Genomic DNA, 70459 nt, shown 5'->3' with positions numbered 1-70459 from the left:
AAGTCATCCATGACCTCAGGAAAAGGGAAGCAGGTAACTAGCCTTTTGGCCTTGACAAATTCAAAGCAATATTATACTACATAAATTTTGTGCATCTTAAATTTTTTTAAAATGTATTCATGAGAAGGCCAAAATGAGAGTAGCTTGAAGTGATTTGGTCATATCTTATGTCAACTTTCATATGCATTGGTTCGTAAGCCATGGGAAGCCAGAAATATTTCTAAGTGTGTTCAAATTTAAAAGAAATGAAAGAAATTCTCCGACAAAAGGTATTTAATATATGTAATATATCTCTAAAACTTAATATTTTACTTATATACACAATGTAATTTTTCAACAAAGAATGGTCAACTGGCCACCCTTAAGGTAATGTAACTTCGTCCATGCGCGTAAGGGTGAAATCATGATGAATGAAGGTATTAAAAAGATAAAGTAAATTAAAAATTATATGAAAGGAAGTTGTTTTGAAATACTTATAATCTCTTGAATCCATATAAATTTAGCCCAAATATATATAGTAAATGAAAGAAAAGTAAAAATTGCACGGGGTGCCCTATTTGATCGCTCTCATTTAACTCATATCTATTTTTTTAAAAGTTTTAATTTGTACCCACTTTTTAAACAACTTCAGCCCCTTTTCTCCTCCTCATTCTTCTTCTTCTTCTTCTTCTTCTTCTTCTTCTTCTTCTTCTTCTTCTTCTTTCTTCTGTTGTTGTTGATGATGCTATAAAACTTCAGTTCATGGGGATGATTGCCATAAGTATGTTTTTCAGATTATTTAAAAATAAATTATAAATAATTACGTAAGTTAGTAGACAATAATTTGTGAATATTTCCACGTACGGAAAGTTTAAGGTCACACTTAGTGATACTTTTTATGATAATTCTGTTTATTATTAGTATGGGATTAAATTTTCATTCGGTTATTGTATAGGTTAAATATATATAAATGCATTTTAACCTGTTGTGCTAAATCATTTATCTAGTTTTTTAAGTTACTAATTCTACTTATGATAAACTTATTATCTGTATAAAAAAATCAATTACATCATAGCATAAAACATGCTGAAGTTCAGCAAATATAGAACAAAATTTCAGCTAAAACATGTTGAAGTTCAGCAAATAGAGAACAAAACTTCAGCTACTAGAATGCTTAAGTTCAGCAATTACAAACAAAAACTTCAGCAAATAGAGAACAAAACTTCAGCTACTATGCTTAAGTTCAGCAATTACAAACAAAAACTCCAGCAAATAGAGAATAAAACTTCAGCTACTATGCTTAAGTTCAGCAATTATAAACAAAAACTTCAGCATACTTGGTTCAGCAATTTTTGCTATTTCAGGCCCGTCTACTAGAATGCTGAAGTTTGCGTGATTACCTTTGCTACTTCAGGTCCGCCTACTAGAATGCTGAAGTTTGCGTGATTGCTTTTGCTACTTCAGGCCCGCATGCTGAAGCTACGTGAAAAAGTGAGTATGCTTGTAATTTTTTTTGCAAAGCGGACATAAGTTAAAACGTGACCCAAAAAACGGGTATAGATACAAATGTCCCGAAAGAAAAAGACGGTATCAATTAGTTGGGAATATGGTTTAATCATGTTAGTACATTTACTTTAGGTCATATGTTTTCTAAGAGTATCTTAACCCTATCAGATTCAGTAGCAAATATACAAAGAGTTTCGAGTATTTTGATTTTGTACAATATTAGTGTGAGATGATTTTAAAAGGAGAAACATGGTTTATAAGAATTCATATAGCGGTTTGAACTTGTTTGAGATTAAGGTGTACTTATTGTTGTTGTTGTATCTCCTTTTTTTAAAATGGTACTCCAATAAGTTAGTTCATAGTTTCTTTTTTGAGTTTTAGAAAATAAATAATATTAATAATTATTTAATATTCAGATTCAGAGACAATATCTTAATATTTCATCTTTAAAAAGACAAAGGTCTTGGTATTCTCAGTTGTCGATATCAAATTTAAATTTTGTGAATGCAATATCAGCGGGGATAGCTCAGTTGGGAGAGCGTCAGACTGAAGATCTGAAGGTCACGTGTTCGATCCACGTTCACCGCAGGAATTTTAATCTTTTTCTACTTAAATTTTGTCATTATTTCAATTAATTAGACTAGAGGAGATTAAATATAAAAGTTGTTATGAAGAGAAATATACAAATATAACTTTTTAATGATTTAAAAGTTCACAATAGCAACGTCATGGTGCTATTTTTATAAAAGACATTAAAGTTTATGTACGTACTTGTTAGGGGAAATTAAATATTGATTACTGAATCCTATCAGCACCTAATTATCAGCACCTAATTATTTTATCTAATGTTGGTTGATTGCAATCTACTAGTTAATTAAGAAATCGGGTTGCTCTGATGGTAAGCAACTTTCACTTCCAACCAAGAGGTTGTGAGTTCGAGTCTCCCCAAAAGCAAGATGAGAAGTTCTTGGAGGGAAGGATGTCCGGGGGTCTATTTGGAAACAGCGTCTCTACCTCAGGGTGGGATTATACTGGGCTGTTGTTGTTGTTGTTCAATTAAGCAATTCAATATCTTATTAATTCTTTTATTTTCATTTCATTTTCAGTCTAATTATTGATGCCAGCAACTTGAAGAAAGCTTTTGCTTCAAGCAAACAACAAATCTTTCTACAAACGAATTCATTAACTATTAATCACACTTTTTTTTTAGTTAATCATACTTATTACTTGATCCCAATTCCAAGATCCTCCATTTTTGAGAGACCATTTAATTTTTTCTAACAAATGGAAGAAGGATTAATCGGTCCACGGATATACAGTTGCTGTAAATGTCGAAATCATATTGCTCTTCATGATGATATCGTCTCCAAAAATTTTCAGGTTATGAATTTTCTTTCACTTAATCTCAAGCTTTTCTTCTTCTTTTTTTCCTTTTTTCTGTTTGAACTTGACGGTTCAACCTTTAAAGCTCTTATGCCCTAAAACCATTAAACTTTTGAAATTTATGAGTTTAGAAGTTAATATTTTTTAAAATTTTAGTGATCATTCACATTTGGCTATTGTTATTGTTTTGTTGTTTCGGCTTTCTTTTTTATCTTTTCTTGAGCCAATGGTCAATCGAAAATAGCCTTTCTACCTTCACAAGATAGTGATAAGGTCGGCTTACAAACTGCCCTCTTCAGACCCCACTTTGTGGTATTACACTGGGTTTGTTGTTGTTGTCGGCAGTGGCAAAGGCAAAGTTTTACCAAGAAGATTCAACGTTCAATATATATATACATAAAACAAACTTTTGATAAATATGGTGTGATTTTCTGGCGAAGGTAGTAAAGGTGAACCTCGTACTCCCCTGTCATTGGGTTCAGTTGAACACATTAAACCTATGTTACATCTGTCTTTGTTTATGATGAGGTTCACTCTTTTAGGTTCTTATGCTGGTTCAATTACAATTTTGAAATTACGAGTTCAACATTTGAAATTTGTTATAATTTTAGTAAGTAATTTTTTTCACGTATATATCACTATGTTTTGTGCAAAAAAATATTGAGTTCAGTCGAACTTATTGGACTCGTGATATGTCCGTCTTTATTTATGACACAATATTTTGTAAAAGACAGGCAAGAACAGGGAGAGCTTATTTGTTTACACATGCCATGAATGTAGTTATAGGGCAGAAGGAAGATCGACAACTAATGACTGGTTTGCATACTGTGGCAGATGTTAAGTGTTCTGATTGTGGAGAAGTTTTAGGATGGAAATATGAAAGAGCATATGATGAAAGCCAGAAATACAAAGAAGGAAAATTTGTTTTCGAAAGATTTAAGATTGTAAAGGATAATTGGTAGCTTAGGTGGGGAATTTTGATGTTGATTTCACATATTTTAAGTGTAATTATGTGCCTAATTGGAAAATTTGTACAAAGAATCTGAACATTATTTGTTTGATAAATAAACTTTTTTTGTTTCCTACTCGGTGTTCGGTACCTGCATTGGGGTCGACTAAATCCAGATTCGCGTCAGCATGTCCCACATTGGGGGTAAAACGCTCCCTAACAAAGGCGACTCCATACCCAGGGCCCGAACCCGAGACCTATCATTAACGATGAAAGAGTATTTACCACTCCACCACAACCTCGTTGGTTAAAAAGCATAGGTAGAACACTTTACACAAATTCTTTTAACACATCCCAATTTCATGAGCAACTCTTTACATGACATGCCTCTTCAATGTTTGATCACTTTTCTCGAACATAGTGTATCGAATTAACCTAAATAATCACTTACTCAATCACTTAAAATTAAAAATAATCGGCAGATGTATAATATATGGATAATCGTGTATGATCAGCACATAATTTATGCATGCCGACCAGAAAAAGTAAATGGCGAATTCAGCCGACTACTTGTGTAAAGTTTTCATTCTAAGCAAAATACTATAATTGTACATTTTTTCATAACTATACAGTAATTAGAATCAAAATATTACACTTGACCATAGTTTAGAGCATTGATTTAGACTAGACGCTACATATTCAACACAAAAAAAGCAGTCCGATGCATCAGGCATCTCGCATTTATGTAGGGTTCGGGAAAGGGCTGCGCATGCTACATATTCAACACATACACCAAAAAAACTGACATGCATATAAAGAGCGGAATTCACTGACTTTAAATCTTGAATTTATTAATATAGAAGAAAATTAGAAAGTTAATTAATTATAGAGCAAAGGAACGTGACCTTTTCTTATTATCATCAACCAAATGTCTTACCTTAACCTTCAATTTTTCAGCCCCACTAAGTTCTTGTACTTTCTTAGCTATTCCAAAAACTTTATCTTTCTCCATTTTCACATCTGATGAAACCAAAACCACTTGTGTCCCACAAATCTGATCATAAATTCTTTCAAATTCCATCAACACTTCATTTACTATCCCCACTTTATTCTTCTCCACTAAAAGCTTCAACAAGCCCACCAAGTGTTTGTGAAATTTCCCCTTAGACAATATCTCCTTAAGAACATACCCTTTTTCTTTATCTTCCAAGAAAACAAAAGGGACTTTTCTTAGCCATTTGGACAGCTTAATAACGTCCCTTTCAAGTGTTTCTAATGAGTTGTTGGACTTAGCTATATCGACTAGTGCTGCAGCATAACCACTTGAAGCTCTAGTATGAGTTGTTTGATGTCTTGAGGAGGATTGTTTGAGTGATAGATTTCTAGATGGAACAGTAGTTGGGATATTGAAAGTCTTGGTCTGGATAAAAGAGTTGGTTTTGTTTAAGATTTTTGAACTTGGTTTAGTGAAAGTAGGGAATAAGTGGTGATTTGGAAAGTTGAAATGAGATGAGTAGAGGTCAGCAGAGTTCCTACGCAGAGTTGGAACTTTGAGTGAAGAAACTGAGGTGGAGAGAGTATCCATTGGAATTAATTTGGTAAGGAATTTTTTGGAAAGGGAATGAAGAATAGGTGAAGAAGTGGAGCAGAGTTTCTTAAAATTGTGGTGGGAATTAATGCACGAGACACACAAAAGAAACAGGATAATTTCTCAGCCACCAGTTGACCAAATGTCAAAGCTAGCTTCTCTTGGGCTTTGTAATTCCAGGCTATGAATTGTACTTGTCTTGCCCAACAATAATTTTGCTCAGCCCATCTATAATCTGAAGATTGATAGTTATGGCCTGATATGAGACTTACCAAATGCCAAATCTTTGGGTGGGCGTGTTAGGACCGAAATAATAAGGTGTCATGCGGGAGCTAGTAAAGCAAATCTTGAACGATGATAAATCGGACAGTAAAAGATAACCAAAAGAGACATAAATATTTAACGTGGTTCGATCAATTGATCTATGTCCACGGCGGAGATGAGCAATCCACGATATACCAGAGAAAACAAAATATCGATAGAACAACCTCACGAAGAGGCAAACACAAGTGACACACTAACACTTGTCCGGTAAAGTTCTCCCCCTAAACACGACTCTCAAACCCCATATGGCTACATTGTGAATACTACTGAATGAGAAGGAAGAATCTTTAATTTATAGAAATTCAAACATTTTCCTAAAAAAAGGACTAGCCAAACATGGAAGAATTGTAATTTTTTTCTACAAAAAGGAAAACCCAATTATGGTAAATATATTGTCCTTTCATTAAAGAAATAGGAAAACTAAATATGATAAGAAAATTAGGACAACACCTAACAGTGTGAAGGTAGAGAAGGTGTTTCTTATAGACCTTAAGCGCATAACTTACTTATCTACAGGGGCGGATTTATAGGTGTAATTACGAGGCACGTGAATTCCCTTGGCATCTTCACGTATATATCCACAGAAGATATTGAACCCCTTGATGAAAATCCTGCCTCTGCTACCGCTGATACTTCCAGAGAGTTGGGAACAATGGGGGGACGCCAAGTTCCTGTAGAGATTGTGCATAGTGTGTAAGATATCATTGGATTACATAGAAAGAATTTTCTTATTGTGTATTTGGGATGCCCAACTCTGGTCGTATGAGTTTGCTCACAATATCGGTCTCAAGCTCGGATAAAGGTAGTCAATTCACTAACATAAGACTAGCCAATTCATGTAAGCTAGATTCATTGGCTTCTGAAAGGCACATAAGAACTTTTCTAAAAAAAATGAAACAATTATATATCATGATCCTCTCAAAGAACACAATAATTTGTTCAATGACACTATTTCCCTAACATTGAAAAGTCATTCTAGATTAAACCTGATTTTTCCCTTTCCTAATTCTTTCATATTCTGCTTCAGCATCTTTCAACTGTTCTTTCAGTTTAGCTATCCCACTCTCCAGTTCTTCCGCTGAAGCTCGGACACGAGAAGGTCTGTACGGTGTTAGAAAATGATACTTGAATGCTTTCAGCGCTTCAACACCACAAACCTATCAACAAAAGAACTTAGTAATGTGAGTTACAATTGGTTTGACAAGAAATGTACTATGTACGCAGACCTTATTCTCCCCTCCCCCTACCTTTAAGAATGCAGAGGAGCTGTTTCCGGTAGACCCTCGCCTCAAAAACAAAAGGGAGAATAGAATCACTTAAATATCATCAACTTTTATTTCAGGAATAAATCAGGAATATATGATCTAACATGGTCATTATCCTCTTCGAATGCATCAAAATAAAAATGAAAAGAAAAAGAGAGGTACGTTAACAGAGACGAATCCAAAATTTAAACTTGATGGCTTCAAAACTCGTACTTTTGAAGTTGTAATATCTACATGAGTATCTTCATACCTCTTGCGGAAGTAAAGGCAGCTTGGTAATATTGAAGTCGTCATATAACGTGTAGAATTGATCCAAGTATTTTTGTTGCATCCGCATTCTAGCTTTCAGCAACTGGGATTCAACAACTGAAAACAGTCATAAGTCCATGAATTATGTTTTTTCTTGAACAGGAACAAGTTATCATAAATAAAGTAAGATAGAAGAAGAAAAACAGATAGAGAGAAACAATGGAGGAATCACAAGATGAATGAGACTTGTGTACCTTCTACATCAAAGAGGACTTGGTTAATTATGATGTTGTGTGTATCAATCTCAAACCTAGTGAGTTCTTGAACAAGTCTTTCAGTCTCATATAGAGAGAGGAATTCCGGAATGCAAACACAAACAAACGTCGTCATTTCCTATAAGAAAAGTTGTGTTAAACTCATAAGCAGAACTCAAAAGTTAACAAAGAACATTCAGGAAAGTTAGTATTTAGCCATTAGTAAGAATCACTATAAGGAACTTTACCTAGCCCTGCACAGGACAACAAATGGTCTTACATAAACTGTTATTGAAACAATAAGGTTCAGATACTACATGACCCTCTGAACTCAAATTTTCCCTGATTTGTTAATTTCCGCAGGCCTATAAAAATGCATGATGCTATGAACTCTCGACTAGTTTTTGTCACTATCGTACCCACCCAGTATAATCCCACAAGTGGGGTCTGGAGAGGGTAGTGCGTACGCAGATCTTACTCCTACTTGAAAGGTAGAGAGGCGGTTTCCGATAGACCTTTGGCTTAAGGAAAGATGGAAATAAAGCAGTAGCACAACCCACCCAATAGTTAGTGAATATAAAAACAAGTTAATCGTAATAACAAATGACTATTACAAGGAAAACTCTTACCGGATCCTTAAATTGTCTGTTCACTTGTTCAATAATATCTCTCATGGCTTCAAGCTTGCCTAGAATTGCATCCTCACCAAATTCATCGTCAACACCAAAGAGACGAGTCATCTGCAATAGACAGTACTTTGTATTAATAATAGACATACAAAAGCATATCATCCACTTCCTACAATCCGGGTTGAACTTTTAGGCTTGCAGACAGAGGTGGACCTATGTGTTATGTTGAGGGGTCACCAGACCCTGTAAACTTCGGCAAAAATCTTGTATATATGTGTGTATACCTTAAAAATGGTTAATATGAATCACTTGGCACCCTGAACGCTGAAAGCGTTTAGGGGGCACTGATTGAACAGAATATTGTACCCCGTCGTATTAAAATTCTAGGTCCGCCTCTGCTTGCAGATGAAATGAACAATCATTTTGCACACATTTCCAGTAACCCCTTATAACCCAAAAAAATCATCTCTATAGATCTTTTCAGCTGCTTAAAAGGGGAAAAAGTGGAATAGGAACAGGTGGGGTGTTACCTGACTCAGCATACCACCAAATTTGCTCTTCAAACTCATTATTTTGGCGAGCCCTTTCTCTAGTGTCGATGGGAACTGTAATAACCGGAGAGTGTGTCCCGTTGGTGCTGTATCAAACACTATTACAGAGTAATCCATTGTTTGCACCAATCTACAAGGGAGCAAATCAAACGAAATTCAAGTCCAGATGATAAAGAAAACACCAGAACTGTAAATATAACCAGAAAACAGTATATCTATCATAGAATAATAGTTTAAAAGCACTATCAATGTACCATAACAAGATGTAAGTTAGCAATGAAAAATGTTAGAAAGATGATTAGCTGTATAGGATTCTGATGTCCAGGAAAAGAAAAGGCAATAATAATCTAGTTTCACTTATAAATAGTAACATGTATTATTCCGAAGTGGAACCTCCTTCTGCGACTCAAAATATCTTTACTTTGAACCACTGCCATTGCCCTGGTTTTAGTCATAGTTTTGCCTGATAAGCGACAGACAACTTGACCCCATTTAGTGAGAAAAATACAAGTAATCTCCGTCATCTCTACTTCTAAAGATTCAATATATGATTCTACTTAATGAAGTAGCTCAAATGAGCTGCCCGACAGAGGAAAGTTGGCTATTTTTGACTAATATACTCTAAAAAACTCGAATTCAAAGCTATATTGTGGACTTCCTTGTATCTTTCTGCAAAGTAACTGAAATTATGAAAAATAAGGAAAAAGGGTCACGCAGCTAAGAGACACTATAAATTGAGAAAGAAGCAAATGTTTAAACGAGTTAAGACTTGGGCACAAAATCAACCAGTTTACAAGCTGCACGAAAGATCAACCAAGACAAAATTCAAATCAATCTCAAAGTTTGAAATTGAGTGTTTCTTATGGAATGCATCACCAAAGAAAGAATTTTTCGCAGCTCATGTAGTAATGTAAGGTGTAGCATTAACTTGCTGATACAGCTTTCGACCTCATAATTGTGGAGGTGATATCTTAGTCCTGTCCTTAATCTAGATTAAGATATAATGCTGAAAGTTTAAACTCAAGCCAAATGCCTAAACTCCTCTTAACATCAGTTGAAATGAGTCTAAAAGAAACGAGAAACCTGAATCTTTAGAAAACGAAAAAATTAGTTGCAATGATCCTCTTCAAGTTGCTTGATATACTTTGTATTATCTCCAAACATCCTTTTTTCTTCCCATACGTTCAATCGACTATACCACATTGTATATTATCGTTTAGGAATCACATAAGACTTAACTTATTTTTTAACATCTTTTGGGGGGAGAGGAAGCTATAATCTGATTTATGTGCCCTGTCACTTACTTTAGCATCTCTGCGAAACTCATAGCTTCATCAATTCCTGGAACTGCATTGGCCAAATCCGAGAAAAAACCGTCCACTCCTTCTGAACCACCTTCTTCATTCTCTATAGTTGGATCAACTTCCTAAAGAACACAACTTCAATCATAAAAATCATTACCCCATAACAGCACATCAGAACAGAATTGACCATAAACTGAAAATGCCACAAAATTAGATTATCATACAAATAGTGAAGATCGCTCTTTGTAATCACTGAAATATAATTTAAACACATTATACTCAGTAACAACGAGTATTGATCAAAATTTAAAAAGGTCAAACTTCAAGTCCAGATGAATACTTCCTTTACTTCCCCTCTTTCCCACACACCACACACCTCCGCACTCAAAAAGAAGTAAAAAGAGAAATCAATCTTTGGATACCATTTTCTGTTGTTTGGTTGAGTATAAAAGCAGGTAACAAATGGTAATGGTACAAGGTGCATGATACTCTATACGCCGTTAGCGTAAGAGAATTTCGACATCATCATTGTTATCTAAAAGATAAGTACATGTAGCTACCCATACTAAGTGATATAGTTACCAGAACAAAAAAGGGGTACAAAAACAACTTAGGCAACCAGCTATAACATGTTTAATTACATGGATAATGTAAAAAAATCTTTACACTATCTGTCAGTGGTGGAGGTAGAAGCCGAGCTACGGGTTCGGCCGCACCCAATAACTTTTGCTCAAACACTATATCTGTGTTAAGAAAAACATTAAATGCGCATAAATATTAAATTTAGAACCTAGTCATTAGCACTTGAAGTCGTCATTCTAAAATACAGAACCCATAAGGTCGAAAACCTAGCCCAGCCTCTGCTATCTATATGTATAAGTTAAATTCTAAAGTCTAACGTCAATGTTTGGATAATAATTCCGAGTATTTAAAGTTGGAGTATTTTCAATCCATAAGTGAAAAAGTCATGTTTGATGGAACAAAAAAATTCTTCTACAATAGAGGTAGATCCAAAATTTTGAACTTTATGCGTTCGAGTTCGGGATTCTATCACAGCTCAACAACAACAACATACCCAATATTATACCACACCATGGGGTTTGGGGGTAGTGTGTACACAGACTTTACCCCTACAGGTCTGTGTACTTATTTATCCCACACCGTGGGGTCGGGATTCTATCACAGCTCAACAACAAAAACATAACCAATATTATCCCACATCGTAGGGTTTGGGATGGTAATGTGTATGCAGACTTTACCCCTACTGGTCTGCATATTTATTTATCCCACACCGTGGGTTCGGGTTTCTATCACAGCTCAATTACAACAAATCCAATATTATCCCACACCGTGAGGTATGGGAATGGTAGTGTGCATGCAGACTTTACCACTACAGGTCTACGTACTTATTTATCCCACACCATGGGGTCGGGATTCTATCACAACTCAACAACAATAACATACCCAATATTATCCCACACCGTGAGGTCTAGGGAGGGTAGTGTATACGCAGACCTTACCCCTGCAGGCTGCCTACTTATTTATCCCACACTGTGTGGTCGGGATTCTATCACAGCTCATTTGATTTAAATGTACTTATTTAGTGAATTTTTTAACACATAAGCCAAAGCTACTTGTGGTATGGGTACACTTTGCCCTCCCCATACCCCACTTGTGTGATTTTAGTAGGTTGTTGTTGTTGTTGTTGTAAGCCAAAGCTACTGGTTCGGCCTAATCCACGAGTCAGGTAACAAAACACCAAAAAATGTTATGATCAAGTGAAAACATTATACCAAACACACCTAATTCAACAAATAAACAAGATCCATAGGAACAGGGAGTGAGAGCAAATTACCATGGCGTATAAATTGGTGAAGCCATTAACGACGGTAGGAGTTTTTGCAAAACGCTGTTGAAAAGCATCGCTGAGATTGTGAGCTGGATCAGTAGAAATTATGAGAACAGAAGATCGGACCTGAGAAAGAAGGATTCCAAGAACAGAACTGCATGTTGTTTTCCCAACACCACCTTTTCCACCAACAAATACCCATTTTAATGTATCTTGTTCCATTAAATTCCGCACTGTTCCTTCTGGTATTTCTTGATTATTACTCGAAGCCATGAAATATAAACTAATCTCTTCTCTTTAGAAATTGTAGTACAACAATAATTTGGAAAGAGGGAGAGTCCAATTATAGGAAATGACACTGTTTATATAGTTGATCACTGGCTAGTGATAATTAAGAAGGGTGTAAGGGATCTGATTTTGATACATGGAGTTTGTTTTTGATGATTCATTTTTGAGGCATAAAATTATGGCAATGTTAAATCTCCAAAAGTAACAAAACTGATAACCTCAATTTATTGTTTTAATGAATTGCGTTTAACTCCACATTTTTCCTTTTTTATTTTATTTTCACCCTATTTGTGACACTTATCTTAATTCGCTTGCGTGAGCTTGCTCATATTATCTTTCGATTAAAAAAAAGGAAATTATAGTAGATTTGGTAGATTGATAGTTATTCCGTCCGTTCACTTTTACTTGTTCACGGTACTAAAAATATATTTTCCCTTTTACTTGTCCATTTTAACAAATTAAGAGAAAGACAATCTTTCTTTTTTTTTTTTTTTTTTCTGTTTTACCTTTGTCATTAACTACTTATTCCCAAAATTATTTCTCAATACTTTTTGAAATGCTATTATTATTTTGGGTAAAATTATAAAATATATACTTTATTTATGTTTTTTAAAGACAAAAGTGAATAACTCAAAATGAACGGCGAAAGTAGCACGTGTTAATTTATAAATTCTAGTGATATTGTGATACGTGTTTCCATAAAAGCCAACTGATTTGTATAATTCCATTATCTTTAGATTTTAGAGATGTTGTTATTTAAGTTAAAATTTCAAAGATCTTTTTTTTTTTTTTTTGAAAAAAAAATTCAAAGATCTGCACACTCGCTTGATACTACACGAATCATTGTTCAGAGTTAAGATAAATAAGCCATTAATGTTACAAAAATCATTCTCCATATAACTAGATGAATAGTAAAAATAAATGATTTTTTCCAAAACAGAGATTAAAAAATTAAAAATTGTAGATCCCATATATGAGTAAAGAAAGTTATCATTATATTTATCATATATAGAGAACCAAAAAAAATACGTAAAAAATAGAATCACTAATGTATTATTAAAACTCAGATTATTTCCTGCTTAAACTATCCTCAAAAAATTGTCACATAAAACCCAACAACAATATAACTAGCTTTTACACATAGAGAATTCAGTCACAAAAAAGAATATAGCTAGCTATCATCAATTATACTATATGAATATAAATGCCTAATTTTATCACCAAAAAAATCTTCAAATTAATCATCAGAATCAGAATCACTAGTTATTGGCTTTGGATTCTTTGCATGTAACACTCTACGTTGAAACCAATTCTTGTCCTTAGCTTTCTCAAAAAATGGTTGCCTTAATAGCCTTTCCACATTTGGCCTTTTTCTTGGTTTTTTAGCCAAACAATCCAAAACCACATTCTCAAATTCTTTGGAAAATAGCCTTTCTTCTTCTTTCTTTTTTCCAACTTTCTCCTTAAAATATCCCATAACTCTCTTCATTTTCCCTTTTTTATCATTAATTTCCTCAACCAAATTATCACCCTCTTTCTCTTTTCCTAATTTCAATTTATCCTTAAAAAATCCAACAACTTTTTTCATTTTCCCATCATTTTTCTCTTCTTCTCCTTCTTCTTCAATTGGATAAGTAATTTCCTCAAATAAATCTTCTAATTTATTTGGCAATTTTTTTGACTTTCTTATTTTGTTGATCATATCATCAAAATCTTCACGATCACTTACTCTTATATTTCCATATGCTAATTCCAATGCTGTAATTCCAACTAACCAAATATCAGATTTAACACTATAGTCATTCTCAATATCATCAGAATCTTCATATGTATAATAAATCTCTGGTGCAGCTGCCCATGCAGAAATATTAGTTAGACGTGGTACCTGTTGCAAAATTAAATTATATATTTAGAATATAAATATATATAAAAAAAAAGGTAAAGACTTTTAACTTAGTAGGAATTTGAACATTATTTGCAAATCAAAAAATTGAGAATAACAGAAACATAAATAATAATAATAATAATAATAAAAGGGAACAAATCAAACTTTAAAATATTAATATGCAATAGTACCGAAGAGGAAATAACATTCACATTTTCAATTCTAAATATTTTTTTCAATTTCAATAAAATATTGTCCAAATGAATATTATCAGAGAAAAAAAACTAAAGTGAACATGCTTAAATAAGAAAGACCCACTAACCACAGATTAATGACATATTTTTATTACTATATACTATCATTTTGACTAACAAATTGATAAAAACAGAAACTACTCAAACAAACAAAAAAATGGAATAAATCAAACTTTGAAATATTAATATTCAACAGTACCAAAAAAAGGAACCATGATATTAATATTCACATTGTCAACTTCAAATACTCATTTTTTTTTTCAATTTCACAAAATATCAACCAAATGAGTATTATCAAAGAAAACAATAAAGTAACACTGCCTAAAATCTAAATAAAAAATTCACCTCCTACCACAATTTAAGCACATACTTTATTATATCATTTTGACTAATTAACAGAAACTACTCAAATAAACAAAAACAAAAAATCAAACTTTGAAATATTGATATTCAAACTGACGTTCTTGATTAATATTCACATTTTCAACTTCAAATACTCTTTTCTTTTTTTCAATTTCACAAAATATCAACCAAATGAGTATTATCAAAGAAAAAAATAAACTAAACATGCCTAAGATCTAAATAAAAATTAAAATAAACTGAACATGCCTACGATCTAAATAAAAATTAACCCACTAGCTATACAATTTGAGCACATAATTTATTATATCATTTTGACTAATTAACAGAAACTACTCAAATAAAAAAAAATCAAATTTTGAAATATTAATTTTCAAATTGACGTTCTTGATTAATATTCACATTTTCAACTCCAAATACTCATTTTTTCCAATTTCAACAAAATATTATCCAAATGAGTATTATCAAAGAAAACAATAAACTAAACATGATAAAATCTAAACAAAAAAGCCAACCTACTAGCACAATTTAAGCACATAATTCATTATATCATTTTGACATAATAAATTCTGTGGAAAAAAAAAAGAAACTACTCAAACAAAGACCAAAAAAAAAACAGAAATAAATCAAAATTAGAAATTCTCAAACTGAATATTAATTACGTACCGAAGAGTCTCCAGCATCTACTTCTTTATTCACTTTGAATTGAGGATCAGAATCATAACCAGCAGCTTCAAAAGCCAATTTAATCTCAATTTCCCCACCAGCCTTAGAATTATTAACAAAAATATTCCCAGCATTGAAATATTTATGAATTCTACCAGAATTATGAATATCCAATAAACCAATTAATGCTTCTTTAAGTGCAATAGCAATACAATCTTCAGGCAAACCATAGTAAAAATTTGAAGAAAGAATATAACGTAATGATCCTTCAGACATATATGGTAATCCAACTAAATATCCATTATCTTCAAATCTACGTATAAACCAAGATTCAATATTAATAATATTCCGAGTTGAAATTTTCCCTGTTGCAGTAAAACTTGTTCCAATATCTGGATTACCTTTTCTCAGATATTTTACTGTAATATAACCAGTAGAAAATATGTTGGTATGTTTATCACGTGAGAAATATACAGCTTTGTATACAAAATCTAAACCTGAAGTACCGATAATTTTTTCGAATAAGTAAGTAATATCAGTGTTTGGATCTGTGATTATTCTTCCAACTTTTGGACGATAAGCTCTTGTGGTTCTTCTACCCATAATTTGGAGAAAAAATTTCTGGGATTTAGGGTTTGGTTTCAGGTGAAGAGAAATGAAGAAGAAGAAGAAGAAGATGAAGGGTTTATAGTGTATTTATATGAGTAACAGAATCAAGAAGTTGAGTCTGAAAAGCCGTTAGAATGGCGCGGTTGAGTTCCGTTTTTCAGTTTTTTTTAGCTTCTCTTAAATTGGGGGGTGGGGGTGGGGGTTGGGGTGTGGGGGGTGGGGTAAGAATTTGTTATAAAGTCTGTTTAAAGGGAAGCACTGACTTAGTTTTATGTGAGTTTTAATTCTAATTAGTATAAAATATGTCCAAATTTGACGCTGGAAATTTAATAGGTTGACACTAATCCTGTTAATCGGGCCGGGCTGATCGACCCGTTTTCAGCCCGATTCGGCCCAGCACTGTAGCATATTGGGCGGGCTGGAACGGGTTGGGCGGGGAGCGGGTTTTAGACGAACATATTTTAAATATCGGTGTACCAGAACCCGCTAAGCCCGCTAACACCGTTAACGGGTTGTTAACGGGCTGTAGCCCGTTAACGGGTTAAAAAAAAAATTTAATTTGTGTACCGTTGCTAACAAAATTTAATTAAAAAAATAATAACTAGCATAGCCTGCCCCAGTCTGTTAAGCTCGAATCCGAACGAGCCCACAAAACCCCGCAAATTCCTAACCCGCTATCAACCCGCTAACCAACCCGGTCCGTTAACGAATGGGTTGTTTTTTTTTTGTTCGGGCCCGTCCCAGCCCGCCCGTTAAACACCTCTAGTTGACACTCTTAATAATCTAAACGTCATCATTCATTGTGAAATATAAGGAGTAATCAATGTTAAATATTTCATTAGGGGTATTTCAATTATTTAACATATAAATTTTTAAACAAAAAAGGTTGTTCAGTGCATAAAGCATGTCGCGTTAACGCAGTATACGGAGAAGGGTGGTAGCACGGGCCACACCTAAAGATTGTATAATGTAGGCAGCCTACCTTGATGGAAGCATCAGTGGCTGATTTCACGGCTCGAACCCGTGATCTATAGGTCACGGAAACAACTTTAATTTACCGTTGTTCCAAGATTTTCCTTATAAAATTTTCAAACAATAGTATCAATTATTATTCTAAGGCTTTTTTTGTTTTTCAATATGTGTTCGCTATTCGATTTCGGGTCCCGACTAGTTTAGATTCGCAGCGCTCACTAAAGGAAAAAACACTTATTATTACAATTTCTTTTTTCATTTTCTGAGTTGGAAGGATAATTTTATAGAAGCCAACTAATGGTTAATGCAAATGTAGTTGAATTTCACAATGTTGACTTATTGACATATATAATAAGAGAAATCAAATTCACAATGTTGCTTCTCAACATTATATTTCTTGACTTTATTACCTAGCCATGATTGTACTGGATCCTTTTTTTTAATTTTAATATCTTTTTATAGAATCAACCCAGTAAAATTTTAAGTGTCTAGATATATGTTCAAGTTTAAAACTTGTCAGACTGTAGTTAACGAATTCTTTTCTTCTAATAGTCTAATTAAAATTTTAGATAAGATAATCACACGTCGATGGAATTAGAAACACAAAAATATTCAAAAATATTACTATTTTGGAAAATTACGTGTTAGAATATACTAATCTAGAGAATTTACACGCAATGGAATAAACTCCTCAAAACCTTTCATCAATTCTTTGGTGTCATTAAAACTTGAACCATGAACAATTCTAATTTCTTTTCCATTCATTTTAAAGGGAACTCTTGCTTCTAATTAAGCCTACAGCTATATATTTATATTGGCAAAGTTTCTTTTAGATTTATGTACAGGAGAAAATCTGAAGCTCGAGACTCCAAATAGGAACTAGTACTGGAACAAAAAGGGAAAAACAGAAAGAAACCAGAAAAACAAACTATACACACTGATTCCACTCCTAGAGCAAAAACATTCTGGCCCCCCAAAGATCATATGCCCCTTCTTTTTATAACCGAGAAATCCGGAGTGTCAGTGGTCGACAGTTCAAAACTTGATGGATGGTGAACCCGTCCTTTTACGTTTCTTCACTTTAATATCAATATCAAGCTTTTGTCTATGACAGATTTTGAACCCGTGACATGCGCTCAGCCCACTCATCAAGATCATATGTCCGTTTTTCTGTAATCGAGAAATCTAGAGCGTCAGTGGTGGACGGTTCAAAACTCGATAGATGGTGATCCGTTCTTTTACCTTTCTTCACTTAAATACCAATATCAAGCTTTCGTCTATGACAGGTTTTGATCTCATAAGATATGCCTAGCCCACTTATCAAGGTCATATATCCCTTAGCTCTTTTGTAATCAAGAAACCCAGAGCGCCAGTGACGGACAGTTCAAAACTCAATAGATGGTGAACCCGTGCTTTTACCTTTCTTCACTTAAATACCAATACCAAACTTTTTTCTACGATAGGTTTTGAACCTTTGACATGCACCTAACTCACTCATCATGCGATGTGCTCTTACCATTAGACCAAAGCCCTGGGACAACAGATCATATGTCCATTATGAAACTATCAAGAAGATCTCAACTCTTTTGCTAAAGTAATCGGACATATTAACACAGAATCTACACACAACCCCCCTTTAGTATGTGTACAATCAATCTGCATCAAAGAAAATTTTAAATTTGTCATGGCCGCGGAGTCCTTAACAACAAAATCTCCCACATGGTGGTGCACCCAAGTTCCTACATTGTCTAGATAACATTTAGACATGGCACATTGATCATCAGACGCCGTTAACTGGAATTGCACGGGCTTTAAATCCCAGCCGTGAACTTGTTCAGTGTTAGTGATGACTCGACGTCCCAACCTCTTGGTAATTTTGCCAAGCTGAAGTCTAAAGAATACACTATATGTTCCTGCAGGGAATTGGAATTCTAATTCGCCATCAACTTCAACCCACCAAATTTGTTGAAGATAAGCGACAGTCCCGAATCTACATTAAGAATAAGAAAAATAAGTACCCAAAATTAGTTACAATCAACTTTACAAAAGAATTAAAAAGGGAGAAGGATCAAGTTTGTTCCTATACTCATCGAAATTGAACAACTTTGTTATTTAAACTTTTAGTCTAATATTACCATGTTGTTAGGAAAAAAAATCTTATTTTTTTGTCCTTGACCCCTAATGGAGGCCGAACTTGAGGGTAAATTTAGATCATATTAAAAAGAAGTGAGGCAAATTTGAAACTTATTTAAGAATTTGGAGAAGTGGGGTCCACTCAATTTGTCTTGGAGCTTCGTTAAAGGCAAGGGAAAATACAAGATACTCTCTTCGTCCCAATTTTTGTGGTGGTTTGATGATTTTGAGAGTCAAAAGTTATTTTAATTGTCAATTCAAATATAGAATCTTTATGTTTTTTGAAGAAAAAAAATTACATATTTGAAAACTAAATAAAAAGTACTATAAGTCATAATAATTAATAATTCAAAATATTTAAAAGACGTGAAAAAATTACGGTCAAATAAAAATTCGTTTGACTTTCAAAATCTGAACATTGCTATATAAATTGGGACGAGGGGAGTATTTACTAACCCAGGCATATGAATTCAATAAAGTGTAATGGATAAATTTTAGACCTTTTCCCTTTAAATGGCCTTCTTTTTGTAATTTCATTAATGTTTATTATATGATTATAAGGTGTAATTCCATATATATTATATAAATAAAATTAAGAGGTCTGTATCACATGATAAAATTGGATATGTATAGCAAAACAGATCATTATCACAACCAAATAATTGTTTAGCTTTCATTAATCTCAATAAAGGAAGAAAAAAAAAAACTCAAAAACAACATTTCTAAGTACATAAAATAACAGGTAAATTAACATACCTTGATTCGTCGGTCGGAATATGATTCCAATATCTCCGATCATCAATTCCGGTAATCGTCATTCCTTTAGCTGAAACTGCCAAACAAACCCCTCCATTATTCTGGTCAATCCATACCTCCTGAATTACCAAAAAAAAAAATCAATTTAAATATTGATCATATTTTAATAAAAACTCACAAGCAAATGGAAAAAGGGCAGCCCGGTACTTAAAGCATCCTCTTCACGCAAGGTCCGGAGAAGGACCGCGCATCAAATTAAAGAGTATGATGTAGGACCAGGGGCGTATTTAGGCCTAAAATACGGGGCACGTGAACTCATGGTCTCTCTGCCAAACTAGGTATTTTATGTACATATTTTGGTTCAAAACTAAGTTATTTACTTTGAGGAACGGGGATCAATTCCCGCTTAATACATTTTTTCTTCTTTCTTTGGTGATGCACCCATGTTCTAGAAATCTAGATTCGCCTCTGGATGTAGCAACCTACCCTAATACAAACATTAGTAGCTACTTTCACTGCTCGAACCTGTGACATATAGGCTATGTTACTCGGACTCTCCGAAAATGTCTCTGTGTGTGTGTCAGATCTTCCAAAAGTAGTGTACTTTTGGAGGATCCGACACGGATGAAGTATAGGTTATGTTGCTCGGACTCTGGAAAATGTCTGTGCGTGTGTGTTAGATCCTCCAAAAGTAGTGTATTTTGGAGGATTCGACACGGATACAGTAATACTTTAAAAGTCCCCGCAACATAGCCTATAGGTCATAGGGGCACAATTTTACCAACAATGTCAAAAAAAAACACCTTTGTGCCAGAATCAAAAGAACTAGGCCGGGAAAGCTTTGCAAAAATGTCCTTTTTGGCCATGCCTGCAACACTCATGGCCAGCAATTCCTCGAGAATATACTTGGAGGGCAATTTGGAATCCCAAATAAAATCCGCAGAAGAAGCGGCCGAAAAGGTCCGATTAAGACGAGCCAATTTGCAAATTTCTGGTGGATCCAAATAAGAGAGAATAAGAGCAACACAAGCTTCTGGTATATCTTCAAGCTTAGTTTTTAATGGCGGATGGTTTGAGCCATTAGCAGAGTTTGAGTCAATGGAAGAAGCGTTAGCACCCATGAGAAGGAAAAGAGAAGGAGAGAAAATGTATAAACGAAGAGAAATAATGATTCTTTTTTATAGGTGTTAAATTTTAGGACCTTGTTTCAGATGGCACGCTTGCTTCGAACCGAAGGTCTATCGAAAATATTTTTTTTATTCGTACAAAGTAGAAGTAACGTTGCATACATATTATCTTCTTCGGACCTTACTTGTGTATAATATTTTTATAATTTTAATAAATTTTTTAACATAAATTTATACTATACGAGAACAATATTGGACGAACCTTATAGGGTACCACTCTACATCAGTCTCTAGTTTTTGGACCTTGCGTTTATAAATACACAGTATACAACTTGTTTTACACCATAAATTTTCAAAAAAAAAAAAAAAAGTCTGATCAAACATTGCCAAATAAATTCGAACGAAATGGATAGAATATTTTGTAGGCAGTATGAGAAAAAAATACTATTCCGTCCGTTCCAGTTTATGTGAACTTATTTCCTTTTTGGTCCGTTTCAAAAAAAATGATCCCTTACTAAATTTGGAAGCAATTTAGCTTAAACTTTTAATTCTACCCTTAATGAGAAGCTTTTATAACCACACAAATCTCTGGGGGCCATTTTAACTTGTTTAGGACCACAAATTCCAAAAGTCTTCATATTTTCTTAAACTCCGTGTCCAGTCAAACATGTTCACATAAATTGAAACAGATGGAGTATATAATTAATGTCGTGTTTGATTGACGATATTAAAATAATAAGATGTGCATCAATAATGAGGAAATTAACTATCGGCTTAATACATAAACAAGACCTTCCAACTTGGCCTCAATTGACAAGTATGCCCTTCAACTTTGAGTGTGCACAAGTAGGCACCTCAACTTGTCTTCACTTTGTCCGCTGAGCTTCAATTTACAAAATGACCATCCAGACACCTCCAAAACTTATATGCCACATCAGTGCTATGTCAATATTTGTGTTTACGTGTTCAACTTTATACATATGTTGAGGTGCCTATTTTTGTACAACTAAAGTTGGAGGGCATACTTGCTATTGAGGTTAAGTTTGAGGGCATGTTTATGTATTATGCATTAACTATTTAAAGACAAAAACGTCTTTTTCAAAAATAAGAAATCCATGTATATATACTAATCTTTTCTTTGTTAATCATCACATAAATTAACCAAAATTAGTATGTGCACCGAATAAATGTTTTTGTGAAAAGACAAGAAAAGGGTGGATGACTAGGATGTGGAAAAGAGGGGGAATTCTTATCCAATTCGCCATTGATTGTAGGACAGGTCGTTACGCGCTGTTAAAGTCGTTAATGACACGTAATGATGATAAGCAGTCAGCTCGATACGTTGTTGCACTTATCAGGTATTTTGGTTGTTTTTTCGTTTCCAGGTATTTTGGTTTGGATAATTGTGCTTTTATTACACCGTATAATTACCACCAATTCTCACCAGTGTAATTACACTCTTACAATTACACTCAATTTCATGTTGACCAAATAATTACTTGGCCAAATAAACATGTCAAACTGTGTAATTACACTCAATTACATCTAAATCCATTGTGGCTTTCCAAACAGGCTCTTAATCAGAAAGTGTCACCGTGTCAACCTCCATCCCCTTATGAATGTAGGTTAACTGACTAAACATAACTCTCATGACGGAGGGTGGGCGGACGGGGTGGCTCAAGCAAGACTGACATGCTTCTAGGTTAACAAACTTATGAAGAATGAGTGCATATGTCACCTTAGGCGAATTCCACATTAGAATGGAGAGAAACGTGGAGAGATCTAAATGACATAAAATAAATTCATATGGTCGGGATCGACGATGCCGTAGCTTAAAGGACAAATATGCAAGGTATATATTTTGTCCAAAGCGAACAATACGTGTCATGAGTTTGTGCTGTGACACCAAATCAATTATACTATTTTGTTCATGTATATTTCTATTTTGTCATCTGACTTTTATCGATTAACGTTTAATTTATTAGCTTTCACATTACACTTGATTATTTCGATCTTGTTATCTATTCTATACTCTCTTTTTTTTGGGTCCAATCTGTTCTATACTATATCTGCCCCTTGCTCCTACTTAAAAGGTGATTGTAATTGCTCATTTTAATTTATTCCTTGGATGCCGAAAACCAAATATATTTTGCCATTGTTTTATCCAGATGTTCCAATAGCTGGAAGCCAAAATAATTGGCAAGAAATAAAAGGAATCTTTATACAAATTGTAAGTCGGAATACTGTTTACTTTATATAAATTATAGGTTAATTATATATGATTATATGCGTAAATTATACATATACTATTATATATTCATAGTTTATTTCAGTTTAAGTGATTGAGTCGACGACTATTTTAGTTAATTTTTCATAAATATATGATGAATTAAATGAGCATAAAATAGACAAAATGTATGTAGGTCTAGCTAAATTCTAAACTTTATATAGTGGATACAACAACAACAACCCAGTATAATTTCACTTAATAGGGTTTGAGGAGGATAATGTGTACACAGACCTTATCCCTATCCTGGGGTAGAGACGTTGTTTCCAAATTTATATAACTTTATATAGTGGATATTGATCCTTTATTCAGATGAATAGGAGGAAAATTTCTTATGGTGTCTGGTCATCAATAAACTAAACATAAATATTCAAGATGGTCCATCCTTTCCTTTTCACATTTACACTTTATATTCCATTAGAGAAAAAGGTACTAATTTTTTATTAGCATTAAAAAAGTTATTTATGCCTTAATCACTCACCACAAGTTAGTAGTTTTGTAGCTTAAATTAATTGAAAAGCAACAAAGTAACATTTTAATAATCCCAGTTGAATTTGGTAATGAGTCAGCAATATTGCTTATTGGCCACAAATTTCTTCTGATCTCATCCACTAATACGTAACGAGTTGCTGGAACAAATTCCAATTCACAAATATGCTTGTGGCCAGAGGCGAATTTTGAATTTAGCTCAATAATTTCTACCATTAAGGTTCTTAGCATTAAATTATTGTTAGGTAAATTAAAAATTCAAATAAAATTAATTTGGTTTTTTAAAGTGCAGTTCAATTATTCACGATGTTATTACGGAGTTCCACCTTTTTAAGTTTAAAATTTATAATATAATTACGAATTCCAAAAATAATTTTTCGATGACTTTTGAACGTGTGACTATGTTTTAAAGCACAAACCGAAAGGGAAAAAAAAAAAGAATACTCCAAAGGCTCTTTTCTTTTTCATTATTTTTTGTTTCTCCCAATTGCTTCTATGGAAGCTTTGTTCTGATTTCTGACTCCACACTCAATTCTGTCTAGAATTTGTTTTTGAAAAAAATCCAAAAGGAAAAAGAAACCTTTAGCTTCATAATTGTTAATTTGACTTAAACGCATATCGAATTGAGCTAAATGTTTCCTTGATATCAGCAAATAGAGAAATGGTTGTCTAGTGCTTTGCGTTAAGTGTCCCGCAAAGGGGTGGCAAAATTGTTAAAAGAAAACAGTTAATCACCCATATTATTCACTAAAAATGGGTTGGATAATGAATTATTTAAAAACAAGTCAAATATGGATAAGAACCATATTATGTTTAACCAATGGATAACCGATGGGTTTAACTTTTATATTTGTAAAGCCTCAAATTGGGAGTTCCTCAACTTTGGAGACTAAGAATTCTCCAAAAAGTGATCATATTCAAGAAGTCATAGATAATATGGCTACCTATATTATCTGCTGATTAACTCGTATTAAATATGGGTTTTTCATTACTCGTTTCGACCCGAACCATATCCGATCCGACTCGCCGTTTGTCACTCCTACCCGCGATTAATTGGGGGGAATGAGCTATTTTCTCCTTATATGGTATTGGACAATACTCATCTCATGAGTTACCTTTAGGGTTGAGTTAGACACAATTTTTTTTCGTGCGTGATACGAGAGCAAGATTTCATCCCTATTCTTGGTTCTCAATGTTGGGCGACACACACATTAGATATGCAGTCCTAGGCATACTTGTATGTTTAAATATCCTATACTGGTTGATATAATGAGTTGTTGTCCCCTTATAAAGTTCGAAAAAATACTCACCTCGTGAGCTAGCATTTGAGGTATCCATATGAAATGCCAAACTAGTCGTAAAATAGTTTTGTATGCTTTGTTCACGTGTGGCCCAAACTGCATTTCATTTCAGCCCATTGTTTGTGACTTGGAAGAAAGTGGTGAATGGTGGGGAGCCTCATTTACATGGATGCGTTGGCACGTTGCATAATTAATGGTTTAAAGGATTATGCTCTAACAGGGTAAATTACCATAAAAGTGTGTTATGTGTGAAAGAACTCCCCCTCCCCCCTTTTTCTCTTTTAGCAACTTGTATCATGTTTCTTAGCTCAAGAATACGACAGTTTGAGCTTCCTTCCATGATTTTAGAATGGTACAAATATATTTGATTTCTGTATAATTAGGATAGCCTCGTGCACAAAGCATCTCGTGCTTGTGTAGGATCCGGGGAAGGGTCGCACCTAGGTGTTCAAATTTTGAACACCCTTTGTCAATGGACTGTGTAAGGGTGTTCAAAGCCTATTTTTTAATCAATAACAAGTAATGTTTTACCTTATACGTAGTATAATTTTTCGGCGAAGGATGTTCAGTTGAGCACCCTTGGGCCAACATAGCTTCGTCCCTGGCCGCACCCCAAGGGATGTGATGTAGGTCGCCTACCCTGATGTACGTATAAATGACTAATTCTATGGTTTTAGCCCGTGACCTATAAATTACGCGTTGACAATTTTACCGTTACTCCAGAACTCCCTTTCAATTTTTCTACAGAGTTAACCTTCCGTTTTATTTCCTTGTGTTGATACCATCTATATAAATGAATTTCTACTTCTATCAAAAGAATTGATAACCGTAAATTATATAAATGATTACCATTAGAGGATAACCTTGTTTTTTTTATATAGATCATTCTCTATTTTGAGAATTATATATAAAAAGTTAATATTATAAAAGAAAATTTAAGTGTAATTAATTAGAAAGTCTAAAATGGGATTTGAGGATGGAGAAAGGTAAGTAGCTATCAGCAATGTATTGGTGGAAAAAAGACATTACACATGAAATATTAGTAAGCTGACGAAGAATTACGCGTGGAACAACGGTATAGTGACAAGTGACACTCTCAATTAATGAAATTAAGAATACAAAGAAGGTGTGCGAGAAACACTCACGGAACAGTACGAAGAAGAGAACCAAGCCCGACAGTTGTCAAAGAAGAGGCGTGAATGAAATGAATAAAGGTTAAAAAGAAGGGAAGGTACACGAACCAGAAGTAAATAAGGAAGGAGAATTAGAGCAGTTATAAGGAATCTATAGCCATAAATATGTCAGGTACGATTATCTATGGTAATAGATAATCAATACAATTAATGCCTATAATGAATTCAAATTAAGTGTGAAAACCATTATGATTGTACGCTCCTATATAAGGATAAAGAATTTCATGTGTAAGGGCAAGTTCCAACTACTATTGAAATACATTCTATAATTCTCTGTTTTATCAAAGTTTCCAGCCTTGATTTTAAGGATTGATTGTCGATTCATTCCTTCTTTCTCTTTGTTAATTTTCTCTATTACTTCAATTATTTTTCTAAAAGATTAGTGTGGAAGTGAAGTAAAACTTGGTTATCAGTAACCCGTTTTCTTCTAAATATTGACTTTGACTGAAAAATCTATTTTTTGGTTATACAAATTAGTTCTGTTACCCAAAATTTGATAATCTTTTCACTTTCTAAATTCTTCTTTCTGACAACCAACTATGTCAACTGTTAACGACAATAACCAGCTGAACCCACAGGAGGGAACAACTCCACCATTCCTCTCTCCAACAGATCCCCTCGATAGTCCCATGACGAATCATCTGAAAGATCTACATCACGCGCTAATGATCAACAAGGGGACGAACAAACTGTCGAACAAGACGCTCTAAAGCAATTGATTGCAGAACATGTGAATAGTGCTCTTCAAGCCTTTGTTAGGGGATTATCTAATGCGCTACAAACTCCTCCACTAGTCAATACAGCAACGTTAGAAAACCCACGCTCGGGGCTCGACAATTCTGGAAGTGGAGGAACTTTCAATGAATCTCGTGATGGAAGGTCAGGTATACCGAATAATTTTGATTTACAAAGTTTGGTACTAACTTTGTAGAAATAGTTGAAGGAGCAAAATGATCGTATAGAGAAAATACCTGGCCTGCCGCCCGTGATCAAAGGGGTAGATATTGATAAGTATACACAACAACCCTGGAAGCCAAGTACAGCACCTTTGCCGATTCCTAAAAAATTTAAAATGTTTGATATTCCAAAATATGATGGAACAACTGACCATCGAGATCATGTAACTGCGTTTACAACTGACGTGAAGGGCAATGATTTAAGCAAGCAGGAAATCGATCAGTTTTGGTTAAAAAGTTTGGTGAAACAATCATGAAAGGAGTATTAACGTGGTATTCTCTTTTACCTGAAAACTCTATTGATTCTTTTGTTGAGCTTGTAGATTCCTTTATAAAAGCACATTCGAGAGCTTAGAAAGTTGAAAAAGGGACGGAAGACATTTTTAAGGTAAAACAAGGGAATACAGAATTACTCAGGGAATTTGTAGGTAGATTTCAACGGGAGAGGATGATGTTACCTCGAGTACCTGACAACTGGGTAACTATGGCATTCGCAAGCAATTTAAACGAGAAAAGTTCAGAATACACGAGGTGGCTGAAGGAAAGTTTGCGAGAATTTCCAGCAAAAACTTGAAACGATATGTACAACAGGTACAACACAAAGCTGTGGATAGAAGAAGATATAGTTGCACAGTCAAGGGTTGATGAAAGAGCATGATCGAGACATTCAGAATCAGAAAAAGGACGGGAAAAAATAGGTACGAGCATTACATGGAACCTGTAGGGCGACTCTCGATCTAAACAAGAAAACATACGATTTGAATCGAGATCGAGGCAAAAAGATGTGAGTTCTTCATCTTGATTCGGAAAGGAATGGGATGCACGACACAACGACTCCAATACACATGCGGGGATTGGAGATTATAGCTTTAATGTCAGCATCTCCGAGTTAGTAGCTGTTTTAAGAGGTATTGGAGATAAGGTGCGGTGGCCTAAAGAAATGAGATCAAACCAGAGCAAAAGGAATCCAGATTTCTGGTGTGAATTTCACAACGATCATGGCCATAGAATAATAGATTGTAGGTTACTACAGGGAGAAGTCAGCATTTGTTGAAGCAAGGTTATCTAGCTGACATGTTCAGCGAGAAAGGAATACAATCATATATGAAGAACATGCAAGAACCCCCGAAAAGAAGGAGTAATCCAGCGTTAAGCTCCTGGGGGGGCTATGCATATAGAAGGAAGCAAAAGAGCCAAAAAGGTATAGTTCAACCTGAATCAAAAACCTTAAAGAAACCTTGAATATTTCGAAAAGGTGTGAATTCGTGAAAAAGATGCAAGATATTCCATATTCCTGCTAGTTTTAGGTTAAGGACAAAATTTAGTCACGGGATAATAGATCCAATTTTGTATTTTTAAATTTTTTTACAAAAAAAAAACAGTTATGAAAGTGTTGTACGAATAATTATGAAAATGATGACGAAATTTATTTAAAAGTTCAAAGCATAAAACTTCCTCAAATTATTTCTATGTTTGCTTCATCTTTCATATATTTACACCAATATAAAGTTGAGACGTCATCTTCATTAGTATCGTTAACATAAAATGGTTCTCTTCTATAAAAACTTATGTTTATCAAAGTCACGGATTGCTAAAGCGTTTTTATATACAAGGAAAAAGCTTAAATATCAAATAGCAGAACAAACGGTAAAAGCAACTGAAACATTTATACTAAGCCTTGGGAAAAACAGGGGTATTAGTTTGTCACTAAATACCAAAAAGAAGACATGGGTAACCAAAAAACAACCTTTCAAAAAGTTGCTAAGCTAAGAGAAAAACAACACAAGAAAAATCCAAATAAAAGCTAACAAAAAAGCAGGAGAAAACTAAGGAGCATCATCAATGGGAACATCATCCACGGGAACATCATCAACGGGAGAAGAAGGATTAACTTGAGAAGAAGAGGCTTGAACATCAGCCCCACCAGGAACAAGTCCATCTCCATCACTCTTGGGACCTTTGTCTTCAGGTGAGGAAAAGTTTTGATGTTGCTGAGTTTTGTCAATTGCTTCTTTATCCCTAGCAATCTCAGCATTAAGGTCAAAACCCTCCTGGTTGGCTTCAATTAGAGTCTTGAGGCGAATGTTTAAGAAATCCCAGCTCACATCCAACAATAATTTATCCTCAAGAGTCTCATAATCCTTCTCCCACTAGTCAATCTCAGCTTTCAGCTCTTCTTTTTCTGCTTCAAAGGAGCAAGAGAACTGAATCTTATCTGTAGAGGTGCAGAGAACTTCCAGAACTTGAGTAAGTGTTTGAACCAACTCTCCCGCATAAATTAAGGAGTTCTTTCAAACTCCTTATTTCTTCAGTTTCCTTGGAAAGTTGTTCAGCAAAAGGGGACTTAAGTATATCCTTGTCCTTTCCAACCTGGCTAGAAGAAGCTTTTTCAATCGCTAATTCAGCGTAAATCACCCTCATTTGTTACTCCAAAGCATTTTTTTCTTCTGCAATGACTTCTTTTTCCAGATGAAGACCTTATAATTGATCCTTCCAGATATCATCCTCGGTGTGCAATTCCATAACTTGCTGGTCTGCCTGAGAAACTCTTTCAATAAGCTCTGTGCCAATCAAATTAATTTGCGAAAAAGGTAAAGGAGGAAGAGTTATGAATGAGGAAGAAAGAATAAAGGAAATATAATTAAGCTTGTACTTTCAAAGAAGAATGAACAATGTCATTCATTAAAGTTAGTGAGTTATGGCCTTCTAACTCTTTTTTTCCACGGAGCCTAGCAGAGGCTTCAACCACACATCGACTTGACCAGATTTTCTCAATAAGTTCCTGCCTTCAGTAGCCTCAATAACAACTCTTTTTATTTCCCTCCTGCTGCTAGAAGGTCCGGCCTCTGCAGGAGAGGCAACCACGGAAATAGTAGACGGAGTAGAAGTAGCCACAAGGGTAACAACAAGAGTAGCATCAGGTAAAGATAATGAGGGTTAATGGAAACTGAAGCTGGAAGGAAAACAAGGGGTAAACCCGAAAGCTTCTTCACCTTAGAAGCTTTGAGCGAATAATCTATCAATAGAACTTGGGGGGATCAACATCATCTTCATCAGAAATTACCAAATGAGCATAATTCTCTGGTTCATCCGTGAGTCTAAAAGGAATTGAACTTGATGGAAGGTCATGAGAGGAAGGAGTTTCATTATCAAAAACCACACGTCTTCTGACGTGTGGCCTTTGCATCAAAGAACCTTCCTTTGTTTCTTCCTCATCATCAGAGTCACGAGCTCCGTCAATTTTTCAATTTGAAGAAGAAGCGCTTAAAATCCGCTCATGGGCAAGACTCACGGAAAGCCTGGTTGACGGAACAAATGCGAGACTAATGCCACGAATAGCAAACCCTAATAAAAAGAAAAGAGAAGGATGAGGAATTCTTGTATAAGCAAGGAAGAGAAAAAGAAGAACAATAAAAGTAAAAAGTATCGTGTGTTTTCACCTTCCAACCGAATTTTTGAGAAAGGTATTTCCAAAATCTTTTTTTCATAGGCGCAACAGTTAACATCTTTTCTACCCAAGCACAGAATTGGGGATTTCATCAAAAACTTACATGGTTACTGAAAATTTGGAATATGATTACATGAAATTCTTGAAGATATATAAATAAATAAAAAGAGAGAAGAAGAAAACTTATGTGCAAAGTTCCATTTCTCCTGGAAAGGCATGCTTTCTTCACCCACTAATCCACTAGTGGGAGCAGCAACAAAATGGGCATACAAGCTAAGGTCCCGATCATCTTCAGGGCTAACCAACACTCTCTTACTTCTAGCCACGAGAGAAAAAACTCCTTCACAAAACAATTTGGGGAGTAAAGATGAAGCAAGTACCGAAAGGTAAAAGGGACATAAACCAGATCCGACAAATAACGAAGACATGCAACAACCCTCCATACTATGGGGCCAATATGGCCAAAACACACGTTGAAGTGATGATAGAACTCAATGATTACTGGATCAATAGGTAGATTAAACCCTAAAATAAAAGGAAAAGTGTAAACAAAGAAGAAACCGATATGATAGGAAGTGATTCTCTGGTTGGCACCAGGGACTAAAACTGAAAAATCAGGTTTCCAATTACATTCTCGTCGAACCAGAGAAAGGAGGCCAGTAGTGATTAAACTAGGGTAGAGATCAACAGGATTGAGGGATGTTATAGAAGAAACCTAATTTCTCATGGTTAGTTACAAAAGAAAATTCTTGGGGAACAATCTCTGCCACTTTGGGTTCACGCACATGTTCATTTAAATCTTTATTCCTAGAAGAAGATCTAGGGGTTATAGGAGCCTTAGGTCTAGAAGAAGATGTCCTAATAGAACTACTTTGGGAAGAAGAACCACGAGTAGATAATGAACCAAGGCTACGAAGTCTACCACCTCTTCTACTTCTAGTAGGGGCACTAGAAGTAGCAAGTTCATCAACAATCACAAACTTGCGAGGGTCTGGTGTTGTCGAAGATATGATTATTCAAAGAAATATAGAAGGAAGGGTGCAGAAATACAAAGAAGGAGTAATGTAATGGATACTGAAGAAGGAAGACTCCAAAAAATTAAATAAGAATGGAGTATTTATAAGAAGACACGGCCATCGTTAAAGTTGGTCATTATGAAGCGCCATAATGGAACCGTCACTTCGTGACTGATGCAGCCATAGGAAAAACCCTAAAAGCACTAAAGAACTACAGATCCAATCGTCAGAAGCCATGTGGCATGGACATTAAATGGATGTGACATACGTCACATCGATTCTGTAGGAGACATGATGATACTCGAAAAATGACAGCAAAGAATTCCCGTCATAAAATCTTATCACTTCTCGAATATTCAGTTGAGAATATTCAAAAAGTGGAGGTATTATCTGTATTAGTGGAAAAAAGACATTACACATAGAATATTAGTAAGCTAACGAAGTATGACACGTGGAACAACAGTATAGCGACAAGTGGCACTCTCAATTAATGAAATTAAGAATACAAAGAAGGTGCGGGAGAAACACCCACGGGACAATACGAAGAAGAGAACCGGACCTGACAGTTGTCAAAGAAGAGACGTGAATGAAATGAATAAAGGTTAAAAAGAAGGGAAGGTACACGAATCAGAAGTAAATAAGGAAGGGGAATCAGAGCAGTTATAATGAATCTATAGCCATAAATATGCCAGTTACGCTTATTTATGGTAATGGAAAATCAATACAATTAATGCCCATAATGAATTTAAATTAAGTATGAAAACCGTTATAATTGTACGCTCCTATATAAGGATAAAGAATTTCATTTATAAGGACAAGTTCCAACTTCTATTGAAATACATTCTATAATTCTCTACTTTATCAAAGTTTCCAACCTTGATTTTATGGTTGATTGTCGATTCATTCCTTCTTTCTCTTTGTTAATTTTCTCTATTACTTTAATTATTTTTCTAAAAGATTATTGTGGAAGTGAAGTAAAACTTGGTTATTAGTAACCCGTTTTCTTCTAAATATAGACGTTGACTGAAAAATTTATCTTTTGGTTAAACAAGCGATAATACAGAAAGCAATTTATAAATTTTGTTTCTAAAATACGATTTGTAAACAAGTCGTAACTTATAAATCGCATTCTTAGATTGCGAATATATTGCGTTCATTAAATACGATTATATTTTGAAGGTTAACAGCCTATATTTCCCTCCAATTTCAAGTACAGCAAAATAAGGCTTTAGGAAGACGAGTTTCGTCTTCTTCGAGCTTCGAATCATTGAAGTCACCAATCGAGTACAGAATTGGCATCTTCTTCTTTGACCATATCATCAGGCTTGTTTAACCAAAAATTAGGAATTTTGGTCAAAGCTTTATTTTAGAAGAACTCGGGTTACTGATAATCAAATATAGAACAAATAAAAGAAATTGACTTTAATGATAGCAAAATGAGCAGAAGAAAGCAAAGTAAATTAGTATATCTAATATTCTCTCATTTTGTCTTTTTATTATCTTGAGCTTAAGGTCTTTCAGAAACAGTCTCTCTACCCCTTCGGGGTAGGGGTAAGGTTTGTGCACACACTACCCTCCCCAGACCCCACTTGTGGGATTCTACTAGGTTGTGGTTGTTGTTGTTGTTGTTGTATAATGGAGTCATTATGGACAATTAATGGCATTTAATGTAATGTTATAATTGGCAATCATAACTATTTCGATATAGATTTTATAATGTTTTCCGTAATTAATGCCTATTAATTACCAATAATACGTATCTAAACCCCTTTTGCTATTTAGGTTCTCTCTTTCAATGCCTTTTTGGAATATCAAGAGGTTCGAACGCTTATCCCGTGCCTGTTAATGCCTCTTCAATTATTCCTCTCCAATTGACACTCTCTTACTGATCCATGTGTCAAGCCATGTCAGCACATAATTAATTTGATTTTTCCCAATACAGATAGTCCCCCACTTGCCATTTATTCAGCAATAGAATATTTGGGAAGTGGATCTCATTAAAGCAAAAAAATTTGCCGCCATTATACCTTCTCTAAAACTGACGCTTCATGTGTCACTTCCATTTAATGCTCGTGACACATGGCATCCTCTGATTAGATCTGCAACTCTTCAGCATCTTTTAGGGCTTTATTGCGGCTTCATTAATTACGAAGCGACATTTTCTATCATGAGGTTTCCATCATCATACCTTTTCCTTTGACGGTTGCTTCTGAGTATAAATATAGCTTTTGTCTTTGTCTTTTTCATAAAAAGTTACCTATCTTAGAATATTAATTCTTGTTTTCTTCTTCCTTTTACGACCATGTATTCTTCAAACCCTAATCCTCGCAGAGTCCCCATTGTTGATGAACTTCCTCTTGGTACCGTTAGAAGCAGAAGAGGGGGAAGATTGCGTAGCTTAGGATCTTCATCTATACGGGGTGCTTCTTTACCCCCAGTGAGTTCTACTCCTCCTTCTAGAACTAGGGGTTCTCTTTCTCATAGACCTTTTTATCTAGAAGTAAAGATTCGGGCGAACCGGTGCGTGAGCCTTTAGTAGATGGGATTGTCCCTGCTAAACTATCTTTTTTCACTGATAGATAGTCGATTAGAAACCAAGTTTCTTCTATGTTTTCTTTAGATCATGCTGATGTTTACCCTTCTCAATTTATCGAAGGTTTGATCTCGATTGTTCCTAGGGATTGCCATTAGAGATCTAATTTCCCTATCATAATTCCTAATGCAAACCAAAGAATTACATCTTACTTGACCGTGTTTTCTTTTGTGTATACATATCCCTTTACACTGAATTTTAAACCTCCAATTGACCATGTTATCATTGAGTTTTGCCATTTTTTCAATGTTTGTCTAGGACAGATTGGCCCCATTGTGTGAAGGGTTGTTGCTTGTTTAAGTCACTTAGCAAAGATGGCTAATTTGCCTTTTACTTTCTTCCATTTGATCCATCTCTATTCTCCTAAGCTTTTCCGACATGGGATCTTCACTTTATTGGTGAGAAGTAAAATAGTGCTAGTTAGTCTTGAAGATGACAAGGACCGTGGCTGGTATGCCAGGTTTGTTACTAGAAGGACCGTGCTACTCCTCCTTCTAGAACTAGGGGTTCTCTTTCTCATAGACCTTTTTTATCTAGAAGTAAAGATTCGGGCGAACCGGTGCGTGAGCCTTTAGTAGATGGGATTGTCCCTGCTAAACTATCTTTTTTCACTGATAGATAGTCGATTAGAAACCAAGTTTCTTCTATGTTTTCTTTAGATCATGCTGATGTTTACCCTTCTCAATTTATCGAAGGTTTGATCTCGATTGTTCCTAGGGATTGCCATTAGAGATCTAATTTCCCTATCATAATTCCTAATGCAAACCAAAGAATTACATCTTACTTGACCGTGTTTTCTTTTGTGTATACATATCCCTTTACACTGAATTTTAAACCTCCAATTGACCATGTTATCATTGAGTTTTGCCATTTTTTCAATGTTTGTCTAGGACAGATTGGCCCCATTGTGTGGAGGGTTGTTGCTTGTTTAAGTCACTTAGCAAAGATGGCTAATTTGCCTTTTACTTTCTTCCATTTGATCCATCTCTATTCTCCTAAGCTTTTCCGACATGGGATCTTCACTTTATTGGTGAGAAGTAAAATAGTGCTAGTTAGTCTTGAAGATGACAAGGACCGTGGCTGGTATGCCAGGTTTGTTACTAGAAGGACTGTTGGTTTAGTAGGTGAAGAAATGTTCTATTCCCTGAAAAGTGAAATTTTGCACGTAAGTCTTGCTTTTGCAATTTTCCTCTTTTTTTATTTATTTGAAAAAGGTTTATTTTTCCCGCGGTTGTTTAACTTTTCTTTTTTTTCAGCAGCCATGGGAACTGTTGACGAGATTCCCAATTTCTATGGTTGGGTAGGAAAGTTATTGTCTGTTGCTCCGATGGAAGGTAGATCCTGGAAAAATCTTTCACACCGGTTTGGTTGGAAGGTTAAAACTCATGGTAAATGCTTTACTTCCCTCCTTTTCATATTTTCATATAATTCTCCCTTAAAATTTATTTAACCCTTCTTTTTATCAAGGTTTCCCATACGTGGTGTTACTGCTGAAGTGGTTTTGGCTTCCAGAGTTTCTTTGGAAAGAGCTCAAGAGATAATCTTGGGTTCTTCATCGAAAATGAAAAATGATGCAACTCAGAATTCTAGGGAAGAAGAGGAACATGATGAAAGTTCCTTGGTTAAAAGGCCTCAAGCCAGAAGACGCATCATATCAGATGATGAAGCGACTCCTCCCCGTTCTGTTCCTACAACCGAGTCTGTTGATACCACCTTGGTGAGCTCTGATGATGATACTCATGTGGTAGCTCATGACTCTAGTGATCAACTTTTTTTCTCGTTGGTTTGATGGTGAGAACTTGGATTTAGTTTCTGATGAAGTACTCTTTGCTTCTTTTACCATGCCTGTCTCTGTGGTGAGTTCTTTTCTAGTTGCTACTGCTACTGTTTCTGCTCTGCCCCAAGTAGTTATAACTTCTTCTAAAATTCCCACTGCTATCGTCCCTCGTACTGAGGTTGGTTCTTCGAGTGGAAGCGGAACAATGAAACAGATTACCATTGAGGTCCCTGTTGATGGTAATCTTTTGAAAAAGTCAGGTCGGGATGACGTATGGTTGAAACCTTTGATCGGTCTAATTGAGAAGTCTAAGCTCGAGAGTCACAACTCTTTGACTTGGATGAATGACATAGAGCAGTCTTCGGTAAAGGTATTTACTTCTTTTTACACTTTATTCCATCCCTCTTTTATTTAGGTTCTTACCCCTTTATTCTCTTTTAAATCAATCTTATTGGCATAAAGATGATGAAGAGGGTTTCTCATACGGAGCAATTAATGCACGATTATCATATTGAAGCAGACAACTGGAAAGAACAATATGAAAACCTTCAACTTGATATAGAAGTGTTAGAAGAGAACAAATGCATCTTAGAGCAACAGTTGAAGGTTTTGACTTCAGAGTTAGTGGTTGAGAAGGCTTCCTCAAATCAAGCTGGCAATGACAAAAATCTCCTCGAGACATCATTTTCTGAGCAACTCTCTAAAGCCAGTGAAGAGATTAGAGGGTTCAAGGCATTGCTAAATGAGAAAGAAGTTTACGCCAGTGAACTTGTGCAAACACTTACCCAAACCCAAGAAGATCTTTGTGTGTCTTCTGATAAGGTCAGGTTTTTAGAAAGTTCACTTGCTCATCTGCAATCTTCTTACGATGTTGCTTTGGCCGAGAATGAAAAGCTTAAAAACGAGATTGATAAATGGGAGAGAGATTATGAGATCCTTGAGGACAAGACTGCTATTGAAGTGAGTTGGGCTGTTTTAAACACACGCCATGATACCCTTATGGAGGCTAGCCAAGAGAGTTTTAACTTGGATGCTGAGTTAGCCAAAATAAAAGAGACTATTGAAAAAATTCAGCAAGGCCAAGATTTTCATTCTCCCAATGGCCGATACTCCTAAGCATGTTGAAGATGATATAGGTACGATGAATGTCCCAGTTCCTTTAAATCAAATCGAGCCTACTAATGATGCTGCTTTAGACTCTTCTTCTACCCTCCCCCCCAGTGAAAGTTTTAAGAAGTTTAACTCCTTTTTTTTATCTTGGTGGAATGTGGTTTTATCCCTGGTCCCATTTGGAGGTTTAATTTTTTGGAAATGACAAGTCCCCAGACCTTTTCGGGGCATTTTGTAAAAGTTACAATCAGTTATGACTAAGTTCGTATTTAGTCTAAACTTAATATTATGAAGTTTTTATTTCAACTTAATTATTCCGAGTTTCTGTTTTACTCGATTTGCCTTATTTTATTATATAAAATCAAGGTCTTGCTTTTTAATTTATGGGCTTTCGTTTTACCCTTTTTGTATTTTTTTTATAAAATACTTTATTAACTTCATGTATCTTTGAATCAGACATGAAATTATAAAATAGGGCCCTTTTATATACGACACTAAATGAAAAAGACGTTTCAACTTCATAACGGTGTAAATATACGAAAAAGAAATAGGAACACACATGTTTCTTGAAATAACTTTGATAAAGTTTTCATTTGAACTTTTTCAAGTTTAAATAACATCTTACATGTATTCAAATATCTTCTATAACTTTTTCGTAACTGTTTTCTTTACAACAGATTTGCAAAAAATAAAATCTAAGGTTTTTTTTTATAACACACGGCTAAACATTGCCTTTAACCTAGACATCATAATATTTAGAAGGTTTTTTTGACTGGCTTGTGTTATTTGACTTATGACTTTGCTCTGCACTTGATACATTTGATGAGTAGACTTTTGGGCTTGACTTGAATTTATCTTGAATTCAATCTTCTTTGCCTTCTTTATACATATGTCCTATGTATATTATATAGTCCCCCAAGTGTTTGAGCTTTGAAGTATGAAATCTCCAGCACTTGATTACTCATTCCATGCGGTCCTTTTCCTGAAAAGGAAAAACATATCGGACTCAGAGGTACGATTTTAGATGAAGACTGCTTAACACTTTTAAATTTCTATCAGAATAGTTGTAATCCTAGACCGAGAATTATATTTTTTTCCACGTGTCTTGCAGGTCGTAATTCATCATTTAGTGCGGGCTATCTTTTTCCCTATCATCTAAAATCATTAGTAAATTTTTTGCAGAGGGTACCTGCCCGTGGATATTTCCTTTCCTTAGAAATAATATCTCTTCAGATGAACAACATTCCAATGTGAAGGTAGAATCTTGTCATCCATTGTTTCCAGCTCGTATGCTCCTTTTCCTGCGATCCCGTGAACATTATAAGGTCCTTTCCCAAGTTGGACTTAACTTTCCTGTATTAGCTGCCCTCGTTGATTTGAAAACCTTACGAAGTCCCCAATCTTGAAATATCTGAGACGAGCTTTCCGATTATAGTATCATTCCATAACTTGTTTTTGCACTACCATCCTTATTAATGCAGCTTCCCTCCTTTCTTCAAGTAAATCCAGGTTTATTCGCATCTCTTCTTCATTTGACTTCACAGTTGCTTGTGTATATCTCGTGCTTGGCTCTCCTATCTCGACTAGGATTAAGGCTTCAGCTCCGTATACAAGTGAGAACGGTGTTTCCCCCATACTTGTTTTTGCGGTTATGCGGTAAGCCCACAAGACTCCAGGTAACACATCTGGCCAATTGCCTTTGGATTCCTCCAACCTTTTCTTTAGATTGTTGATAATGACATTATTTGTTGATTCAGCTTGTCCATTATTCACCGGATGATAAGGCGTTGAAGTAATCCTTTTAATTTGTCAACTCTAAAAAAATTCTGTGATTTGTGTGCCTATAAATTGCGGGCCGTTATCACATACAATTTCTTTGGTATGCTGAATCGGCATATGATGTTTCGCCAAATGAAATCTCTGAACTTTTTTTCTCGTACCTGTTTAAAAGCTCCTACTTCTACCCACTTAGTAAAGTAATTAGTGAGTACTAGCAAAAATCTTACCTTGCCTTTAGCTTGTGGTAGTGGTCCCACGATATCCATCCCTCACTTCATAAAAGGCCATGGTGTAATGACCGAATGTAATAATTCTGTAGGTCTGTGCATATTGTTACCGTATCTTTGGCACTTGTCATATTTAGCCACAAAATTTTTCGCGTCTTCTTCCATTTTAGGCCAATAATAACTAGCTCTAATCATGGTTTTCACTAAGTATCTTCCTCCCGCATGATTTACACAATGAACCTCGTGTATTTCTCTCATCACATACTCCGTTTGAGAGGGTCCGAGGCATCTCGCTAGGGGGCCACCGAACATTTTACGATAAAGATTGTCTTGCTTTAAACAATACCCAGCAGCTTTTTTGCAAAGTGCTTTAGCTTTTTTCGTATCTTCAGGGACAATTCCATACTGTAAAAAAGTGACAATCTCGTTCCTCCAATCCCAAGTTAAATTATTGAAATTTACCTCGTTTTTGTCTTGATCAAGTACTGAATGAAATAAATGAATTACATAAGCATTTTCATCAATTGTCACTTCTGCCGCATATGCTAGAGTAGCTAGGGCGTCTGCCTCGACATTTTCTTCTCTTGGTATCTGCACAACCTTCCAGGTTTGGAATTGCCGAACCAGATTACGTGCCTTTTCCAGGTATTGCTACATTCTTGCCTCTCTGGCTGTATAGGTCCCCAACATTTGGTTAACTACGAGCTGTGAATCACTTTTGATTACGACCTGTTCTATGCCCAACTCACGTGCCAGTTCTAAACCTGCAATCATAGCTTCATACTCTGCCTCATTGTTAGTAACAGGGTGACATTTTATGGCTTGTCGTATGGTTTCACCCGTAGGTGGTACTAAAACAATTCTTAGATTTGCTCTTTTCACATTCGATGAACCATCAGTAAACAAAGTCCAAGTTCCTGGATTACACCTATTGAATGCCTGTAGTTCTTTTTCTGCTTCTAGTTACATCCCTTGGCTAAAATCTGCCACGAAATCTGCCAACACCTGTGACTTTATTGTAGTTCTAGGTTGATATGTAATGTCATATTCACTCAACTCTATGGCCCACTTGGCTAACCTACCTGATAACTTGTGTTTATGTAATATCTTACGTAAGGGATAGACAGTCACTACTGAGATGGGATGACATTGAAAATAAGGTCTTAATTTCCTAGATGCCATGATTAATGCAAGTGCAAGATTTTTTAGATGAGGATACCGATTTTCAACATCTAATAATGACTTGCTAACATAATAAATTGGAGCTTGTTTACCTTGATCTTCACGAACTAAAACAACACTCACCGCTACTTCTGAAACAGCAAGGTAGATGAGCAGTTTCTCCCCATCTTTTGGTTTCGCAAGCAACGGTGGATTTGACAAGTACACTTTCAAATTTTTAAGCGCTTGTTAACATTCCTCAGACCATTCGAACTGATCCTGTTTTTTTAGAGCTGAAAAGAACCTAAAGCATTTTTCTGATCTATGATCGTACCTTGAGTTATCTTGCTTTGAGCGCGAGTCTCTTCCTGCTGGTCCCATGTAGGGCTCGTACTTGTTTTTACCGGACCTTTTTTCAGTTTCAGCACGTCTTGAACTTACCCTCTCATTTTTTTGAGACTGAGTAATGGTATCTTCTTCTATCCACAACTTTATATTATATCTGTTGTAAACATCATTCCAATTTATTGTTGGAAATTCATGTAGACTTTCCTTGAGTCATCTCGTGGCTTCTGAACTTTTCTTATTTAAATTACTGGAAAAAGCCATAGCTGCCCAGTTATCAGGTACGCATGGCAACATCATCCTTTTACGTTGGAATCTGTCTACAAATTCTCTGAGCAGCTCCGAATCTCCTTGCTTTATTTTAAAAATATCCTCCATTCTTTTTTCGACTTTTTGAGCTCCTGAATGTACTTTGATAAATGAATCTACAAGCTCAACAAAAGTTTTATAGAATTTTCGGATAAAAGAGAATACCATATTAATGCTCCCTTAGTAAGTGTTTCACCAATTTTTTTTACCAACACTGATTCAATTTCTTGTTTGGTCAAGTCGTTGCCCTTTACACCAATTGTGAATGCAGTCACGTAGTCTAGTGGATCAGTTGTCCCATCGTATTTTGGAATATTGGGCATCTTGAATTTCTTCGGAATTGGTAGAGGAGCAGCACTTGGCTTCCAAGGTTGTTGAGAATATTTGTCCATATCTATTCCCTTGATTACAGGCGGTACTCCAGATATTTGCTCTATGCAGTCGCTTTGCTCCTTGAGCTGTTTCTGCAAAGTTAACACTAAATTTTGTAAATTAGAATTAACTATGTCACCTGGTTCTCCATCACGAGACTCGTTGGGAGTTCCGCCACTGCCTGAATTAACGAGTTCAGAATGAGGGTTTTCCAAGGTGTTATTATTTGGAGTAGGTGTTGGTGGTGCAACTGGCAACTGGCTGGTAAAAGCCTAGAGAGCGTTATTGACCTGTTGAACAATTAATTTTTTAAGAGCTTCATCGAGAGCTAGTTCATTTGCAACTTTGTCACTTTCATTTGATTCAGATCTGTTTGGAGTCCCCTCTCGTGATTGTCGCTAAGAATGTTGTGGCGAAGGAGGTGAGGTTCTGTCATCTTGTTTGTTCAACTGATATTGTGGATCTCCTTGGAGTGGTAAATTTTGCTGGTTATTGTCGTTGATATTCGACATGATTGTCGTTGATAAAAGAATCGATTTGGAAAGCAGAAGATTATCAGATTCCTAGTAACGGAACCAATTTGTTTAACCAAAAAATAGGAATTTCGGTGAAATCTTTATTTTAGAATAACTCGGGTTACTGATAATCAAATATAGAACAAATAAAAGAAATTGACTTTAATGATAGCAAAATGAGCAGAAGAAAGCAAAGTAAATTAGTATATTCCAATAGTATATCGTGTCCTTACAAATGTTCATTCTTCACCTTTTATAGCTATTTTTAAGTAATACGTTTTTTTCCTCTCATAATGGAGTCATTATGGACAATTAATGGCATTTAATGTAACGTTATAATACTGTTTCAATACAGATTATATAACGTTTTCCATAATTAATGTCTATTAATTACTAATAATACGTATCTAAACCCCTTTTGCTATTTAGGTTCATTCTTCCAATGCCTCTTCAAAATATCAAGAGGTTCGAGCGCTTATCCCGTGCCTATTAATGCCTCTTCAACTATTCCTCTCCTATTATCACTCTCTTACTGATCCATGTGTCAAGCCATGTCAGCACATAATTAATTTGATTTTTCCCAATACAAGGCCCAGATATATCCTGCTTACATTAAAAGCTTATCGTATCATATGGCATCATATCGATATGTATCTGGACTGAAATCAAATTCATTAGCAGTGCTCTCAGGGATCGTTGCGCTGATTCTTAAAAGCAAGATGGAGATATGCATGCTTGTATGCTAGTATGACAGCTTCTTTGGAAAAATCACTTTAACGGTTAACTAATTGATGTAATATAATTGTCTACTTTCTATGGTTGAAGTTATTTTCGTTGAGTAGTTTTTTTGGTTTCCTGCTCGGTGGAAACCTGGTGTCCGGTATTCATATTAGGGCTCGACTAAATTCGGATTCGCGTCGGAAAGTCCCACATTGGGGGTAAAGCGCTCCCTAACAAAGGCGACTCCATACCCAATGACTCGAACCCGAGACTTCTGGTTAAGGATGAAGGAGTACTTACCACTCCACCACAACTCTTGTTAGTTTTTTCGTTTAGTAGTTACTTCTATTTCAAGTGAGCTCCGATATCTTTATCTTATTTGAGAAGTTCGAAAGATCAATCTTTTCATCTGTCTAAATCTTGATGGATAAAGTTAATCAGTGGTATTTGTGTCGGTGGGAGATATTAGGTACCAGAGTGTAGCCAGTCTTATATTGGTACCTGATTCATTTGAACCCAATACTTTTGATGCTAAACATAAATTATTTGTAAATATTCATTTAAATTGCAATAAATAGTAAATATGAACTCATAATTTTAAATATATAATGAGTTTATTGCTAAAAAACTTGAGATTGAACCCATAGTGAAACGACGAGGGTGTATACTAATCATCGTTTTTCTGATGTAAAAACTTTTATACAGGTACATACATGGGTATTTGCATATCAAGAATTTCAAAGATTAACGGCTGAAAATTGAGTTTGATTGTTCAAATCTGTCACACTTCTAGTCTGGTTGGCCAAACTTCTTTTTGGCCAAAAGTGTTTTTTTTTTTTTAATACCAAAAACACTTTTGACCAAAAATTGAGATGTTTGGCCAAGCTTTTGAAAGGAAAAAAAGTGCTTTTGAGGAGAAGCAGAAGCAGTTTTGGAGAAGCAGAAAAAAGTAGCTTCTCTCCAAAAATACTTTTTTGAGAATCACTTTTGGGAAAAATATACTTAGAAGCAGTTTTTTAAAGCTTGAGCAAACACTAATTGCTGCTCAGGAGTGCTTTTCAAACTAATTAGCCAAATACAAACTGTTTTTCACCAAAGTACTTTTAAAAAAATTACTTTTAAAAAAAACACTTGTTAAAATAAGCTGACTTTTACTCTAATAAATTCACAAGTCGTCAACAATATTTTGAAGTTTGAACGGAAATTAATAATGAGAGAAATATAATGCAATCAATGTGATGTCACATCTAAAGTGCACCAATTTTCTTTTCCTTCTTAATTGTTTCTTAATACTAAAATATTTTCTGCAGATAAATTCCCTACCTAGGCATTCGTACTAGGTGGCTTATAGTATAATAATAAAAAATAAAAAATATATTATAAATAGGATTGTTCCTTTTATTATTTAATTAAAATCTAAAGAGTCAAGTCAAATGGTTTGACCAAAAAACCCATCCGGATATTCCGCTGGCACAATTATTGCCCGAATCCGACTATCCCACGCCGTTCGTAATTCCTCCTCCATTTGAAGCCCATTTTCGTCATTTTACACCAAATCCAAAATCAAAGTTTGACTGAAAGTACAAATTAAGAGGATTACTTTGACCGGTTGATTTTTTTTTTTTTTAAAAAAAAAGATATTTATATTTTTCTTTTATCTGTTTTGGTCAGAGCAATTTCGTTTTCAATTTCTCTTCCCTTTTATCTCCTTTTTGTTGAACGCAGAAAGGAGAAGAGAGAGCTTTGTTATTTCTTCATTCTTTTTTGCTGTATTTCGATTCATTGTTCTTAGCCTTCTCACTTTTTCTTCTTCAATTGAAGGAAAATTTCAGAAAAATTTTGTTTCTGATAAAGGAAAGAGAGAGGAGGAGTAACAATTTTTTATTTTAAAAAATCATTTTTAATTTCAAATTCAATTTCTGCTTAGGATTTGGATTCTGTGTAAAAAGAAGATATGAATGTGATGCGACGCCTCAAGAGCATTGCTTCTGGTCGATCTTCCGTTTCGGATCCTGTAATTTTCTTCCTTATGAATTTTAATTTTTATGCCAATTTGGGGGAAATGTTACTTGAATTAGATAACGTAATGAAAATTCATAGCATTTTTTTTGTTGTTTGCCATTTTTTTTGTTTGCTTCGTTTTGTTTGGGGGAAAAAAGCTATAGTTTGGCTTGGTAGTGATAGAAGCAATCTCATATATTAACTCTGTAATTTTTTTGTTATAATTTCTCCATCAGATTAGTAGTTTGCAACGTTAGCTGAAGATAGTTTTTTAGATAAATCATGAGATTTTATTTATTTATTTTTATTTAATTTTTAGATAAATCATGAAATTTTATTTATTTATTTATTTTTATATAACGGTGCCTGGGCTAGCTTGGATAATTCTATCCTATACCTGTTACCTCCCACCAGCGGGTACCTCTACCCACTAAGGATTAGTCATATAGAAAGAAATTTCCTAATGTTTTTTTGCCTCATTTCAGATTTGAACATGTTTTTATTGTTTCTCCTGATGAGATTTAAGTGCAATCTCATTAATTTCTTTTAATTTAATAGGGTGGGGATTTTAGCCTAAAGAGAGTAAAGGTTGAGCAGGAAGTAGATCACAGGGTCGATGGCGAAACTCAATCAGAAGAGCAATGTACTATAGCTCCTAAACAGGATGTGACTTCTACGTCTAGTGAAAGTACTACTACTACATTGAATGTTGATACTAGACCAGAAAAATCTGGATATGAGGAGCTTCCAAAGGAAATGAATGAAATGAAAATTAGAGACGACAAGACTAATGGACGCGAGGATGACATAAAGGTACCTTCTTATTTATGTCAATTCGGGTTTTTGATATAAATATCTTGATGCTTTTTGTGTATGAAGAAGCCTTTTGATTTCTAAAATGTTACTGAAAATAGGATATGGAGCCTGCTGTTGTTAGTGGTAATGGAACAGAAACAGGTCAGATAATCGTGACTACTTTGAGTGGTCGAAATGGACAGCAGAAAAAGGTGAGTTTCATGTTCATAGTTGAACAAAAGTAGATGTGACAGCTTGTGTGTTATTATCTGTTTGAGCTTAATCAATATGACTTTCATGTTATTATCCCAGACGCTGTCTTACATGGCTGAACGTGTGGTGGGCACGGGTTCATTTGGAGTTGTATTTCAGGTAAAGTTAGTGCTTTTAGGAAAGATTAGGTGGTTATTGAAACATTGAAGTCTCCTGGGTGGCTGTGCTTGACTTTTGCTAATATCTTCATATTTTTTATACTTCTTAGGCTAAGTGCCTTGAAACAGGTGACTCTGTCGCAATAAAGAAGGTTTTACAGGATAGGAGATACAAGAACAGGGAACTACAGATTGTGCGCATACTTGATCATCCTAATGTTGTTCACTTGAGACACTGTTTCTATTCTACTACTGAGAAGAATGAGGTTTACCTTAACCTTGTTTTGGAGTATGTGTCTGAAACTGTTTACCGAGTTTCAAGGCACTACAGCCGAGTGAACCATCACATGCCCATCATATATGTTCAACTATACACTTACCAGGTGAGCATTTGCTGCATTCTTTCCTTTTTCCTGTAATGGTTCCGGACTTTCAGCAAATTGATATTGTGAATTAGCTTGACACTTCAGAAGCTACAACTTGATTCTTTTCTCATAATGAAAATTCTGCAGCTATGTCGGGCTCTGAATTACATGCACAACGTAACTGGCGTATGTCACCGTGATATTAAACCTCAGAATCTTTTGGTAAGATCTGCTGGTTATGCTCCTTGCTTTTAGGTGTTCATAGCTCTTCCATTTTGTTGGTTATCTGACATAGTTGTTTTTTCCTCTCCCGCCATTCTTCTTGCCTCAGTTCTAACTATTTGTCGTATTATTGTTTTACTTACTGCTACAGGTTAATCCCCACACTCATCAGTTAAAGATATGTGATTTTGGAAGTGCAAAGATGTTGGTATGTTTTTTTTTTTTGAGAGCTATGTTTTCCTATGTGTTTGCATCTACTCAGATTTGTGTCCTCTTACCATAGGTGCCTGGGGAGCCCAATATATCCTACATTTGTTCTCGGTATTATAGGGCACCTGAATTGATCTTTGGGGCTACAGAATACACAAATGCAATTGATATGTGGTCAGCTGGTTGCGTTTTCGCTGAGCTGCTTTTAGGACAGGTGAGTTGTATTCATGGTGCCTATTTTTCCACTCTTTCTGATGTGAGCTGTAGAAAGTTGGTAATTTGTTCTTGCACCCACACATAGATTTACTTTCTATAATCCCTCTCTTTTACTGAGGTAGATATCTAAGTGCTTGCACCTGAATGTTTTCCTAGTTGTAAGTTGTGTTTTTATTTTTGGTGGATCATGATAGTGTTATGATAGTTTCCTTGTGAGACTTGTCCATAAATTTTTTAAAAAAGTTTTCTTGTGAGCGTCATATTTTGATTTACTCTGCTATAAATTAGTCTGATGCATTGAATGTTGCATTATGTTTAGCCTCTTTTCCCTGGAGAAAGTGGCGTCGATCAGCTGGTGGAGATCATCAAGGTATGCAGTTACGGGACACTAGTTTTTAATGCCCCATGGTTTTATGCAGTGTTGATTGAGTTTCATTCTGTTGCTTATCTTCGTTATGTACTTAATCCATGCTAGATTTTGGGGACACCAACTAGAGAGGAAATTAGGTGCATGAATCCAAACTATAAAGAGTTCAAGTTTCCTCAAATGAAAGCTCATCCATGGCATAAGGTTTGTCTCATTTATTAAGTATATATATCTCTTTATCTTACGTTCTTTTTCTTCTTTCCTTGATGATGTTCTTTGACCCACCGTCTATTCCAAGTGCACTCATTTGCAGGCTGAGGCACAGATCAGATCTAAATGAAATTGTATTTTGCAGATATTTAATAGAAGAATACCTCCTGAAGCAGTAGATTTGGCATCAAGGCTGCTCCAGTATTCTCCAACTCTACGTTGTACTGCTGTAAGTGAATGGCTTAGCCTTTTCCTGCTGTTAGTATAAAGCTTGCAAATAGTTAATGAGAATCACAGCTCTGTTAATCTTGTGGATAATAACAAGTTTATGAAGCCTACTGAGAGGGTGACCGCATTTTACTAGTATTATGTTAGAACTATGCTTGTAGACTCCTTTGGGATTTGAGATCAAGAGGCATCTCGAATGAGTCATAAACTTTCTGTTCATTTTCAGTTGGAGGCATGTGCACACCCTTTCTTTGATGCTCTGAGGGAACCAAATGCTTGCTTGCCAAATGGGCGACCTTTGCCACCTCTATTCAATTTTACACCTCAAGGTTGAGCTAAGTTCCTTCTTTTTTTTTGTTCTTCTTCACCATTTTAGTTACTATGCTCCGTCTGACTGTAGTAAGCTTCATGCAGAACTTTCTGGTGCACCTACTGAACTGAGACAACGCCTCATTCCTGAGCACATGAGAAAATGAATTTTTTATGGAAGGAAGTTTCTTAGGCTTTCTGAATGAGTTTTTGAGAGGTTACTTGTCGATGTGATCAGCATTGTTCTACAACATCAAGATGCAGCTGATGAATTTTACGTGGAAGGAAGTTTCTTAGGCTTTCTGAATGAGTTTTTAACAGGTTACTTGTCGATGTGATCAGCATTGTTCTACAACATCAAGATGTAGCTGCCAGCATTGGTAATATTTAATATTCCAAGTCAAGATTGGAAGCTGGTTTTGATTTTTCGATGAAGGAAATGCAGCAAGTCTCTCAGGCAAATGATCACAGCTGGGTTCATAAAATGAGATTCTTTTATTTATAAAGTTGATGAGTTAATTTCGAATGTTCTAGCAGTTTTAGATGAGTTCTCATCTATTATTTTTGTGTTGTAAATAACTTCTAGTTTTCGGGCATTCGGAAGATCAATAGGTGCGTGCTACCCAAACAAGATTAGTAGTTGAAATAGGTTTATTCTTGTATATATCATTTTGATCTCTTCTACTTTCCCTCTAGGAAAATTCATTATATTTCAGAACTAATTAAATAGTATCGGTAGTGAGTTAACTATGTGATTCTTTATCTGTATAGATCTCAATATTGATTGGACTTAACCAATCAGCCAAAACTAGAGCTGCAAAACATTTGAGACTAAAATCTCCCAAGGGGTCGTTTGGTGGGGACAAAAGTTATCCCATGATTAATTATCCCACCCTCCTATAGGGATAAAAAATTTACAATTCTGGGATAATTAAATCCGAGATTAGTTATACCACGATTTTATGCCAACCAAACATGAGAATAAATTCATCTCAAATTTAATTATCTCTTATCCCTTATACAAAATAAGCCCTTAGTATTCCATCTTTTAATGAACATCCAAGGGGGAGTGTTATAAATATATTATATTATGGATGTTCATTTAGTACTCTGTTGTAAATAAGCTTCCTGAAGAAGCTTATCCATATGGGACTCCACCGTAAATATGTTTATCTATTTAGTACTATATTGGAAATAAGCTTCCTGAAGAAGCTTATCACTTCGGTACCCGGTTATGGATAAACATTACCCCCAGTAGAAGTTTATCCATATCGGGTATAATAAGTTTATCTTTTCAGTACCCAGTTATGGATAAACATTACCCCGGTAGAAGATTATCCATACCGGGTATAATAAGCTTATCCATTCAGTACTCCGTTATGGATAAATATTGCTCTCAGTAGAAGATTATCCATATCTGGTACAGCAGCAGCTTACACAACAGCTTGTAGCAGCTTACACAACAGCTTGTTGTAGCAGCTTACACAGCAGCTTGTAGTAGCAGCTTACAGAGCAGCTTCCTTTCTTCTATAAATAGAAGAGATTTCAGTTCATTATGACATCAGTTTGAATTCGAATAATATATCAGTTTCTCTCTATACTTGTCTTTACTTTATAGTCTTTGTTTCATAACACGTTATCAGCACGAAGCTCTACCATCTCGAGCAAATATTTTGAAAGTATCTGAGGTAAGAACTTTCTTTTCCTAAATAATGTCAAATCTTTCTAAAATTGAATTTGTAGCCCTGGATATATCAGGCAAAAGCTACATGTCTTGGGTGTTTGATGCTGAAATTCATCTTGATGCGATGGGTCTGGCAGACACCATCAAAGACAAAAATCAGGCATCAAACCAAGACCGGGCCAAAGCAATGATATTTCTACGTCTCACCTTGATGAGGGCCTGAAAATGGAATATCTTACTGTTAAAGATCTAGTCATACTGTGGAATAATTTGAAAGATAGATATGACCACCTGAAGATGGTCGTTCTTCCACAGGCACGATATGATTGGACTCATCTAAGGCTACAAGATTTTAAATCTATCAGTGAGTATAATTCTGCTATGTTCAGAATTATTTCCCAATTGAAGTTATGTGGTGATAATATTGCTGATCATGATATGTTGGAGAAAACTTTCACCACTTTTCATGCCTCGAATATGCTCCTGCAGCAGCAATATCGAGAGATGAGATTTAAAAAGTATTATGAACTTATCTCACATCTTCTCATAGCAGAGCAACATAATGGGTTATTAATGAAAAATCATGAAAGCCGACCTATTGGTTCATGTCCATTCCCTGAAGTGAATGAGACGAACTTCCACCAAGCTAAACGTGGAAGAGGTCGTGGCCCCAGTCGTGGTCATGGCCGTGGTCGGGGAAGAAACCCCAATCATGGTAATAATAATGCACCAAAGAAGCCTCCTCACCACCAGCAGTGGAAAAGGAAGGAACAAAAGCATGAAGCGGTGCAAACGCCAAATGTAGAAAATACATCCTATAGATGTGGAGGAAAAGGGCACTGGTCACGTACTTGTCGTACATCAAAGCACCTGGTTGAGCTTTATCAAGCCTCCCTGAAGAAGACAGAGAAAAATGCTGAAGCAAATTTAATTTCTGAAGATAATTTAGACTTCATGCATTTGGATGTAGCTGATTACTTTGCACTCCCAGAAGGAGAAACAAGTCATGTAATCGGTGGTGAATATGTAGAAATGTAAATATTTTAATTTTTGTTATTTGTAATAGATAGTATGATTATGTAATTGTTGTACATAAAGAAAAATTATGATTTGATAATGATGTTTACTATAATATATATTATTTATGTCATTTTAAAGAATATGGATAATATTATTAGATCAACTTAAATTCTAGCAGAGTTTGCAAGAAATATACAACCACCAGAAGTAGTTATATTTCATATATCTCATTGTAATTATATTTTGTTAACCACCAGAAGTAGTATATGTCTATGATCACCAGAAGTGATAATTTAGGCTTTCTATAGTTACAATTGAAGATAAGCTACATAAATATTCTCTATATTAAATGCACGTCTCGATTTGCTCCTGAAGTAGTAAATATTTTAAAAGAGGTTGAGGCATCACAATTTGATGTGATTAATGCGCATTCAGATAATTATGTTCGATTTCCTGAAGGATGAGAACTTTTGATAACATTAATCCATTCCCTGAAGTGAATGTGACAATACTAATAAGTCGGGTAAATATGAACGCGCTCTTGATGTGAATACATTACAATTCACCTCCAGAAGAGTTAATATAATTGAGAGAATATATACTCAATATTTCGTATTTTAAATTTGCTCCTGAAGAAGTAACACAGTTGAAATTGCCTCCTGAAGTGAAAAAATATTATGAAGAAGAGTTTTCGTGTGCTTAAACAATTGTTTTACATTGTTTATTTGCTTGTGATTTTCTTTCATGACACCAGCAGTATCTGAGCAATATTTGATAGTACAAAATGTATCAATAACTCCTGAAGATCTAAATGTTTGCCTAAAGAATACATGACACCAGTAGTGCCAGATAAATATTAGATTGTGGATAATAAATTAAGACTCTCGAAGAGCTTATATACCAATATGTCATTCATATTATATGATTATGGTCAAAACATATGTTATAGTAAATCTGAAGTTTACTAATACAAATGGCTATCATATTGAGACTACAAATGATTGGAAGATTGATAATCTTCATGTTTCTACAATCATAGGGGGTAAAATAATATGTATGTGAGAAGTTACCTGTCTTATTCTTTAATTTGTACTATATCATGTATCACAGTAAACCAGAAGTTTACTAAAGCAAAAGTTTATGCCATAGTAAACCAGAAGTTTACTAAGAGATAACACATGACATGATAAACTTGAAGTTTTCATTTGCCATTTTTAAATGAGCTATTTGAGAATTCAGATAAGCATATACTAAAGAACTAGAAGATTCTTCAGGAATTCTCATGTGTTGCTTGTTCTCATAATGAATTGATTATACCAGCTAAAGTTGGGACTAAGACCCCTGATTCTGAAATATATAAAAGGTGAATATGGGCCCGTTCACCTATCATGTGAACCACTTATAGGTGCATATATGAGATGGTTACATGTGTAATTATTGTCAACCTGCAGTTTGGCATTTGAAATTGCTTTTCTCGATTAAGAGCATAATTTTCAGATTATGAAATCAAGACAGTTCATCTTGATAATGCTGGTTTATATCCAAGCTGGTTTAGCATTGAATACCTCCTATTAATGTCTAAACCATTGCTTATGAGAACAAAGCTTCATGTATTGGTCTAAGATTTTCTAAATTGCATATAGCAGCACTTGTATGCATCAGATCAACAATATATGATAAGTCCTCCCTTCACAATTGGTTTAGGATCAGAAACCAAATATTTTTACTATCTTTTGTTGCGTGGTATATGATTAATTTCTCTACCATAATACACAAAGATATGTTTCCCAAAGATAATTGGGGATATATGTTAGTTTTTCTAACATTTGAGGGATAAAATAAACAGTTGAAAAATATGTTATATGAATCGAATTATCATGATCCTCACTTAGAAGATAATTCAAGTCGAATGCCAGAAGCATTTGCTGATCCAAAATTAAATATCATATTTCAGCTGCAAATGCTTCTATTAAAATTAAAGTCCCTGAAGGATAGAGTTTACTGTACGCATGAAGCGTGGTAGACCAATCGGTTCCAAAGGTAACAATCCTTGAAAAATAGTAGGAGCTAATGATCAAAATGATCATAATGAGGAGGAAATATGCTCTAGAAGAGCCCACGACATAACATTTCATGAAACTCCCGGAAAAGTTCAGGTACCTGAAAATAAAGAAAGTGATGAGATCTCCACAAGTTATGTCGCTTCGGAACTGACACAAAATGATCGTCGACGATACATTTAATACAATATAGTGCACAATATTGTAAACGATTGTGAGGATCGGACTAGCAGTCCAGACACTTGAAGATGTCGTACCATTTAGATACAAGTCTTAACCTATATGACTTATTTGGCTAAATCTATATGAAGATCCTTGAAGGATTGAAAATGGCCGAAGCATATAATTCAAAGTCTTGAGAAATGTACTTGATCAAATTATAAAGATCTTTGTACGGTTTAAAGCAATCTGGGCGCATGTGGTATAATCGCCTTAGTGAATATTTGCTGAAAGAAGGTTACATAAATGATGTTATTTGTCCATGTATTTTTATAAAGAAAATGGCATCAGAATTTGTTATACTTGCTGTTTATGCTGATGACATAAACCTTGTTGGAACTCCAGAAGAGCTTCAAAAGACAATTGAATATCTTAAGAAAGAATTTGAGATGAAAGATCTTGGAAAGACAAAACTTTGTCTTGGTCTGCAAATTGAATATTTAGCAGATGAGATCTTTATCCATCAATCTGCATATACAGAAAGGGTCTTAAAACGCTTTTACATGGACAAAGCGCACCCATTGAGTACACCAATGGTTGTTCGATCACTTGAAGTAAATAAGGATTTGTTCCGACCTCCAGAAGAGGACGAGGAACTCCTTGGTCCTGAAATACTCTATCTCGGTGTAGATGGTGTACTTATTTATCTTGCTAATGCTAACAAAAGTGGTGCAGATCATATTGGTAATGCAGGTTATTTATCCGATACCCATAAAGTTCGATTTCAAACCGGCAAGCAGGAAATGCATATGATTGAGATCAGTGATTCATTCGAGAAACATGTGGTTTGGAATGTGATAAAAGACCCACAATTTTATACGAAGACAATGCTGCATGCATAGCCCAATTGAAGGGAGGATTTATAAAAGGAGATAGAACGAAGCACATTTCACCAAAATTATTCTACACACACGATCTTCAGAAAAGTGGTGACATTGATGTGCAACAAATCCGTTCAAGTAATAATCCAGCAGATTTATTCACTAAATCTTTGCCAACTTCAACTTTTGAGAAGATGGTATACAAGATTGGAATGCGGAGACTCAAATATTTGAAACAAGGTTTTCATCAGGGGGAGTAAAATACGCGATGCACTCTTTTTCCCTTACTAAGGTTTTTCCCATGGGGTTTTCCTTATAAGGTTTTTAATGAGGCACCTAGCAATGCGTCTTACTAAATATGTGTACTCTTTTTCCTTCACTGAAATTTTTTTCCCACGTGGTTTTTCCTAGTAAGGTTTTAATGAGGCACATTATCTTTTAAATGAACATCCAAGGGGGAGTGTTATAAATATATTATATTATGGATGTTCATTTAGTACTCCGTTGTAAATAAGCTTCCTGAAGAAGCTTATCCATATGAGACTCCACCGTAAATATGTTTATCTATTTAGTACTATATTGGAAATAAGCTTCCTGAAGAAGCTTATCACTTCGGTACCCGGTTATGGATAAACATTACCCCCAGTAGAAGTTTATCCATATCGGGTATAATAAGCTTATCTTTTCAGTATCCAGTTATGGATAAACATTACCCCGGTAGAAGATTATTCATACCGGGTATAATATGCTTATCCATTCAGTACTTCGTTATGGATAAATATTGCTCTCAGTAGAAGATTATCCATATCTGGTACAGCAGCAGCTTACACAACATCTTGTAGCAGCTTACACAACAGCTTGTAGTAGCAGCTTACACAGCAGTTTATAGTAGCTTACACTGCAGCTTGTAGTAGCAGCCTACACAGCAGCTTGTAGTAGCAGCTTACAGAGCAGCTTCCTTTCTTCTATAAATAGAAGAGATTTCAGTTCATTATGTACATCAGTTTGAATTCGAATAATATATCAGTTTCTCTCTATACTTGTCTTTACTTTATAGTCTTTGTTTCGTAACAACTGCCAATTTCAAGGGGAGAGAACATGACATTAATAACTAGGATTCACTTTATATGAATCGATATTCTTGTAAGGAGAGAGAAAGAAAATGAAAAGGCACGTGAAATTCTCTTTATCACTCGTAAGAAAGAAGATTATTTTGATACTTACATATATTTGATTTATATTTCAAAAGTTATTATATTTAATTTCTTAAATTTTTTAAAATCAGAGGGATGACTGCCCTATCCGTCACTATAGGGTAAATCTTTTTTTTTTTGAGCTACGGCAAGTGCAACAATAGCTACTTTTAAGCCTGCTATTTAAAATATATACACAATTTATAATGTATTTAAAGATTAACCAATTCACCCAAACTTCATGACTAAGTATCCTGAATTTGGAAATTCAGATCTTAGTTTCCTGAATTTTTGAGTTGCTAATTTGAAATTCAGGACTAAATGTCATGAATTTTTTGAACTGCTAATTTAAAATTCAGGACATAATATTTGAACTTCTGGACATAATTTTCGAACTTTTGTATACGATGTCGTGAAGTTTGAATTTTGAGGTTAAAACTCTAGGGCGTCATGCCCTGAAATTTGAGCGAAATTGGCTAATCATTAGATACATTGTAAACTGTAAATATATTTTAGACAACATACTTAAAAGTGGCTACCCGGTGTCATTTCCACCATCTTAACCAATACCATTTGAAAGCATGAAAGTACACTTTTTAGGAATTTTTTTCTAGTCGATATACATAAATTACATACGGTTACAACAACAACAACAACGACCCAGTATAATCTCACAAGTAGGGTCTGGGAAGGGTAATATGTACGAAGACCTTACCCCTACCCCGAAGGGTAGATAGGCTGTTTCCAGGATAAATTACATACGGTTATACATATATATTAGGCCGGCCTATATATTATATATCCTTTGACTTTTCGTCTAGAATTAAGTTAATTCTTCTAATTTTTTTTATTTTAGATGAGCTACATGACATTTAGAGTAGTATTAACTTTATGTGAGAAAATGGTGGGAGTCAAAATAGTTCCATCTCTCTCTATATATAATATATAATGAGCAATTTTGATCCTATAGGTTTTGTAAAAATAAATATTTTTTATTTTTATTAAATATTTAACAAATTCTACTTGTTAAATGTTACTTATTAGAACCGTGTAATAAACAGGGAGCCCATTTGGATTGACTTAAAAAAGTAACTTTTCAGCCGAAATAGTTTTTAAGCAAAAAAAGCAATAAGTTGGGATTGCCCAACTTGTTGCTTTTGACTTATTTTAAGCGATTTTAAACTTATTTTAAGTATTTTATAGCTTTGTCAAACACCGAAAAAAGCTAAAAAAAACTTAAAAAATTGATTTGACCAACTTAAAAGCCATTTCAAACCGCCTCAGGGATTTAAAATGCAACTTTTTGAGCTAGAGTTTCTCCTACTTTTTATCTATTTTTAATTAATGGCCAAAAATAAAAATATTTAAGGGACAAAAAAAATTAAAGGAAGAAACAGAAGCGTGCTACTTCTGGAGTACATATCTTTCAATATTCGCAGGCGCGTGTGGCCCAGAAATGCGTCAGCTAAGCTGACTTTCCTAATCCGACTTCGGAATGAAAACATTTGTCTGAAAAATCAACCCTATCTAACAAAACTCATTTCATCTCGATTTATCTCTTATACAATTTTCCGGCGATGTCCACGGCAAGAGTCGCCGCCGATGATAACACTTCTAACGCCGACGTTAGCCCCAGCAACGGCGGTGGCGGAGTTGATACGTCACCGCTTCTCACCAATTCCCGTAGCCAGCGTTCGTTCCATCGCCGTCCGAGCCTCCGAGGAGCTGCCGGCTTTCTACGGCGCGCAAGCAGCCGCCGGTTAATGCGCGAGCCATCGATGCGAGTTCGCGAAGCTGCCGCTGAGCAAATCGAGGAGCGACAAAGCGACTGGGCGTACTCAAAACCTATAGTGATATTAGATCTCGTATGGAACTTAGCTTTTGTTATTGTAGCTATCTCTGTTCTTATAATGAGCAAAAATGAGTCTCCTTCTATGCCTTTAAGGCTTTGGATTATCGGATACGCTTTACAGTCTGTGCTTCACATGGTTTGTGTGTTCGTCGAATATAGACGCCGATGTCAGCGACGGAATTCCTCAAGCAGCAGTGGAAATTGGAATAATAGAGAAGTTTCGAACTTGAGTTCGGAAAGTGATGGAGGAGAGTCGGGTGATTATTTACTGGAGAGGCGTCAAAACGAGGACGAAACTAGGTACTGCCGCTGTCCCTTTTTATGTGATATTATTTGACTGAGCACGAACTTTAAAAAAAGAAATTATGTTTGAGACTTGTGTATGATAAATATTTTCAGATAGATAGTTATGCGATTAAAGGGTAAAATGAGAAGTTAATGTTAAATTATTTCTAAATGGAGTATAAAAAAGTGTTATACTTTTCTGGACAAACTAAAAAGGAAAGCGTACCACATAATTGGGAAGTCTCGTAATTATCTACCATAGAGGTGTCAAAATGAGGTTGAAACTAGGTACTCATATTGTTTGACTAAGCATGAAGTTTAAGAAAAAAAGAAATACTTCTGAAACATGTGGTCTAAGATGAGCAATAAATATTTATGTGACTAAAGGCTAAAATGAGAAGTTTAAGGTTAAATTATTTCTAAATATGAAAAGTGTCATTCTTTTTGGAACAAACTAAAAATGAAAGTGTGCCACGTAAATTGAGACAGAGGAAATAACAAAATTTTCAACTACTATTTTAATATTGTCTTCCATGATATATAAGATTATATATAACATATATATCGATGTTGACATTTAAACTGCATACCTGTTCAAACGCTATAATATAAAAAGGACTGAGGGAATATTATCATTGTTGGTAATTCTAGCTAGAGAATTTTGTGGATGCATGTTGATGAAACTCACATAAGAAATTGCTAGATGTTGTTTCTAGCATTAAGTTTGTTGGCTTTATGTTATTAATTGAAGTCTGAAGGTAGTGTCTGAAGAATGGTAGAAAGAGTGGTAGCCCTTGAAAATACTTTTTTTTGGTAACATATTGCCCGGGCCAGCTTGTGCATATTTCAAGTATTCCACCGGGTACCTGCTACCAGCACAGTTACTGGATAACTTTACGCACCAAGGCTTAGGCAGGTGGGAAGAAACCACCTGGTGTTTTAGCCCTAGAAAAAACTTATAAATGAGGGATCAGCAAGTGGATGAGGATAAGTTGTGTCCAATCTAGATTTGGAAGGGTTTGGAATCTTTTTGTGTATTCAGATAGAGGTATCAACTGGTTGGGATAGCCAGAGTAATGCAGAAAAATGACATCTGGATTGTGGATTTATGACAGCTGCAGGTGTTCTTTCTTAGATAGCTTGTTTATGTTTCGCATGAATTTGGCTTTATTATAGGTAATCAAGGCATAAATCTGAAGTGTCAATATTGACCTCTTTGGTTAGAGAGGCACTAGAGGCTTCATTTTGAGCAACAATCTAATGGAGCCTCTCCTATTGGACTAGTGAGTTCTGATCAGTGTCTCAGATTGTTAACTGATTAAAGAAGTGTAGGTTCTGATCAGTGTCTCAGATTGTTAGACTTATACATAAATCATGAGTTGAATTGGCTAATTAACTATATAGTGGTATTGAATTAGTTAGTGCTATGTATTTTGGTATGCTCAAATGATTTACTGCTAGTTTCTCTTTTAATTTTGCATAAAGTCAAGTTTCTTTGGACTTGCTTTTACAATTGGCTCGGTTTGGTGCCGCACAGCAATATTTATCACTTAGTGTAACTCAAAAATAAACTTAATTCAAAACTTCTGGGGTTTAAGTGGCTGAAATGAGCGCTCATGTCGCTGATGCTTTAGTTTTGATTTGACGCAATAGGCTTACTGGCACGTTTGGGCAGTAATGTTCTCTAGGCTGCTGAACAGAATAGTTCAACATGAATCTCAAAGTTATTCAAACTGATACCAGCTCTGGAATACGAAGGTTGTTAAGCATGACTAATAGCCTGTTTGGCCAAGCTTTTTTGGGCCAAAAGTGCGTTTGGCCAAAAATTGAGGTGTTTGGCCAAGCTTTTAGAAGGAAAAAAATGTTTTTGAGGAGAAGCAGAAGCAGTTTTTGAGAAGTAGAAAAAAGTATTTTCTCTCCAAAAGCACTTTTCTGAGAAACATTTTTGAGAAAAATACACTTAGAAGTAGTTTTCAAAAGCTTGGCCAAACACTAATTACTGCTCAAAAGTGCTTTTCAAATTAATTAGCCAAACACAAACTGATTCTCCCCAAAAACACTTTTTTGAAAAGTACTTTTGAGAAAAATACTTTTCAAAATAAGCTGATTATAGAAGCTTGGCCAAACATGCTATAAATGGTTGAAACCCTGTTCTTTGTTTCTTATGTTTAGAGAAGAATAAAACTGCATGTCTGTGCCTAATAATGTATCGCTGATTCTTGATTTATTGTTTCAGTGTTGCCAAGCATCTGGAGTCCGCAAACACCATGTTTTCTTTCATTTGGTGGATAATTGGGTTCTATTGGGTATCTGCTGGTGGCCAAACTATGACCCGTGATGCACCTCAACTTTACTGGTTATTTCAAAACTAGGCTCTAGCTCTGCCTCATTTTCTTTTATTTGTACTTTATGTTTACGTGGTTTCTTTTTCAGGCTTTGTATCACGTTTCTGGCGTTTGATGTGTTCTTTGTTGTTATATGTGTTGCTGTGGCTTGTGTCATCGGAATTGCTGTTTGCTGCTGTCTCCCATGTATCATCGCAATCTTATATGCAGTGGCAGATCAGGTATATAATCGTTTTGTCGCATCTATTAACTGTCACGATTCACATCAATCGACTTCCTTTTGACATGTAATTCTCAAATATCAGTTCCAAAGCTATCTCAGTAGTGGAGGACCTAGATTATGGAAGGATTTGCTTGTTTTTGAATTAACAGTATATCATACATGTTTAGTCTTATACCTTTGTTCTTTGTTGCAATTGTCCATGCATTCTCAGCACATAACAATGTTCAGAGATTCTGAGAGTTCTATCTTATATCTTAGAATCTCAGTCATCAAAAACTTATACCTTAGAATCTTAGATGTTTTTAAGATAACCCCTTTGAATTTGTAGTTTTTTTCCGACAAGGTAAGCGGAATTTTATATATGGCATCCAGAAGATGCAAGGGGTATAAAAGAGAGTACATAAAAAAACAGTCAGCTATGAACAAAAAGGAGCTAAGCAAGAGCTAAAGAGCTGACAAAATCAAAAAACTTCATATGACAGTCATTGGGAACTAAATTATGCCAACTATACAACCATAGAAGACATCTAGCCTTAAGCACCATAGTAGGAGTTGATATCCCGTCAAAACACCTGCGATTCCTTTCTGACCAGACACACCAAAAGATGCAGGCAGGAACCATCTGCCAGATTTTCTATGATGGAGTTATCAACTTTCCAAAGAGACCAGCATTCATAGGCTTCTTTGATGCTATGTGGCATAACCCAACTGATGCCAAAAATAGCAAGGAACATGTACCAGATATCTGCAACAACTGAGCAGTGAAGTAGAAGATGGCTATTAGTTTCTAAGTGCGGAAGACACATGAAGCATCTGTTGACACTCAGAATACTTCTTCTGCTTAAATTATCTTGAGTTAATGCAAGATAATGGTCCATAAAAAATTCAAAATTACCCCTTTGAACTTGTAGTTTGCCCCCCATAAAAAATTTTCTTTGTATCTTCCCCTGCAAAGTATTAGTTATGTGTTTGCCACTGAGTATAATGTTATAGAAGAAGGTAGAAAAATGTGGGCAAATGGGTGGAATAAAATTTTTTAATGGTCCATAACCAAATAATGTTACTATTTTAATGTGTAATATTCACTAATCCATTTTGGACCTATTTACGGAAATGGTCACCTTCGATCATCTAATGGACTCTGGTTGAACTCTTATATTTTTTTTTTTGGGAGTAATTAAAAATTTTATTTACAAAAACTGAGGAATATTTACAGCTCAAGGAGAAGAAGAAAAAAAGGCACTAGAACTGGACACGAAGCCCAGTTCCTAGTATATCAGTAGACCTCTATTTACCCTCAACATCACTACTCAATCTTAATAAAACTAGAAGGAGAAGTATTAAGCTTCGGGGGACACCCTGTTAGTTTAGGGATCAGACTAGCTCTGTAGTACACTTCCTGGATAACCATCTTTGCAATTGCTTCCTCTGATCTCATCTTGCTTTGAAAGATCCTATTGTTTCTTTCCTGCCACAAGTAATACACAGCTGCTGCCAAGGTAGTTCTGTATATGAGTATATCCCAGCACCCCCACTTTTGCCTTTGCAGTTTGCACACCTTTTCGGCCCATTGCAATTCATCTGTCCAGCGCATGTTGTGTCTGAAAATGCCCTGCCATTGTAGTAGTTGTGTCCAAATCTTCCCAGTTACAGCACATTCAAAGAACAAATGCTGAATAGTCTCATCTGCTGAATTACAAAGTGGAGATAGTAGACTTGTGTGAATGCCCCATTTAGCAATCCTGTCCCTAGTAGTCAACCTCCCATGTGCAGCCAGCCTGAGTATGAAGATCCACCTAGGGGAACCATGGTTGTTACATACAATTTTTCTTCAAGTTACTTTCTGGAAGTCCCCTTGTAGTCTCTTATTTGTTTTCGTCTAGTTATTATGCAAGATTATAAAAATTTAGGGAGGGGGATTTTCTCTTGATCTTTTGCTCTGTAATGCAGGCTTTCTGTATGAGTTTTCACCTTTTTGGTTCTACTATCATCTAACTTGATTAACTGTTGAAACTAAGCAATTTAAATATTGATTTCCCCCTCTTGGCTCCAAATTTTGGAAGTGTACAATAATACATAGTCTTGTGCATTTATTTCTTTTAAGTTCTTTTTTTGTTTGCAGTAGTTGGATAATATCAAATTTTAAGTGATTTTTTTTCTTAAAATAAATTACTCTATTTCATGAAAGAAACCTTCAAAATATTTGTGGTTAGGGAAAAAAAAACAATTTTATTTTAGCTTTTAGTAAATTCTGTGATAAACTGATAGTTTTGGCTTGAGAATATTTGGAAACTCATTAAAATGCATACTGTGTATTGTTAAAAAAAAAAACAGATTTAGTAGCATATTATGTTTTGGGGACAACTATTCCTTTAATCTGTTGTTGAGTTAGAGCTCCTTGTTATCCATAAAGTAAGGGAAAAAAAGGCTTTCAATTTGCAGTAACATATTGGTTTTTGTCAATATGGTTCAAAGAATTGTTGCAAGTTGTGTTAGATTATCCATTTGTTTGGGTTATTTCATACTTCCAAGTTTGGCTCAGAAACTTAAAATGCGGGAAGGTATGTGCAATCAGCCGTGTTGGGGATTTTTCTTGTGCAGCCTTTTGTCAAGACCTTTTAGTTCATTGCTGCTGTCTTTTAATTTCCTAATAAGAAAGAATTTCTCTAACATAGTACAATACCATATCCTCACTATATTGCTGAAAGGTAATATAGATGTGCATAATTTTAGATAAGAGTCAAAATAATCGAAAAGTTGTAGTGCGAATCTGTGCAACCTTGCGCATTTAAATACAATTTCGAATCTCTGCAACCTTGCACATTTAAATACAATTGAAATTCCAACTCTTGCCTGAATCCCGTGACTAGTCAAATCAGATCACTTTCATTGGGATGGAGTCAATGCTTTTCTTGTCACCGGGAAGTTCTCGATATCTTTCTCATAAAATGCTTATCTTTGAAACAGGAGGGAGCAACTAAGGAAGATGTTGAAAGACTGACCAAATACAAGTTCCGGAGACTTGGTAACTTTGAGAAAGAGAATGGCGAGATTCAAGAATCATTTGGAGGAGTAATGGTTGAATGCGACACTGATACACCTACTGAGCATGTTCTCCCACCGGAAGATGCTGTATGTATTATAAAACACTTGCCTTTTCTAGGCCAAGAATTTTCCATTAAGCTTCTCAAACTCTCCTAGTCCTAGAAGTTACATATGTTCTTTACGTTTGCAGGAATGTTGCATTTGCATTTGTTCCTATGAAGATGGAGCTGAGCTGCGCGAGCTCCCTTGTCGTCACCATTTTCATGCAGCGTGCATAGACAAGTGGTTGTATATAAATGCTACCTGTCCTCTTTGCAAGTTCAATATACTCAAAAATGGAAATCAAAGTGGCAGTGAAGAAGCATAAGCAAGCCGACCACTTACGCGTCCCTCAAAGTAAAGATCTTGGTGTATTTCTAGGTGTTGGATCTCCTCTTGGACCTGAAGTTCTTCTCCAGGTTCGACTTTCAGGCAGCCCAGCACTTGCTTCTGCTCTCATAATGTTAATGTATAGGCTGTGAGTTTTCGTGTTCCATATATTATTTCAGTAGAGGGGGCAGCAAATTTGCTTTTACCTTATGTTTGGTTTCTTCACAGATATTTCTCACAAGCATAAGTTATGTAATCAAGTCATGTTGATGTTTAATGCGACTCTGTTGTGTCAAAATCAAGGGAAGATAAAGATCAAAAGTTACCTTAGCAACGAAATAAACACACGACCAACATTACTTTTTTAAAAGTTGTCTTTCAGTTGGTGAAATAGGAGTTTGCGAAGGTTAACGAGTATTTATTTGAACTGTTGAGGAATATAGTGATTTTATAGAGTAATGATGGCATGATTGGGTGTAGTAGCTATTATTGTAATGATATCACATTTTGAAAAGGCAATAGCTCGTGTTTAATATATTTGACTTATGAATCAAAAGTCTTAGCTCCAAAAGATTATGGTGGATGGATAGGATTCCTCGGTCCTTAACTAAACTATGTGGGTAGTTAATTCCAATTAGTGAATTCTAGAAGGAAAGTTGATATCTTTGGCTGGGGAGCCCTAAGATCAGAGACCTATCTTCAAGATGTAAATTACAGGTACATAGCAAATATGTTTGGTTTTCAAGGACAAGTTATGTGTATATCAATGTAGAATTCTTGCAATCGACCCAAAAGTTGGATGATCGACTTATTTGAACATAAGCAGAAGTGGGGCTTTTGCATCTATACCCGGTTTTGGGGTCACAATTGAACTTATATCCACTTTGCAAAAAGGTTTGCAAGCGTACCTACTTTACGAGCAACTTTATTCTTATCTGATCTGAAATTAAAAAAAAAAATTGGTCTGAAGTGAAAAAATTGCACTTTAAATGCACTTAAGGCCAAATAGGTTTGAAGTACAACCAATGGTTTCATGCACTTAAGTCTAACAAGTCTAAAGTGAAAAATTACACTTCAGATGCACTTAAGGCCAAATAGGTTTGAAGTGTAACAAATGGTTTCATGCACTTAGGGCCAATAATTCTGAAGTGAAAAATTGTCCATCATATGCATTTAAGGCCAAAAGATCTGAAGTGCAACAAACGTTTTGCTGCACTTAAGGCCAATAAGTCTAAAGTAAAAAATTGCACTTCAGATGCACTTAAAGCCAAAAGGTCTGAAGTGCAGCCAATATTTTTATGCACTTAAGGCCAAATAGGTCGGAAGTGCAAAATGACTCGAAACAAAAATTTGTTTTTCGAATTATAACAATCCAATATACGATTTATCATTTCCAAATGATACGACTTAAAATATAAATGTTTACCACAAGTTTTTTATTCTCTTATACTATTTATCCAAACTAATGGCTAAGTAATGTAGCAAAAGCCAAGAGTACAAATATAATTACTCACGCTTTTGATTCCCCTGCATCATCTTCCAGACTAAGACATCATCTTCTAAGACTTATCCTGCAAAATCATTCAAATTAATGAAAAAACAAAAAAGAAAAGAAAAAGAACAATATGGGACTTACTAGTTGAAAAAGCGAGCAGTGAACTCTAAAGGTCCCTAAAGGATCATAACTGAAATTTAATAAAAACAACACATATCAGAAAAGGTCCGTCCAAAACACTAAAAATAGTCAATACAAAATCTTACGTTGTGTTTTCATGCCCTTCCATATTCTGAATGTTTAATCCCTTCAACTTTAAGAGAAGTTGATTATAGGAACATCCAAGCAAATGAGAAAACAACTTCATAACTCTCGTAAAGCCTTATCAGCAAAACGATTGCCTTTGTAGTGTGCCTTGTAATTCCTTAAAAATCTTATGATTCCAAAGGCCCTCCTATACATTTTAGGTTCTATGTCCTCATACGTCTGGCGTGCAATTTTCGGCTACCGTCTAACACCAAAGATATTGAGAAAATTAGTGCGCGGGAGACGGTAGCCTTAGGGTGTGCAATTTTCGGTATGACGAAGAACCTATTGATGAAACTAGTGGCGGTGAGGCAAAACGACTCAAAGTCGATGAGGATAGTAGTGAGTAGCTTTAGTAATCATTATATTTTTGACTTTAAGACAAAGAAGCTAAAGAATATTTTTTTTCTTAATTCAAAGTCATGTAAGGAGTTTTGAAGCTTTTGCTTACTTTGTACATGGTGAAAAATATTCACCAATTGTCCGTCCTTTCCCTTATGACTTGTACACATGATCGAAATTGAATTTCGGAAAGTTCAGAGTTGATTTGGAAAGAAAATTTTCAATTCGGAAGCTTTAAGGTGAAAGAATGGACTATGATTGGATTTTGAGTAAACGACCTTGAAATTGGAATTCGAAGGTTCCAACAGTTTTGTATGATGATTTCGGACGTGAACATATGTCCGGATCGGATTTTGGAAGACCCGGGAACGTTTCGGAACATATTGTGGAAGTTGGCATTTTTGAAAGAATTTCATAAGTTTGGGTTGAAGTGCTTATCAGTGTTATCGATGTCCGTTTGGGATTACGAGTCTGGAAATAGCTCCGTATGGTGATTCTGGTATTGGGAGCGCGATCAGAAGTGAATTGGGAGGTCCGTGGGTCATTTTGGAGTCATTTGACTAAAGATAGATATTTGAAGGCTTTTGATGAGTTTGATCGGAAGTGGACTTTTTGATATCGGGGTCGGATTCCAATTCCGGAAGTTGGAGTAGGTCCATAATGTCGAATATGACTTGTGCACAAAATTTGAGGTCAATCGGACGTGATTTGATAGGGTTAAGCATCAAATATAGAATTTTAAAATTCTAAAGTTCATTAAGCTTGGATTGGAGTGTGATTCATGGTTTTAGTGTTGTTTGATGTGATTTGAAGCCTCTACTAAGTCCGTGATACGTTTTGAGACTTGTTGGTATGTTCGGACGGGGTCTCGAGGGTCTCGGGTGAGTTTCGGGGTGATTTCGGACCATATCTTGACCATTTTAAGATGCTGGTTTTGGTACAACAGTCGGAAGGGCTTTCGCGATCACGTAGAGGAAAGTTTCTGCTGCACTGATACGACTTTGGAAGCTTGTATCTCGCAATATACAAGGAATTTGAAGATGATCCAAAAACTAAAGTTGTATCCCTTTGTGTCTAGTTTTCAGAAAATTAAACTATTTGGAATTTGGAGTTGTTTAAAAAACGTTATGAGTGTTACACTACAGACTATCTGGAAAGAGTTTGGAAATAGCGAAGAAGAAATTTGTGTTGCACAGGGCTGATTTTCGAAGCTTATATCTTGTAATCTATAAGGAAATGATAGATGAACAAAGAATGGAAGTTGTAGTCCTTGAAGTCTAGTTTTCAAAAAGTTAAACCATTTGCAATTTAGAGTTTTGTACAAAACGTTATGGCAATTATACTAGAGACTGTCTGGAAGAGCTGGGCATTTGTTCTTCGCGATCTTGCAGCATTTTCCGCGATCGCAAAAGGCAAATTTTGGGTTGAGAAATGTTGTGCTTCGCGATTGCGAAGCAGTTTTCGCGATCGCGAAGAGTAAACACCTAGGCAGAAGCTATATTTCAAGGTTTCAGTCATTTTTATCATATTTGGAGCTATGGAGCTCAGATTGAAGTGATATTTGGGCGATTTTCACAATATGGATTGGGGTAAGTGTTCTATATCCAAAAGTAATTATAATTCATGATTCTATGGTTATATTCATCATTTATTTCGAATTTAAATGGAAGAAATCAAGATTTTTGTAAAACTTTTCAAGAACGAAAATTCAAGATTTGGAGGTCAAGTTATTATCGGAATTTGATAAAATTGGTATGGTTGAACTCGTATCGGAATGAGTTATCGGATTTTGTGAGTTTTTTCAGAATCCAGGCACATGGGCCCGAGGGCAATTTTGTCAACTTTTCGAACGGAGTTAGGAATTTATCTAAATTGAATTGTTGTGAGTATTAGAGCATATGTTTATGGATTTTCTCATTTATTGGCTAGTTTGGGAGCGTTGTGCATCGATTTGAGTCGTCGGAAGGGCTTGAAAGCCGGTTTTGGAACTTCAGAGCGAGTGAGTCTCTTTTCTAACCTTGTAAGAGGGAATTATCCCCATAGGTGAATTAATTGAATATGTGCTCCTATTTGTGGGGTCTACGTACGCACAAGGTGACGAGAGTCCATGCGTAGCTACTATTATTCATAAGCCCGGGTAGTTTAGGACCCAAAAGCATGCTCTAGTTGTAATATTTGGAATCTTGTTGTCGATTTAAACATGCTTAAATCATATCGAATTAGTAAATGAATTTCTAAAGGAATTAAACATCATTTCATTGATCGTTAAAGAGAATTGCTATTTCTTTGGGTAATTATTTTTCCCTGATGAAGTCTTGATTGACTGTTTGAATGCGTGCTTCTATGTGTACCTGCGTCGCATGTATGATTCGCGAGCGGGGTGCTTGTTTATTTATATTTGACCGCGTCACATGTATGATTCACGAGCAGGGTAATATATGCATCTATGATTCGCGCCGTTCAACCCTCAGCAATGCACATGTTACATTTATGTTGGATCGGGCCGTATGACCTCAGCATGATATGCACATTATTGTACTGTTTTCCTAAGATTTATAAATGTTGATATTTGCATTTCCTGGCCAGAGATAATCGATAAAGATAATGAAAAGTAAATCTTTGGAAATCCTTTATTGTTTGAGAAATTGTTTACCTGCTTTCCGGCTTTCCGATTTTAATCATGGCAGTGTTCCCAATCAATGTGGGGAATATTATGGCCAAAGTTATTACTGGAGCAATTGGCAAGTATGAAAGATCGTATCCCTTCCCCAACTTCATCACCATGTTCTTAGAGGACCAGGGTGTAGAAAGGAGGGACTTCGACACCAAAGTGAAACCCAAAAGGCCATTCTCCTGGTACAACCTTCAGGGTCCAGACAACCTCAAGTCAAAGGGAAAAGCCACCACCTCCACTGGCTAGTCTGAAGAGCCAGAGGTGGTGGCCACTAGGTCCGAGCCTTCCACATCCGAGGGGTCATCTGCTGTCATGCCACATCCACCCTCCGGGTCATTTGCTTCTATTCCTCTATCAGTTCCTTCTTCATCAGCATACCCTCAGACTGCTTTAAGCGTAAACAAGATAATGGCTGGTATCAACAACTAGCTGCAGGTAGCTACATCAAAGCTATCTGCCTTATCCACTGCCGTAGCAGCTTAGACAGTTCTAGCACAGCTCCAGATGCCTCCATCATTGGAGGAATCATTGAAGACTATTCTTGACAACAAAAGAAATATTCTGGAGTCTTTGGGAACTTATGAGAAGGCAATCAAAGCGCTGGGTAAACAAGTGGGGAAGGTGAAGAAGGATCAAGAAGAGTTGAAGAAGGAGGTGGCGAAGCTCAGTACAACCGGTGACATTCCTCTGGATCTCCTTATGGGAAAGTCTGCCCCTACATCACAGACAACTCAGCCATCACAGGTGCCAGAGCAGGAGGCTACCAGAGAGCCGGTGAGGAGAGTGGTGATACCCCAAACGGAGGACCTTAATATTCAGCTGGAGGACCCCGAGGGGGGTGATGATTGTCACACCTCATTTTTCCGTCCTCGCGATGGGTGAAGGTTTTTTTTTCCAATTAAAGGACAATCGAAACGAGATTTGTTTGTTTATTTCAGAGTCGCCACTTGGGAGATTTAGGGTGTCCCAAGTCACCAATTTTAATCCCGAATCGAGGAAAAGAATGACTCTGTATTACAGTCCGCGAACCAAAAATCCGGATAAGGAATTCTGTTAACCCGGGAGAAGGTGTTAGGCATTCCCGAGTTCCGTGGTTCTAGCACGGTCGCTCAACTGTTATATTCGGCTTGATTATCTGATTTTTAAACAAATATGAACTTATGTGCAAGCTTTATCTTTTTACCGCTTTTATCATTATTTATTTTAAAAGAATATGAACATCGTTTAAAAACATGTCTTTAGATTGCGTCACATGAAATGCACCCGCGATCCGGAACGCATTTTTATTCAATGTTTTGGGATTTGGATTTGGTTCGCATAAATTCACACCCGAGTTTAAGAGGGTAAGATTATTAAAATGCGCGCCACAACAATTAGCGTATTATTATTTCTGGGTAAGGCCGTGGAATTTTGCTAAAACGGCTCATCCCGAAGTCTAAGTAATTTTAATTAAGCATTTATCGAGGGCCTCGCAATTTGTGTGTTTTATTGGGCGAGGCTCATCTCATTTATTTTAAAAGGATAATCCTAAAGTGCCTACATTTTTTCTATTAAAATTGTCTCTACAAAATGAAAGAGAAAAAGGTCTTAATTTATTTACATGCTTGAGTTGTTATATTTGGGTTTCGAATATGATTCATAAATTCTAAAAATGATGCAAGCGGGGCAATCTGTTGCCAATGCGGGCCTAGGCTCAACGTGTATGGCATAAACTAGACCTGGGCCATCTTATTCACATGTTACTACCTAGTTACATTATACTAGGCATGTTCACAGTTTGTCAAATTAAAAAAAAACTTAGCAATCTAATTTTAATTCTAAACCATTTACATGCTGAAATTAACCAATAGTATTTAACTAAACAACATTCCTACAAGTTCCTAAATGGTCTATTCGTTTGATGAACTAACGTGCTTTTTGAGATATGATAATCATCCAACAATAACGAATTAACTAGACGGAGTTACTACACCATTTATTTATTTTTTAGGCAATATATAGATAGTTCGTCTGTTAAGCTATCGTCAGATGTTCCACTATATATATTAACAGCTACATGATTCTGATTAGAGTAAGCTGAATAATTTATATATACAAATAAAATTCAAAATATAATTAAAATAAATTTAGAACTTCAACTCTTCATTTTTTTGTATTCATGCTTCATGTTTCAGTTTACAATAATCAGCGTGTCAGTTGTGTACCTGATATTGGAAGCAAAAGAAAAGGGAGATCAACAGAAATTCAGTAGCATACAACAACGGCAACACCCAGCAACCAGCAATGAGAAACCTGTGACGGATTTTAAAACTCAAGATAAAAAAAATCCAGAAAACACCAACAACAATCAACGGACAGAAGCCAAGGGAATCTTTTCAGATTTGAAAGACTAATTAATGTTCAACCCTTAATTTCTGAATCCGTATATCAGAATATTTAAATTGTATATCAGGTGTATACTATTCTTCTTTTGAATTTCCGGAATGTTTTTCTTTTTATTTTTGGAGTCTTAGTATTTTCAGAATTTTTCTCTCTCTTTAATATCCAGCTCTTTTTTTTTCTCTATCTCTCTCTCTTCTTTTTTCTTTCTTCTCTGTCTCTATTAAAATCTGATCAAGTCTCTTATTTATTCCCATCCCAAACCTTTTAATCAATTAATAAAACAACCACTTTCTCCTACCAAACCCATTACTAATTAAAAAATACAATTATAATTTATTTAAACAACTTTTCTTGAGCCCCGCAATCCCATTA

The 70459-nt window shown here is 35.4% G+C and overlaps 6 protein-coding genes, 1 long non-coding RNA gene and 1 other non-coding gene across 10 annotated transcripts; 4 read left to right on the top strand and 4 right to left on the bottom strand.

The window, feature by feature from the left end:
- Positions 1 to 1387: 1387 nt before the first annotated feature.
- On the bottom strand, positions 1388 to 5540 carry LOC107812168 (uncharacterized). Of its 2 annotated transcripts, none has more exons than XM_016637205.2 (3): positions 4755 to 5540; positions 3969 to 4074; positions 1388 to 1458 (listed from the first exon to the last, which is right to left on the bottom strand). In XM_016637205.2, exons 1-3 carry the CDS (start codon positions 5400 to 5402, stop codon positions 1403 to 1405), a joined length of 810 nt encoding a protein of 269 aa, XP_016492691.2. In that variant the 5' UTR covers positions 5403 to 5540; the 3' UTR covers positions 1388 to 1402. The 2 variants fall into 2 exon arrangements, with proteins under 2 accessions (XP_016492691.2, XP_075081915.1); XM_075225814.1 differs by having other exon boundaries at positions 1388 to 1452.
- TRNAF-GAA (transfer RNA phenylalanine (anticodon GAA)) lies at positions 2001 to 2073 on the top strand. Its single transcript has one exon. It is a non-coding gene; the product is annotated as a tRNA-Phe (tRNA).
- On the top strand, positions 2304 to 3950 carry LOC107812174 (protein yippee-like At4g27745). Its single transcript, XM_016637210.2, has 2 exons — positions 2304 to 2865; positions 3603 to 3950. The coding sequence occupies exons 1-2, from the start codon at positions 2770 to 2772 to the stop codon at positions 3828 to 3830; spliced, it is 324 nt and encodes a 107-aa protein (XP_016492696.1). The 5' UTR covers positions 2304 to 2769; the 3' UTR covers positions 3831 to 3950.
- Positions 5541 to 6566: 1026 nt separating the features above from the next.
- Positions 6567 to 12311, bottom strand: LOC107812171 (ATPase GET3A-like). 2 transcript variants are annotated; one of them, XM_016637209.2, is made up of 8 exons: positions 11837 to 12311; positions 9982 to 10103; positions 8657 to 8807; positions 8127 to 8237; positions 7498 to 7636; positions 7245 to 7360; positions 6977 to 7016; positions 6734 to 6886 (listed from the first exon to the last, which is right to left on the bottom strand). In XM_016637209.2, the coding sequence occupies exons 1-8, from the start codon at positions 12101 to 12103 to the stop codon at positions 6873 to 6875; spliced, it is 960 nt and encodes a 319-aa protein (XP_016492695.1). In that variant the 5' UTR covers positions 12104 to 12311; the 3' UTR covers positions 6734 to 6872. The 2 variants fall into 2 exon arrangements, with proteins under 2 accessions (XP_016492694.1, XP_016492695.1); XM_016637208.2 differs by lacking the exon at positions 6977 to 7016 and having other exon boundaries at positions 6567 to 6886.
- Positions 12312 to 17592: 5281 nt separating this feature from the next.
- On the bottom strand, positions 17593 to 20927 carry LOC107812166 (F-box protein PP2-A13-like). Its single transcript, XM_016637203.2, has 3 exons — positions 20557 to 20927; positions 19754 to 19872; positions 17593 to 18854 (listed from the first exon to the last, which is right to left on the bottom strand). The coding sequence occupies exons 1-3, from the start codon at positions 20872 to 20874 to the stop codon at positions 18431 to 18433; spliced, it is 861 nt and encodes a 286-aa protein (XP_016492689.1). The 5' UTR covers positions 20875 to 20927; the 3' UTR covers positions 17593 to 18430.
- A 23279-nt stretch (positions 20928 to 44206) lies between these two features.
- On the top strand, positions 44207 to 48494 carry LOC107812175 (shaggy-related protein kinase epsilon-like). The gene is made up of 13 exons (NM_001325887.1): positions 44207 to 44492; positions 45038 to 45292; positions 45394 to 45486; positions 45587 to 45646; positions 45756 to 46028; positions 46158 to 46232; positions 46384 to 46440; positions 46516 to 46656; positions 46978 to 47028; positions 47134 to 47229; positions 47381 to 47464; positions 47690 to 47792; positions 47878 to 48494. The coding sequence occupies exons 1-13, from the start codon at positions 44433 to 44435 to the stop codon at positions 47937 to 47939; spliced, it is 1410 nt and encodes a 469-aa protein (NP_001312816.1). The 5' UTR covers positions 44207 to 44432; the 3' UTR covers positions 47940 to 48494.
- Positions 48495 to 56214: 7720 nt separating this feature from the next.
- LOC107808687 (E3 ubiquitin-protein ligase At1g63170) lies at positions 56215 to 63231 on the top strand. Its single transcript, XM_016633219.2, has 5 exons — positions 56215 to 56921; positions 59143 to 59262; positions 59340 to 59472; positions 62442 to 62606; positions 62710 to 63231. Exons 1-5 carry the CDS (start codon positions 56347 to 56349, stop codon positions 62884 to 62886), a joined length of 1170 nt encoding a protein of 389 aa, XP_016488705.1. The 5' UTR covers positions 56215 to 56346; the 3' UTR covers positions 62887 to 63231.
- Positions 63232 to 64301: 1070 nt separating this feature from the next.
- Positions 64302 to 65004, bottom strand: LOC107808684 (uncharacterized). Its single transcript, XR_001653232.2, has 3 exons — positions 64650 to 65004; positions 64525 to 64573; positions 64302 to 64459 (listed from the first exon to the last, which is right to left on the bottom strand). It is a non-coding gene; the product is annotated as an uncharacterized LOC107808684 (long non-coding RNA).
- Positions 65005 to 70459: the final 5455 nt, after the last annotated feature.

Source organism: Nicotiana tabacum, chromosome 11 (assembly GCF_000715075.1).
Source record: "Nicotiana tabacum cultivar K326 chromosome 11, ASM71507v2, whole genome shotgun sequence".
NCBI classification, from domain to species: domain Eukaryota; kingdom Viridiplantae; phylum Streptophyta; class Magnoliopsida; order Solanales; family Solanaceae; genus Nicotiana; species Nicotiana tabacum.
Note: the sequence above shows the minus strand (reverse complement) of the source record. Positions and strands in the feature narration are given on the sequence as shown.

Excerpts from the sequence above, each read along its gene's own strand:
- LOC107812171 (XM_016637208.2), bottom strand. The coding sequence starts at position 12,103 with ATGGCTTCGAGTAATAATCAAGAAATACCAGAAGGAACAGTGCGGAAT. Across the intron at positions 7,637-8,126 it reads ACAGACAATTTAAGGATCCG|GAAATGACGACGTTTGTTTG; the intron begins GTAAGAGTTTTC and ends CTTTTCTTATAG. Across the intron at positions 7,361-7,497 it reads AGTCCTCTTTGATGTAGAAG|TTGTTGAATCCCAGTTGCTG; the intron begins GTACACAAGTCT and ends GACTGTTTTCAG.
- LOC107812174 (XM_016637210.2), top strand. The coding sequence starts at position 2,770 with ATGGAAGAAGGATTAATCGGTCCACGGATATACAGTTGCTGTAAATGT. Across the intron at positions 2,866-3,602 it reads TCGTCTCCAAAAATTTTCAG|GCAAGAACAGGGAGAGCTTA; the intron begins GTTATGAATTTT and ends TGTAAAAGACAG.
- LOC107812166 (XM_016637203.2), bottom strand. The coding sequence starts at position 20,874 with ATGGGTGCTAACGCTTCTTCCATTGACTCAAACTCTGCTAATGGCTCA. Across the intron at positions 19,873-20,556 it reads CTTTTGATTCTGGCACAAAG|GAGGTATGGATTGACCAGAA; the intron begins GTGTTTTTTTTT and ends TTGGTAATTCAG. Across the intron at positions 18,855-19,753 it reads ATTCCGACCGACGAATCAAG|ATTCGGGACTGTCGCTTATC; the intron begins GTATGTTAATTT and ends TTCTTAATGTAG.
- LOC107812175 (NM_001325887.1), top strand. The coding sequence starts at position 44,433 with ATGAATGTGATGCGACGCCTCAAGAGCATTGCTTCTGGTCGATCTTCC. Across the intron at positions 47,029-47,133 it reads AGCTGGTGGAGATCATCAAG|ATTTTGGGGACACCAACTAG; the intron begins GTATGCAGTTAC and ends AATCCATGCTAG. Across the intron at positions 47,230-47,380 it reads AAGCTCATCCATGGCATAAG|ATATTTAATAGAAGAATACC; the intron begins GTTTGTCTCATT and ends TGTATTTTGCAG.
- LOC107808687 (XM_016633219.2), top strand. The coding sequence starts at position 56,347 with ATGTCCACGGCAAGAGTCGCCGCCGATGATAACACTTCTAACGCCGAC. Across the intron at positions 59,263-59,339 it reads GATGCACCTCAACTTTACTG|GCTTTGTATCACGTTTCTGG; the intron begins GTTATTTCAAAA and ends TTTCTTTTTCAG. Across the intron at positions 62,607-62,709 it reads TTCTCCCACCGGAAGATGCT|GAATGTTGCATTTGCATTTG; the intron begins GTATGTATTATA and ends TTACGTTTGCAG.
- LOC107812168 (XM_016637205.2), bottom strand. The coding sequence starts at position 5,402 with ATGGATACTCTCTCCACCTCAGTTTCTTCACTCAAAGTTCCAACTCTG. Across the intron at positions 4,075-4,754 it reads CTGAAAAATTGAAGGTTAAG|GTCTCGGGTTCGGGCCCTGG; the intron begins GTAAGACATTTG and ends CGTTAATGATAG. Across the intron at positions 1,459-3,968 it reads TTTAGTCGACCCCAATGCAG|CTTCAGCATGCGGGCCTGAA; the intron begins GTACCGAACACC and ends TTTTTCACGTAG.